Source organism: Ovis canadensis, chromosome 14 (genome assembly GCF_042477335.2).
Source record: "Ovis canadensis isolate MfBH-ARS-UI-01 breed Bighorn chromosome 14, ARS-UI_OviCan_v2, whole genome shotgun sequence".
Classification (NCBI taxonomy): Eukaryota; Metazoa; Chordata; class Mammalia; order Artiodactyla; family Bovidae; genus Ovis; species Ovis canadensis.
Genome location: NC_091258.1, coordinates 75,791,930 through 75,858,108, shown reverse-complemented (window position 1 = coordinate 75,858,108; position 66,179 = coordinate 75,791,930). Strand labels below are relative to the sequence as shown.

At 44.9% G+C, this 66,179-nt stretch overlaps 4 protein-coding genes and 1 long non-coding RNA gene across 11 annotated transcripts in view; all 5 read right to left on the bottom strand.

The window, feature by feature from the left end:
* LOC138419266 (cationic amino acid transporter 3-like) overlaps nt 1–5,430 on the bottom strand; it is an 11,636-nt gene extending 6,206 nt beyond the window's left edge. Inside the window, exons 1-4 of one of the 3 annotated variants that reach the window (XM_069551923.1) lie at nt 5,296–5,430; nt 1,772–2,173; nt 1,036–1,194; nt 18–195 (exon numbers count right to left, since the gene is read on the bottom strand). In XM_069551923.1, coding sequence (XP_069408024.1) covers nt 18–195; nt 1,036–1,194; nt 1,772–2,144 — 710 coding nt within the window. In that variant the 5' untranslated portion in view covers nt 2,145–2,173; nt 5,296–5,430. The remainder of the gene's footprint in view (nt 1–17; nt 196–1,035; nt 1,195–1,771; nt 2,174–5,295) is intronic. The other 2 variants (XM_069551924.1, XM_069551925.1) reach the window with 2 other exon arrangements.
* Nucleotides 5,431–11,799: 6,369 nt separating this feature from the next.
* LOC138418270 (cationic amino acid transporter 3-like) lies at nt 11,800–23,292 on the bottom strand. 3 transcript variants are annotated; one of them, XM_069549424.1, is made up of 12 exons: nt 23,188–23,292; nt 18,188–18,589; nt 17,478–17,636; nt 16,013–16,190; nt 15,710–15,822; nt 15,316–15,538; nt 15,027–15,166; nt 14,808–14,910; nt 14,440–14,624; nt 14,075–14,241; nt 13,687–13,795; nt 11,800–12,100 (listed from the first exon to the last, which is right to left on the bottom strand). In XM_069549424.1, exons 2-12 carry the CDS (start codon nt 18,558–18,560, stop codon nt 11,979–11,981), a joined length of 1,872 nt encoding a protein of 623 aa, XP_069405525.1. In that variant the 5' UTR covers nt 18,561–18,589; nt 23,188–23,292; the 3' UTR covers nt 11,800–11,978. The 3 variants fall into 3 exon arrangements, with proteins under 3 accessions (XP_069405525.1, XP_069405523.1, XP_069405524.1); XM_069549422.1 differs by having other exon boundaries at nt 18,188–18,586; nt 23,188–23,287; XM_069549423.1 differs by lacking the exons at nt 11,800–12,100; nt 13,687–13,795; nt 14,075–14,241 and having other exon boundaries at nt 14,250–14,624; nt 23,188–23,272.
* Nucleotides 23,293–33,450: 10,158 nt separating this feature from the next.
* Nucleotides 33,451–41,059, bottom strand: LOC138419270 (cationic amino acid transporter 3-like). 2 transcript variants are annotated; one of them, XM_069551935.1, is made up of 12 exons: nt 40,914–41,059; nt 38,610–39,008; nt 37,895–38,053; nt 36,425–36,602; nt 36,122–36,234; nt 35,728–35,950; nt 35,438–35,577; nt 35,234–35,336; nt 34,660–34,844; nt 34,294–34,460; nt 33,916–34,024; nt 33,451–33,749 (listed from the first exon to the last, which is right to left on the bottom strand). In XM_069551935.1, the coding sequence occupies exons 2-12, from the start codon at nt 38,980–38,982 to the stop codon at nt 33,688–33,690; spliced, it is 1,812 nt and encodes a 603-aa protein (XP_069408036.1). In that variant the 5' UTR covers nt 38,983–39,008; nt 40,914–41,059; the 3' UTR covers nt 33,451–33,687. The 2 variants fall into 2 exon arrangements, with proteins under 2 accessions (XP_069408036.1, XP_069408035.1); XM_069551934.1 differs by having other exon boundaries at nt 38,610–39,011; nt 40,914–41,048.
* A 4,179-nt stretch (nt 41,060–45,238) lies between these two features.
* Nucleotides 45,239–51,990, bottom strand: LOC138419274 (cationic amino acid transporter 3-like). Of its 2 annotated transcripts, XM_069551944.1 has the most exons (9): nt 51,445–51,990; nt 50,475–50,633; nt 48,376–48,553; nt 47,380–47,519; nt 47,183–47,285; nt 46,796–46,992; nt 46,433–46,596; nt 46,045–46,153; nt 45,239–45,872 (listed from the first exon to the last, which is right to left on the bottom strand). In XM_069551944.1, the coding sequence occupies exons 1-9, from the start codon at nt 51,911–51,913 to the stop codon at nt 45,751–45,753; spliced, it is 1,641 nt and encodes a 546-aa protein (XP_069408045.1). In that variant the 5' UTR covers nt 51,914–51,990; the 3' UTR covers nt 45,239–45,750. The 2 variants fall into 2 exon arrangements, with proteins under 2 accessions (XP_069408045.1, XP_069408046.1); XM_069551945.1 differs by lacking the exon at nt 46,045–46,153.
* Nucleotides 51,991–56,688: 4,698 nt separating this feature from the next.
* Nucleotides 56,689–59,021, bottom strand: LOC138419294 (uncharacterized). Its single transcript, XR_011248929.1, has 2 exons — nt 58,895–59,021; nt 56,689–57,105 (listed from the first exon to the last, which is right to left on the bottom strand). It is a non-coding gene; the product is annotated as an uncharacterized lncRNA (long non-coding RNA).
* Between the last annotated feature and the right edge of the window lie 7,158 nt (nt 59,022–66,179).

Below are 66,179 nucleotides of genomic sequence, written 5' to 3'. Positions count from 1 at the left end.
AAGGCTCCCCTCCTAACCTAGAGGAGTCATTGGATCCAGCTGCAGCCAGTGTGTAGTCCTGTTCTGTGAGCTGCCAGTTGTGCAGGTCTCCCTTAATGAAGCCAGAGAGGATGATGAAGCCAAGAACCAAAATGTTAATGCCCGTGAACCATTTGTTAACCAGTGCTGACTCACGGGCTCCCAGAACCAGTATTCCTGTGGGAGAGATGGAATATGAGACATTCAAGATAACCAAATCCATAGACACAGAAAGCACACTAGCGGTTGCTGGGGGTTGAGGGTTGTGGAGGGTGGGAGTGGACAGATGGTCAGAGAGTGATCAGTGGGTACAGGGTTTCCTTTAGGGGTGATGCACCTGTTTGGAACTAGATGGAGGTGATGGTTGTACAACATCATGAATGTACTAAGTGCCACTGAATTATACACTTTAAGATGGTTAATTTCTTATTGTGGACAGTGTCACATGACACACACAACGATCAAATCACCATAGTGTCCACCTTAAACTCATACCATGTTGTCTGTCAATTATGTCTCAGTAAAGCTGGGAGCAGTTGTGAAATGGTTAACTTGAGGCTAGATGAATGTCCTCTCAATTTAAAAAAAAAAGAAGTTTGATCTTGGTGCAGAGGAAGAAAGTTGTCATTTGAAATCAATGATTCTGAGCTGGGGAAATTTTATCTCCCAAGGGAATTTGGGGGATGTCTAGAGACATTCCAGTTGTCACGATTTTGGATATGGGCTTCACAACTGTCTCATAAATAAAGGACATTAAATCATCAGACAATGACTTAAAAAAAAACAACAAAACCTACAAGGCACAAGACAGTCCCTGAGACTAAAGAATGTTCCTACCGAGAATGTCAGCAGTGCCAAGGGTGGGAAACTATGGTCTATGTCTTCCTTTCCTCTCTGTCATATCACAAATCCTTTTCCAGTACTAATTACCTCACCATTCTGCCACACCAAACCTTTCCCACCCGAGATCCCCTCCCGCTCTCCTCTCTTCCCATCCTATCTTTGACCCCATCTCACCCATCATCACCAGCACCACAACCAGGGCAAGAAAGTCAGGATACTTGGCCAGGAAAGAGGGCACATGCAGTGGGAAAGTTCCTCTTAAAGCTCGAGACATGTGGTTCCCAATCAGGCTGTCGAAGGTGGAGCTCCAGGCTCTGGCGACACTTGCAATGGCTGCAGGTGCAGAAGAAGAAAGATTCATGAACAAACTTTAATTGAACCCCTACCATGTGCCATGGGATGTATGTCATGGAGGGGAGCAGACAAAGTAATTAATCTCAAAGGGTTTCATTTCACGGGAGAGGGAGAGAAGATACAGCTGATTCACAAAACAGCTCATCTGCCCAGAGTGTTAGGAGGAGATCGGTGTTTTGCAAGAAAAGATAACAGGAACTTGGAACCAGGAGGGCTGGAAGGTAAGAAGTGAAATTTTAAGCTGATGTGTAAAGAAAACTTCCATGAAGCCAACAGCTGAGCAAAGGCTTCAATATGATGAAAGGATGAGCCTGTGGGTCATGCGTCCCTCCCACCCACTCACTCCCTACAGTTCCTTTCACTCTGGGTTCCTAGTCCATCATCGAAGGAAAGAATAGACCCGGGTACAATGAAATTGTGCCTTTTTCCTGCCACCATTACCTACTTCCCCGGCAAAGTGGATAATGAAGTTCTCATGAATGAGTTGAAGACCCTAATCCCCCCTCCTTGTTTCCTCATCTCAACTCCCACGCCTTTCCCCTCCCCATCATCTCACTGATGGCATAGGACAGTAAGAGGTTCCAGCCAGTGATGAAGGCACACAGTTCTCCCACGGTGACGTAGCTATAGAGATACGCAGAACCAGACCCAGGGGCTCGGGCCCCAAACTCGGCATAGCAGAGCCCGGACAGCACAGAAGACAAGGCGGCCACCAAGAAGGAGACGACGATCGCTGGTCCAGCTTTGTTCCTGGTCACTTCTCCAGGCAGGATGTACACGCCAGCTCCCAGGGTGATGCCCACACCCAAGGCCACCAGGTCGAGGGTGTTCAGACAACGGGACATGCGGCCCTCAGACCCCTCCCTGGGCTTGAGCGGCCGCCTGCGGACCAGCTTCTGACCGCATTGACGGAGATCCTGACACCGCATCCTAGATGGAGTTGTGGATCTGTGATCTGCTAAGAAAACAAGACACCAAGCCATCAAGAGTGTCCATCCAGCACTGGGCCTGGCACACAGTAACTGCTTAATTGTTATGACTTGGGTGGGTAAGAATCATGAGAGTTTTTTCCTTTCTTTCTTTCTGTTTGCCAGGCTCGTGACTTGCAGGATCTTAGTTCCCTGACCAGGGATTGAACCTGGGTCACGGCAGTGAAAGCCTGGAATTCTAACCAAAAGGTCACCAGGGAACACCCCGGAAGGTTTCTTAAATTTTTATTTTAATTGAGGTATAGTTAACGTACAATATTTTTAAATTTCAGATGCAACACGTAGGGATTCATAATTTTAAAGGTCTTATGACATTTATATTTATTATAAAACATTGGGAAAGATTGAAGGCAAAAGGAGAAGGGGGTGGCAGAGGATGAGATGGTTAGATAACATCACCAACTCAATGGACGTGAATTTAAGCAAATTCTGGGAGATAGTGGAGGACAGGGGAGCCTGGTGTGCTGCAGTCCTTGGAGCTGCAAAGAGTCAGATATGAGTTGTTGACTGAGTAATAATATAAAACCTTGGCTGTATGGCACTGAATGCTCATAGTCACAGTATTTATAATATCCAAGGCATGGAAGCAACCTAAGTATCCATCAACAGATGAACGGATAAATAAAATGTGATAGGCATATATAAGTATGTATGTATGCACACACATCTATATACATATATGTGAGGTGCTTATGCTAAGCGAAGTCAGACAGAGAAAGACAAATATTATATGATATCACTTCTACGTGGAATTTGAAAAATAATATGAACGAACTTGTTTGCAGAACAGAAACATAGGGGAAAAGCTTGTGGTTGCCAAAGGGGAAAGGTAGGGGGGAGGGATAAATTAGGAGATTGGGGTTAACATACCCACACTTATGTATGTATAAAATATATAATCAACAAGGACCTGCTGTATAGCATAGGGAACTCTACTCAATATTCTATGATAACCTAGATGGGAAAAGAATCTGATAAGGAATGGATATATGTATCATTGAATCACTTTCTGTACACCCGAAACTAACACAACATTGTAAATCAACTAAATTCTGACATAAAAATAATAAAAAAGAGAAGTGTCCAGAAAACATGAAATATTTGAGAGCAATTGAATAAAAGCACATATTTATTCAGAGGGGAAAGAAGCAAAAATAAATGACAGGACTCTGTGTCCTCTCCTCTGGGGCATGGAATGTCTCCTCACTACCCAACCCTTCAGGGCGAGGCTGATCCAGTGACCATGAGTTACATCTGCAGGCTTCTGTCTGTGATATTCCAAAGTCCAAGTTTAGTGTTTTGGATTAAGCGTGTAACTGAGCAGGACTCTGTGAGGTTTTCCCAAAGTAGACCCCTATCCATGTCCTCCACCTGCCTTTTATCTGTAGACAAACCTCAAAGAATAAATTTAATCAGAGAAGTGAGAAAATGCAGAATGAAAACAGTCAGGCAAGACAAAATAATAATACTTTAACTGTTAAAGTTCTTCCTCAAGGATCACAATAATACTCTTGAGTCATGTCTTTTGGAGTGTTTTGCAGATACTAAAACCCTCACCAGGTGGAAGATGTTGGCTGTATGCTACCCACAAGCACAGAGACCCCAGACTGTTTGGAACCAGAAAGTTGATGGTGCTGACTTCCAATTTCCTCACCACCATCCAATCAGAAGAGTGTCCATGAGCTGATCACAGCCAGCTCCTTGAACACTGACTCTTCACTACCTGGTCCAGGGCAAGACACACAGCACTGAGGGCACTAGGCCACTGTGGCCCACTTTGCCCAGCAAAGCAATAAACTCTTTTCTACTTCACCCAGAACTTTCTCCAAGCATCTACTGGGCATCAGTGAAGAGAGGCTGAGTTTTGGCTACAAGAACAAGCATTCAAACAGCCAGAAAACTCTGATGAGAGTCTTGGCTTCACCATCATCTCTGTGTCTTTGGAGAAGTCATTTAATTCTATGGACCTCCACTTCCTCTTGTTCAAATATGATGACTATAAAACAATTTTAGTTTTATAAGATGAGAAGAGTCCTGATGGCTGACTGCATGATAATGTAAATATACTTAACATTACTGAGCTGTACACTTAGAAATGGTTAAGATGGCAAATTTTATAACATATATAATTTACCACCATATTTTAAAATTACTGCCAATAATGAATAATAGAGCCAGCTTCACGTTGGGTTAACAAACCCAATGGTGACTTAATTTAATATAAATCACCATACAGCCCTCCTCCCAGATACCAAAATCCGTGGATGGTCAAGTCCCTCGCAGCCACCTGGGCATCCATAGAGGAGAAACCTGCAGATACAGTGATCAGCACTACACAGGGGACTGACGTCAGTGGTCCACACACCATAAGCCCTATACAAGGGGAATCTTTGATATTGTTTGAGCACTAGTCAGAAGAGTCTTAGTTCATTTAAACTGAGGTGGATGAACCTAGAACCTGTTACACAGAGTGAAGTAAGTCGGGAAGAGAAGACAAATGCCATATATTAACACACATATATATGGAATCTAGAAAAAATGGTATTGATGAACGTATTTGCAGGGCAGGAATAGAGGCACAGACATAGAGAACAGACTTGTGGACACAGCAGAGGAAGGAGAGTGGAACAGGTTGAGAGAGTAGTGTAGACATATATACACCACCATATGTAAGATAGGAAGCCAGTGGGAACCTGCTGTACAACACAGGGGGCTCAACCTGGTGCTCTGTGATGACCTAGAGGGGTGGGATGGGGGTGGGTGGGAGGGAGGTTCAAGAGGGAGGGGATATATGTATACTCATGATTGTTTCATGCTGTTAGATGGCAGAAACTGACACAACATAGTAAAGAAATTATCCTCTAGTTAATAATAAATTAAAAAAAAAAGTCTTAGAATCTCCAGGAACTGGTTAAATCCCAACTGATTCTCACACAAACACAACAGCTCCCAGCTTTCATCTAGAAAATGGGTCTCTATCCTCAGTCAGCAGCTGGGCTGATCCCCCGCACTCTGGGGTTGCCGAGGTCTCTTTAGGAAGATGTGAACCCATCGCCCAGTCTCCTACAGGAGAGGGTGACCCGAGACTTACTGGATCCTTGGAGCAGAGCCTGGAGACCTGGGTCAGTCAGGGAGGCTGAGGTTAAGCCGTGTGGGGCTGGAGCTGAGCCATCTCCAAGAACCGAAGCGGGGAGTCCTGAGCACAGAAGACAGCCTTTACCCCTGGGATGTGGGGTGCGGATGGGGTTGAGTGGGTGGGGAACAGTGTTGCTATCAGCTCTTGACACTTATGTGGTTACCCTCAGGAGGTGGTTCTGAGAGTTTTTTTTTTTTTTTTAATTGTGGTAAAGTACCCATAACATATTATTTACCATTTTAAGAGTACAGTTCAGTTACGTTAAGTACATTCACATTTTGTGCAACCAAACTCCAGAGCTTTTTTCGTCTGGCAAAACTGAAACTCCGTTCCCATTAAACAATTCCCCTTTTCTCCTTTCCCAGTTCCTGGCAATCACTGTTCCTTTTTCTGCCTCTATGAATCTGACCACTATAGGTACTTCATTTAAGTGGAATCATTCAATATCTGTTCTTTCCTGTCAGGCTTATTTTATTCAGTACAATGTCTACTAGATTTATGCATATTTTTACCATTAAAAAAACAACTGATTTATTTTGGGGGTTGTTAGGTCTTTGCTCTGCACGTGGGCTTTCTCTAGTTGCAGTGAGTGGATCTACTCTCTAGTTGCAGTCATGGACCTTTCATTGCAGCGGCTTCTCGTGTTGTGGTGCATGGTCTTCAGTGGTTGCTGCTCGTGGCCTGAGATTGCCCCACAGCATGAGGAATTTTCCTGGACCAGGGATCAGACCCGTGTCCCCTGCACTGGCAGGAGGATTCTTATCCATTGTGCCACTAGGGAAGTTCTTGTGTGTTTGTGTGTGTGTTAGTCACTCAGTCATGTTCATCTCTTTGCAACCCCATAGTCTGTCCATGGGATTCTCTGGGCAAGAATACTGGAGTGGGTTGCCATTCCCTTCTCCAGGGAGATCTTCCATACCCAGGGATCAAACCCAGGTCTCCTGCATTGGCAGGTGGATTCTTTACCATCTGAGCTAAATGCTGAATAACACTCCACTATGGGTACCTACCACACTGGCTCATCCATTTAATGGTCAATGGACACTTGGGTTGCTCTCATGTTTTAGCTATTGTGAATAATGCTGTTATGAACATGAGTGTAAAAATCTCTCTTCCACAGTATGCTTTCAACTCTTCTGGGTATAGGTTCAGAGGTGGAATTGCTGGATCATATGGTTTTAAGATTTTTTTCTGCTTGTGATGGAGAAGATGTTCACATATTGAGGAATGGAGAAGTCATTTTGGCTTATCCATGGTTCAGCCTGAACTGCGTGTGAATTAAGACAGCCTGTCCAACCCTCACAGCTCATCTGCTTTAACCACTGAGGTAAAGAGCGTCTGTTTTGAAGATAAGGATGACTAACTCCCTTCTCTTGGCCTCCATGTTAACACTCCCTGTGCGATAAAGTTCCCTTACCAGACGCCAGGGAACTGCTGTCTCGCTGTCTCTGCACTAAGTCTGTCTCTTTTGAAACCTTGAAGGAACACCCTGTCATGTTGATGTGTGAGCTTTGTTTGGATGAGGTGTAAGACCGTGCTGGAAACCACGCTTCAGCAGAGCATGTGCCTGTTTTTATGTGCCTGTTTTTACGTGCCTGTTGGCCATCTGCATTTCCACCTTGAAAAAAGGTCTAATCATTTCTTTTGCCCAGAAAAAATGTTGATCAGTAAGAGCCTTTTATGTACGCGGGATATTTTGTTGTTGATGATCTGGAAAAGATCAGTTTTCATTCCAATCCCAAAGAAAGGCAATGCCAAAGAATGCTCAAACTACTGCACAATTGCACTCATCTCACATGCTAGTAAAGTAATGCTCAAAATTCTCCAAGCCAGGCTTCAGCAATACATGAACCGTGAACTTCCAGATGTTCAAGCTTGTTTTAGAAAAGGCAGAGGAACCAGAAATCAAATTGCCAACATCCGCTGGATCATGGAAAAAGCAAGAGAGTTCCAGAAAACATCTATTTCTGCTTTATTGATTATGCCAAAGCCTTTGATCACAATCAACTGTGGAAAATTCTGAAAGAGATGGGAATACCAGACCACCTGACCTACCTCTTGAGAAACCTATATGCAGGTCAAGAAGCAACAGTTAGAACTGGACATGGAATAATAGACTGGTTCTAAATAGGAAAAGGAGTACGTCAAGGCTGTATATTGTCACCCTGCTTATTTAACTTATATGTAGAGTACATCATGATAAATGCTGGACTGGAAGAAACACAAGCTGGAATCAAGATTGCTGGGAGAAATATCAATAACCTCAGATATGCAGATGACACCACCCTTATGGCAGAAAGTGAAGAGGAACTAAAAAGCCTCCTAATGAAAGTGAAAGAGGAGAGTGAAAAAGTTGGCTTAAAGGTCAACATTCAGAAAACTAAGATCATGGCATCTGGTCTCATCACTTCATGGGAAATAGATAGGGAAACAGTGGAAACAGTGTCAGACTTTATTATTTGGGGCTCCAAAATCACTGCAGATGGTGACTGCAGCCATGAAATTAAGAGATGCTTACTCTTTGGAAGGAAAGTTATGACCAACCTAGATAGCATATTTGAAAGCAGAGACATTACTTTGCCAACAAAGGTCCGTCTAGTCAAGGCTATGGTTTTTCCAGGAGTCATGTATGGATGTGAGAGTTGGACTGTGAAGAAGGCTGAGCACCGAAGAATTGATGCTTTTGGACTGTGGTGTTGGAGAAGACTCTTGAGAGTCCCTTGGACTGCAAGGAGATCCAACCAGTCCATTCTAAAGGAGATCAGTCCTGGATGTTCTTTGGAAGGAATCATGCTAAAGCTGAAACTCAAGTACTTTGGCCACTCATGTGAAGAGTTGACTCATTGGAAAAGACTCTGATGCTGGCAGGGATTGGGGGCAGGAGGAGAAGGGGACGACAGAGGATGAGATGGCTGGATGGCATCACCGACTTGATGGACGTGAGTTTGAGTGAACTCTGGAAGTTGGTTATGAACAGGGAGGCCGGGCATGCTGCAATTCATGGGGTCGCAGAGTCAGACACAACTTAGCGACTGAACTGAACTGAACTGAATTGAAGAGCTTTTTAATGTTGATCTTACAGATCAACATGTTTTTTGATCAGCTGCTCTGTAAGAGCTTTTTATGTACATGGGATTCTTTCATCGTGTTGTGTTGCATGCATGCTCAGTTGTGGCCGACTCTGTGACCCCTTGGACTGCAGCATGCCAGACTTCCCTGCCCATCACCATCTCCTGGAGCTTGCTAAAACTCATGTCCATCGAGTCAGTGATGCCATCTAACCATCTCATCCTCTGTCATCCCCTTCTCCTCTTGTCTTCAGTCTTTCTCAGCATCAGGGTCTTTTCTAAGGATTCAGTTCTTCGCATCAAGTGGCCAGAGTATTGGCGTTTCAGCTTCAGCATCAGTCCTTCCAGTGAATATTCAGGACTGATTTCCTTTAGGATGAACTGGTTTGATCTCTTTGCAGTTCAAAGGACTCTCAGGAGTCTTCTCCGGCACCACAATTTGAAAGCATTAATTCTTTGGTGCTCAACCTTCTTTATGGTCCAACTCTCACATTCGTACATGATTTACTGGAAAGACCATAGCTCATAGATTAGACCTAGCTTTAAACTCTCATTTTCTTTTCAATTAGTTTCACAAATATTTTTTTCCCAAACAAATACCATGCATTCCCCTTGATAACAACTTCTAAATAAAATTTTCTCTGTTTGGGAGCACATAAAGTATTATATGTACATGTGCCTTTTGTCACATATCTCATCAAATATAGTTGAACACTTTCTGTATTCCAGATACTATTTTGGCTGCTGGGAAGAAAACAGTGTCAAAAGTGTGATGGGCTGAATCCATATTCCTGCTCTCAAACTCATATGTTGAAGTCCTAATCCCCAGGAACCACAGAATGTGACTGTATTCGTCATTGGGCCTGAAAGACGTAATTAAACTTAAACGAGGTCACTAGAATGGACCCTAACTCAGTATGACTGATGTCTTCATAAGAAGAGGATTAGAATGCAGGGAGTATACACAGAAACGAAGAGGTGAGAGATTTAGCAAATATAAATACAAGATACCTACATGTAGTGAATTTCATAGAAACAGAAAACAACAAAAATATATATTTAATACATATATCCTAGATAGATACATATTTTATGCATGTTGATTTTACATATATACTTCCATATCTTACTATGTACAGATACAATCACAGTACAGCCATAACTTGTTTTTTTGTGTGCTTTCCAGATAATGGTTCTGTTTTTTTCCTTTCTTTCTTTCTTTCTTTTTTTTTTTTTTTTGCAAATTGAAGATTTGTGGCTACTGAAGTTAGTGTTTACCACATTTTAAAAAATATTTAAAAATCAAGGTATGTACATTATTTTTTTACAGAATGCTCTTGCACACTGAGTAGAGTGTAGTATGACATGCCTTTTATATGCACAGGGAAACTAAAAAATTTGTATATGACTCCGTTTATTGCCAGTTCTTTTTATTGGGTTGTCTGGACTCAACCAGAGATATTTCCAAAGTATGCTTGTGTGGGTGATAGTATTTGATTAACGAATGAATCTCCAGTTTGGGTCATATCACTTATTTTATTTTGTTGGTTGCACTGTGCAGCTTGTGGGATCTTAGTTCACCCATAAGGAACAGAACCCGAAATCCCTGCAGTGGAAGCATGGAGCACTAATGACCAGACCACCAGGGAATACCCCATACCATTCAATAGTTATGAAAATGCACCAGTCTCTTTCCTGGAGAATTACCCACATTCTGGTTTCAGTTAATGGCACTTTCATTTGAAATGTGAATCTATCCCTCCTGACCACTATGAGCTGGTGGTTGATCTGGAGGCTTGACTACATTGTGAAACAGCTTTTCATCGAGTCTTGCCTATCACAGCACAGGATATCCGGTTGTCCCGGAAGTAAGGGAAGGGTGATAATCAGGTGAGGTCAACCTCTTCCATCAAAGTTTTCCCAACAGTTTCAGTCTCCGTTACTTGGATCCTACGCCTTCAATTTCATCAGGGCTCTCAGTTTGGTGATTTTCCTACTTCTGTTCAACCTCCTCCATCTAGTTTAAAAAATATGCTTACTATTTTTCTTATTTGGCTGCTCCAGGTCTCAGCTGTGGCACCTGGGGTCCTTCATTGTGGTGTGAAGACTCTCCCTGCGGCAGGCAGGCTTCTCTCTAGCTGTAGTGGGCAGGCTCAGTCACCCCCCCCACCCCCCACCAGCATATGGGATCTTAGTTCCCTGACCAGGAATCAAAGTCATGTATTCTGCATTGGAGGCTGGATTCTTAACCACTGGACCAGTGGGGAAGCCCCCTGTTCCATCTAGTTTTAATTCACCTAATAACTTGCTACTCAGTTTCTTTTTTTAAATTATTATTTTGTTTATTGTTGGCTGTCTGGGTCTGTGTTGCTGCGCGGGCTTTTCTGTAGTTGTGATGAGCAGGGGCTCCTCTCCAGTTGTGGTGCACAGGCTCCTCATTGCAGTGGTTTCTTCTGCTGCAGAACATGGGCTCCAGGGCATTCAGGCTTCAGGAGTTATGGCTCCCAGGTCCTAGAGTGCAGGCTCAGCAGCTGTGGCACAGGCTTAGGTGCTCCGTGGCAAGTGGGATCTTGCTGGACCAGGGATCGAACCTGTGCCTTGATCTGCTTGCATTGGCAGGCAGATTCTTTACCACTGAGCTACCAGGGAAGCCCGCTACTCAGTTTCCTGACTTTCATCCCGCCTTCACTCTATTTCAGTTGCTCAACCCCACAACCAATCCTCTACTTCATTATAACCACTGTCTTCATCGTTCATAATCTCCATTTCAAGCATTCTGTCCTGCAACAGCTTAAACTTGTCTTTTCAGTTTCACTTCCTATTTTTCAGTTCCACCCAAAATTTATCAACAAACCCTTACTTCACACCCCCTTGACCCACCTCTGTCAGTCCAGATTTTTTCCTAGGTAAGAATTTTTCCCAATTAACTCTACTGTGCAGCTTTAAGAGTCTGAGACAGAAAAGTCAAGAAAAATGATTATTTTCACTATTGACACTATACTCAATAATGCTAGAGGAAAGGCATGAATGAGCATATTCCTTGTTATTATGAGAGGATCCACTTTTTCTGTTATCACTCTCTTTTCCTTAAGGTCAGCTTTGTCTGATGTTGATGCAGCTGTGCTAGCTTTCTCGTGTTACTGTTTGCACAATGTATCTGCTCTTTTCATTTTACTTCCAATATATTTGTGTCCTAATATTTCAAGTGCAATATTGGACACATATACCCTTACCTGAATTTCCTTCCCATGTGGGAGTCCCTGGTGTTTTTACTGGAAAGAGGCAGGAGGAGGAGCTTGTTATGTGCAGGTGAGTATTTTATTTCTTCTGGTTGCTGCTTAAACTGTAGTTTTTTTTTTTTTTGGTGAAAATTCATCTTGCTGCACTTGACAAAATTTTAAAAAATTTATTTAACATTTATGCAATATTACAGTCACTGTGTCCACGAACATTAAAATACAGGGCTTTAAGTGCATCTGCCTTCATAGTCCATAGAGGCTCACAGTGCCCCTTGAAACAGAAGATCCTCCAGTGCATGGCGGGATTCCACACAGCATCTACTTTCTGTGGTTAAGATGACTCAGCATCAGGGATGTTTTTGTCAAGAGTCTGGAAGGTGGAGGCTGGTGGCTGTTGATGATTTTTCCCTGCCAGGCTGTGTCGGATCCCATATCCAAAGTATATGACAAATCCTAGTAGAGAAATGAGACAATGAGAAGGAAAATTAGACCTTCTCCTCACTTACAAATGCAAGAGGAGCTCCTGTTATGGTGTCTGACACAATATAGGGAAGAAATGGTAGGAACATGGGTGGGTTCAGCCACTCAAGAGGTCTCTTAGGAGGCAAGAATATACAATGGAGTAAAGACAATCTCTTTAACAAGTGGTGCTGGGAAAACTGGTCAAAAACCTGTAAAAGAATGAAACTAGATCACTTTCTAACACCGCACACAAAAATAAACTCAAAATGGATTAAAGATCTAAATGTAAGACTAGAAACTATAAAACTCCTAGAGGAGAACATAGGCAAAACACTCTCTGACATAAATCACAGCAGGATCCTCTATGATCCACCTCCCAGAATACTGGAAATAAAAGCAAAAATAAACAAATGGGATATAATTAAAATTAAAAGCTTCTGCACAACAAAGGAAAATATAAGCAAGGTGAAAAGACAGCCTTCTGAATGGGAGAAAATTATAGCAAATGAAGCAACTGACAAACAACGAATCTCAAAAATATACAAGCAACTTATGCAGCTCAATTCCAGAAAAATAAATGACCCAATCAAAAAAATGGGCCAAAGAACTAAACAGACATTTCTCCAAAGAAGACATACGGATGGCTAACAAACACATGAAAAGATGCTCAACATCACTCATTATTAGAGAAATGCAAATCAAAACCACAATGAGGTACCACTTCACACCAGTCGGAATGGCTGTGATCCAAAAGTCTGCAAGCAATAAATGCTGGAGAGGGTGTGGAGAAAAGGGAACCCTCCTACACTGTTGGTGGGGATGCAAACTAGTACAGCTACTTTGGAGAACAGTGTGGAGATTCCTTAAAAAATTGCAAATAGAACTCCCTTATGACCCAGCAATCCCACTGCTGGGCATACACACCGAGGAAACCAGAATTGAAAGAGACACATGTACCCCAATGTTCATTGCAGCACTGTTTATAATAGCCAGGACATGGAAACAACCTAGATGTCCATCAGCAGATGAATGGATAAGAAAGCTGTGGTACATATACACAATGGAATATTACTCAGCCGTTAAAAAGAATACATTTGAATCAGTTCTGACGAGATGGATGAAACTGGAGCCGATTATACAGAGTGAAGTAAGCCAGAAAGAAAAACACCAATACAGTATACTAACACATATATATGGAATTTAGAAAGATGGCAATGATGACCCTGTATGCAAGGCAGCAAAAAAGACACAGATGTGTATAACGGCCTTTTGGACTCAGAGGGAGAAGGAGAGGGTGGGATGATTTGGGAGAATGGCATTGTAACATGAATACTATCATGTAAGAATCGAATCGCCAGTCTATGTCTGACGCAGGATACAGCATGCTTGGGGCTGGTGCACGGTGATAACCCAGAGAGATGTTATGGGGAGGGAGGTTGGGGGGGGGGTTCATGTTTGGGAACACATGTACACCCATGGTGGATTCATGTCAGTGTATGGCAAAACCAATACAGTATTGCAAAGTAAAATAAAGTTAAAAAAAAAAAAAGGTCTCTTTATCCCAGAAAGTCACTTACCAACTGCATTCCAGACACCAAACTGGGTCCAAGTCCTATGGGTCATCAGCATCATCAAGTAAATGTTCACAAAGATGCTCACCAGTGGGAGGACAGGCAGCGCAGGGACCTGTAGGCAAAGTCAGCTCATGCTGAACATACCCAACACACCCCAGACATTTGAAAGGGAGACCCTACTCCACATGGGTGAGATGACTCTAGTCCTTTTCAGGCTGTATGTTCAGTGCCTTCTGAGATTGTATGTAAAGCACTGAGTGTGGATCAGGGAAGGGTCTGTTTGTTTTAACAAGTTCTCTTCTTCTCTGGGCCAGCAGAGGATGTTTAAATCTCAAAGCATGCAGACTTCATTTATTCAATATGGATGCTTCTGTCATGTAAGGTCACCTACCTTGAAGTAAAGAGCAGTGGGGTCCTGGGGCTGCCTCCAGATGATGACCGTGACCCCAGTGATGAGCAGCAGCAGCAGCACAGCCACTGTTGTGAGCACAGGGTCTCCAGAGAACACCTGGCTGGGCCACTGGGCCAGGATCAGACTCAGGATTATCAGCAGGAGAACTGCAAGGGTCAAGGTGGAGGAGAACAGGCTGGACTCCAGAAGACAAAGATGTCAGGACCTTGGGTCATACCCCTTCCCAGGCTGCTCACATCAGGAAGGGCCATCATATCTCCAAGAGGTCTCAACAGTGAAAGACAGTATTCCCCTGCATCTTGCCAGTTTCAGGAGTATGACCAAAGAGAAATTCCACAGCTCACCGATCAGTAAGGTGCATCCATAGATAATCTGGTGAGACTCCTGGGTAGGGATGGTGTTGATAGAATACCACAGAGTCTTTAGGATGTTTGAGGTTCCTGTTTCAGGTACAGGTTCTAAAGGACTTGCTTCACATTCTGAAATATCAATTTCTTCCTTCTTGCTTAAATTCTCTTCTGGTTGGTACCTGAATTGGGGGTATTATGCTAAGAGTGGCCCATACTCATCCAACATCACACAGACTATTCCACATCTGTACTACCTTAAGCAGAGAAGGACATATAGAAAGCAGTATGAACGCACAATATGGTTACCGCCCCATCAATCCCCACAAGTCCAAGACCCCAGTCAAGGTGTAGTGGAGTCTCACCTGAGGACAAGCACAGAGAAAGACACCAGGGAGTAAACAAGCAGATTCTCAATTGACATGAGATTCAGAAGGTCATTGAACTTGAAGAGCAATGCCAAGAGCCCTAGAATGAAGGCAAAACAAGTTGGTGGAGGGGGGAGATGGTGGAGGGGGTGAGAAACTGGAGGAAGTACTCAAGCTAAAGGAATTGATCAAAGAAGGAGTGGGTTTGTTATCCACCTGCGATATTTCCAGAAGACATGATGGCCATGATGGGGGTTCCTGTGTGAGCAAAGACACTGGCAAGTCTCTGGAAAAGGAGCCCATCACGTGCCATATCCCTGATCACCTCGGGTATGGGGAAGAAGATGCTCTGGAGCCTGGAAGCAAAAAGAGGAACACGAAGACAGACTGGGGCCTCTGCTCCCTGGTCTACAGGTGTAAGGTGTCTTTATCTCTTGTCTCTCTATCCCAAATTGTTGGCAACCTGAGATCTGACCGTAGATGGGGAGAAGACCATGATACTGACCTGGATGTGAGAGCACAGAGGGTGGTAACAGCCACGACATATCTGGCAACGTCCCAGCCGATGTAGAGAAAAGCCTGCGGCAAGGGGCTCTCAGGGTGAATCAGGTAGTAGGGCACCATGAGGGTGAGCGCGGCTGAGACTCCAGAGTACGCCAGAAAGCAGATGAAGATGGTGATCAAGATGCTCCAGGGGATGGAACGACGAGGGTTCAGGGCTGCTTGCCCTGCAACAGTGATGGAAGTACTATGTCAGAAAAGCACACCGGGGTGAAAGCACAAAATCCCTCTCCTTCTTGTACCATGAAAATAAGCCTAAACTTCTACCCACCCCTGTGCCCAAGGGGCAGCCCAATCTGTTCCCAAACCCCTGATGGGACACACAATGATCATGTTACCTTTAGTGACAATGACATCAAAACCAACGAGTGCATAGAAACATGTAGCTGCTCCGCGGAGAATTCCATCAAGGCCAAATGGCACAAATCCTCCAAAACCCAGAGGACCCAAGCTATGGTGAGAGAAGGAAGGAGGAAGAACATGGGTGAATTGTGTTCAGCCGTCTCTACGGGAATCCTCAGTTAATACCACAAGTCCTGGGCTCCAGACTCCCAACATTTGGATCCATCAGCCCAGGCCTTTTAGTCCCAGCTCTGCACCCTCAGCCCATGCGTTACTAAGGTCAAGGATATCACCCTAACCGAGAAATGCCACCCGATCCAGGTGTGATGGATTTGTAGTCCTGTTCTGTGAGCTCCCAGTTGTGCAGGTCTCCCTTAATGAAGCCAGAGAGCATGAAGAAGAGGAGAACCAAGACGTTGATGCCTGTGAACACTTTGGTAATCAGGGCTGACTGGCGAGCTCCCAGAACAAGTGCCCCTGTAGGAAAGATGGAATATGAGACATCCAAAATAACTAAATCTATAGAGACAGAACACAGACTGGTGGTTAACAGGGGCTGGGGGTTGTGTGAGTGGGGCAGATGGATGGACAGTGACTGCTCAGTGGGTGCAGTGTTTCCTTTGTTGTGATGGACATGTTTGGAACTACATGGAGGTGATGGTTGTGCAATGTTGTGAACGTACTAAGCGTCACGGAATTGTATATTTTAAGGTGGTTAATTTCTTATTGTGGCCATCATCTCACAATATACACACTGAACACCTTAGTCTTATACAGTGTTGTATGTCAATTACATCTCAATAAAATTGAGGAAAAATAGTACAATTGTTAGTTTTATGCTATGTGAGCTATCTCCCAACTAAAATTACATCTTTAGTCTTAAAAGAGCAGAAAGAACTTGTCCAAGTAAATGACTCCACGCTGAGGTTGATTTTGTGCCCCAAGGGACATTTACCAATGTCTAGAGACAAATATTGGATTGTCACAGTTTGGAAGACAGGCATAACTGGTGTCTAGTGAGGAAAGCCTGGAATGCTACTTATCTGACAATGATAAAAATTAAGGAAATCCTACAGTTCAAAGAGCCAACTCTGTGGAAAAGACCCTGATGCTGGGAAAGATTGAAGGCAAAGGGAGTAGAGGGTGGCGGAGGATGAGATGGTTAGATAGCTTCACCGACTCAATGGACATGAGTTTGAGCAAAACTCCAGGAGATAGTGGAGGACAGAGGAGCCTGGCTTGTTGCAGTCCATGGGGTCGCCAAGACTCGAACATGACTTAGGGACTGAACAACAATAATAATGGACAACACAGCCCCCAACACCAAAGGATATTCCAGCCTAGGAGGTCAGTACTGCCAAGGATGGAAAACAATACTTTATCTCTTGCCTTCCTTTCTCTCATACCCAGACCTTTCTTGGAGGATGGGTTGTGCGTGTGTTCTCAGTTGCTGAGTTGTGTCCAACTCTTTGTGATCCCATGGACCATAGACCACCAGGCTTCTCTGTCCATGGGGTTTTCCAGGCAAGAATACTGGAGTGGGTTGCCATTTCCTCCTCCAGAGGATCTTCCCCACATAGGGATTGAACATGTGACTCCTGTATAGGCAGACAGTTTCTTTACCACTGAGTCACCAGGGAAGCCATACCCAAGACCCTTCTTTTCAGTCCTAATCCCCCACTATTCTGCCACCCCAAGCCTTTCCCACCCCAGTTCCCCCTCCACACCCCACTCTTCTCATCTTAACTCTGACCCCTGTCTCACCTGTGAACAGCAGCACCACAGCCAGGGCAACAAAGTCTGGGTACGTCGCTAGGTAGTCAGGCATGTACTGAAAAAAAATTTTCTGTAATGCCTGAGAGATGTGGTTCCCAATCAGGCTGTCAAAGGTGGAGCTCCAGGCCTTGGCCACACTTGCACAGGCTGCAGTAGCAGAAGAAGGAACAGTCATTGGTCACATGAATTGAATCCCTTCGTGTACCATGGTATGTATTTTGGGGAGGAAAAATACAAAACACCAAATCTCAAAGAGTTTCTTTTCATGAGGTGGGGAGAGTAAACCCAGGTGATTCCAAAATAGGTCAACAATTTTATATTATGGTGAGACATCAATGTTATGCAAGAAAACAAGGAAGAGGGAACAAGAGGTCTGGGAGATAAAGGACTAAAAATTTAAATCCAGTGTTAACGGAAACTCCATGAAGTCAACAGCTGAGCAGAGACTTCAATATGGTGAGGGGATGAGCCTATGGAACATGTCTCCTTCTCACCCACTCCCTACAGTTTCCTTTCCTCTGGAGGAGGAAAGGGAGAGAGAGAGAGCTGAGTAGAATGAAGCTGTGGAGTTTTCCTGACACTGTTACTCTCCTCACCTCTCTAAGTGGATGACAGAGTGCTCATGAATGACTGAAGACCAAATCCCGACTCTGAATTTCTGGTCTCAACCCCCGCATCCTGTCCAGCCATCATCTCACCAACAATATAGGATAGTATGAGGTTCCAGCCAGTGATGAAGGCCCACAGTTCTCCCACGCTGATGTAGCTGTAGCGATACACAGAACCGGTCCACAATATCCGTGTCCCAATCTCGGCATAGCAGAGTCCAGACAACACAGAAGACAGGGCAGCCACCAAGAAGGAGATGATGATCGCTGGTCCAGCAACAAACAGGGCCACTACACCAACCACAAGGTACACGCCAACACCCAGGGTGCTGCCCACACCCAAGACCACCAGGTGGAGGATGTTCAGATGATGGGTCATGGGAATCCCAGACCCCTCCCTGGGCTTCAGTGGCTGTCTGCGGACCAGCTTCTGACCACACTGGCGGGGGTCCTGACACCGCATCCTGGGTGGAATTGAGGAGCTGTGATCTGCTGAGAAAGGAAGATGCCAAGCCATGAATGTCCATTCACTCTTGGCCCCGGGAATCCAATTCCGTGGAGCAATGGAGTGATGGGGGGGCGGGGGGGAGGCAGATGGTGAAAGGATACTTGGGGCAAGTTCTCCATCTCTGAGCGTTGGTTTCTTCAAACAAAAAGAAGCCTTTTAACAAGTTTCAGAGTTACTAGAGGGGACTTTCTTGGTGGCACAGTGTTTAAGAATCTACTTGCCAGCGCAGAGGACACGGGTTCAATCCTTGGCCCAGGAAGATTCCACATGCCGAGGGGCAACTAAACCAGTGCACCACTACTACTGAGCCTGTGCTCAGAGCCTGTGCTCCACAACAAGAGGAGCCACGGCAATGAGAAGCCCCCGCACCAGAACTAAAGAGTAGCCCCTGCTCGCCACAAGTAGAGAAAGCCTGCTCATGAAAATAAAGACCCAGTGCAGCCACTAATTAATTAATTTGTTTTTTATAAGTTACTGGAAAGGTTGTCTAAAGAGAAGTGAGGTAGAATGGATTATGTCTCCCCTGCAATTTTGCACCTTTGGAAGATGGTTAGTTTTGAGCTGAAGGCAATGAAGACCCAGCAAACTCAGAAGCTTCTTGCCCCCACTCCCAACCCTTAACTGCTCAAAATAATGTAGTTTAGGAGGAGAGTTATTACCAGAGATAAATTTTTATCTCAGAAAGACTTGTCTGCATTGCACAGCAAACTTTTGTTCACCAAACATTTGCTCTTCCTATCTTTCCTGTAGGCTCTCTTCCCCTTGAAGCCCCAGATCCTTTCTCCCTACTCTTTAGCTCAGGGAAGTGTATAAGCCTCAACTGCCTGACTGTTATTGTGGCTTAGAGTTTTTACTGGACTCCAATACATAGCAAATTAAACTTGTTCATCTGACTTTTGCTGACTTACTTATTAGACTGGGCAAAGAACCTGGAAAGAAAAGCTTCCTGTCCCACAGAAGCAAAAGTTTCCAACACAGGACCTGACACAGCAACTGCTTAATTGGCATGAGTCGAGTGGATGAAGAGGCTCATCTTCAGATTGAAATCAACCAGCTATGTTGGTTCAAATCCAGCTATACTACATACTAGCTTGTCTTATTTTGCACAAACTATGTACAATCTTTGTCTTCTTTTCCTGTATAAAACAGTGAATAATATTGTCATTGTTTACTCCCTTCCTTGATCTGAGTGAGGTGACCCTTTCAGGAACTTGCTGATCAGAGTGCTCAGACTCCATACATTTCTTCACCAAGGATTCTGAAACCTGGTAAATTTCTGTTCCATTACTTGCAGAGGGAAAAGGAATAGGATCTCTGCTCCGAGGCAGAAGGAGATGGAATCTATAGGAGGCACAGACTCTAGCCCAGCTCAGTTAAAGCATCAAACTTGAGTGGTCTCCCAAGTGCCTTCAAGGAGTGGGGGACTAACCTGCATTCTGAATCATAAATGAAAGGACTCTGTTTCCTGCTCCTTTGGGGCATGAAATGTCTCCTCACTATATGGCTCTGCAAGACTTCCACCCCTGACACTCCAAAGTCCAAGTTTATCATTTTTGTTAAGAGCAAGCATTCAAAAAGCTAGGCAACTGATCGGAATTTGGCTCCATGATCACACTTATGCCTTTGAACAAATCATATATTTCTCCAGACCTATGTTTCTTTCTGTTCAAATGCTCTCTACTGAAACCTTGTGCACTGTGAGTAGGAATGTAAAATGCTGCAGTTGCTGTAGATAAAGTATGATGGTTCCTCAGAAAATTAAAAGTGGAATTGCCATATGATCCAGCTAATTTCACTTATGGGTATACACCCAAAGGAACTGAAAATAATGTCTCAAAGAGAAATTTGTACACCCACATTCACAGCAACATTATTTACAAAAGCTGAAAGATGGACGTAGCCCCAATGTCCATTAATGAAGAAATAGATATATACAATGTAGTCTGTACTACCAGTGGAATAGTATTCAGCCTTAAAAAAGCAAGATATTCTGACACAACCTGCAACATGGAGAACCTTGAGGACACTATGCTAAGTAACACAAGCCAGTAACAAGAAGACAAATATTATGTGATTTCACTTCCTTGAATTACATGGAGTTGTCAAATTATAGAGATAAAAAGTTCTGAATCATGGTTCTCCAGAGGCTGGGATGAAGGGGGAAATGGGGTGTTAAATGGGGGCACAGTTTCAGTTTTACAGGATGAAAAAAGCTATGGAGATTGGTTGCATAACAATGTAAATAAAAAATGGATGAGAATCCTAGAGTCCTTCTCCCCGCCACCTCCTATTCCTCTATCTGTCTTTTGTCTGTAGAACAATTTTAGCCACAGAATAACAGAGAAGTGAGAAAATACAGAAACCAAGGAAAGTAAACAAAGAGGACAAAATAATAATAGTTTAGTCACTAAGCAAAGTCAAGGACTTTTACTTTCTTCTCAAGGTCAATAGATAATATTCTGAGCCATATTCGGTGAGCTGTCTTATAGGTACTGAAACCCCAGGGTGGAGATGTTAACTACAGGATGACCAGACTGTAGCCACGACATAACCTGCCAAAATTCTGAGATCTGTTCTCAAAAAATAGGAACTAATCAACTCTGGAACTAAAGATTAACTGTACTCAAAACAATCAGGATGATGCTGGTCGGGCCACCCCATAACCAATTTCAGGATGTTGGTCAGAGTTGACTGTGTTGTTTCTGTATGTAACTCTCTTCCTCCATCTATATACCCTTCTGTTCAGTTCAGTTCAGTTCAGTTCAGTCGCTCAGTCGTGTCTGACTCTTTGCAACCCCATGAATCGCAGCACGCCAGGCCTCCCTGACCATCACCAACTCCAGGAGTTCACTCAGACTCACGTCCATCGAGTCAGTGATGCCATCCAGCCATCTCATTCTCTGTTGTCCCCTTCTCCTCCTGCCCTCAATCCTTCCCAGCATTAAGGTCTTTTCCAGTGAGTCAACTCTTCGCATCAGATGGCCAAAGTATTGGAGTTTCAGCTTCAACATCGGTCCTTCCAATAAACACCCAGGACTGATCTCCTTTAGAATGGACTGGTTGGATCTTCTTGCAGTCCAAGGGACTCTCAAGAGTCTTCTCCAACACTGCAGTTCAAAAGCATCAATTCTTCTGTGCTCAGCTTTCTTCACAGTCCAACGCTCACATCCATACATGACCACTGGAAAAACCATACCCTTGACTAGACGGACCTTTGTTGGCGAAGTAATGTCTCTGCTTTTTAATATGCTGTCTAGGCTGGTCATAACTTTCCCTCCAAGGAGTAAGTGTCTTTTAATTTCATGGCTGCAATCACCATCTGCAGTGATTTTGGAGCCCCCCCACCCACCCAAATAAAGTCTGACACTGTTTCCACTGTTTCTCCATCTATTTCCCATGAAGTGATGGGACCGGATACCATGATCTTACTTTTCTGAATTTTGAGCTTTAAGTCAACTTTTTCACTCTCCTCCTTCACTTTCATCAGAAGGTTTTTAGTTCCTCTTCACTTTCTGCCATATACCCTTGCTACTGCTGCTGCTGCTAAGTCGCTTCAGTCATGTCCGACTCTGTGTGACCCCATAGACAGCAGCCCATCAGGCTCCACTGTCCCTGTGATTCTCCAGGCAAGAACAGTGGAGCGGGTTGCCATTTCCTTCTCCAATGCATGAAAGTGAAAAGTGAAAGTGAAGTTGCTCAGTCATGTCCGACTCTTAGCGACCCCATGGACTGCAGCCTACCAGGCTCCTTCGTCCATGGGATTTTTCCAGGCAAGAGTACTGGAGTGGGGTCCCGTTGCCTTCTCCAGCCATATACCCTTACTTTTCTTTAAAGCCCTTGCCCATTGATGGTCAGTTGAGGAGTCAGCCTTTGGACTCTCTCCCCACCCTGTCCCCCTACTCCTGTTGTCAGCTGCCAGAATAAAGCAAACTCTCCTTTCTACCAACTTATTCTCTTGACTATTAACTATTAACTTTTGAGTGGCAAGCAGTTTTGACAGACAATAGACTGAATAGTGTGGAACTGTACACTTAAAGAAGGTTGGAATAGCAAATTTTATGTTATGTGCATTTTACCACGATTTTTAAAAAAATTGCTGCCCAATAATAAATAATAGAGCTGGCTTCACAGGCTTGCTGGGTGTAATAAACACCAAGTGATTTAATATAAATCACCATAGTCTTCCCAAGGAATCTGCAAATGTTCAAGTCCCAGATGGAGAATCAGAAAACAGAGATCCCACAGTATAGAGGAGACTCAATCCAGGGGTCCACATAACATAAACTCTATGTAAGTGTAATGTTTATTGTTTGAACACCACTCAACAAACACATCTAGAGACTCCAGACACTAATGCAGTCTCCCCCACACCACCTCTTCACACACACACACACACACACACACACACACACACACACAAGTTGAGTTCTCATTTCCTTCTGCTTTCATCTGTAAAATGGGTCTCTCCACCCTCAGGCTGGAGCCGGGCTGACCCTCCTCACTCTGGGGTTGCAGAGGTCTCTTTGGGAGGATGTGAACTTAGCACCCAGTCTCCCACAGAAGAGGGTGACCCCAGACTTACTGGATCCTTGGAGCAGAGCCTGGTGCACTGGGTCAGTCAGGGAGGCTGAGGTTAAGCTGTGCGGGGATGGAGCTGAAACATCTCCAAGAACCGCAGCAGGGAGTCCTGAGCACGAAGACAGTCCTCACCCCTGGGTTGTTGGGGTGGAGACGGGGCTGGGTGGGCGGGGAGCATCTGTGTGTTTTTATCAGCTCTTGACTCTTCTGTGGTTACCATCGGGGGGAGTTCTGAGAGGTTCTTAAAAATATTATTATTATGGTAAAATACCTATAACATACACATTACCATTTTAACTGTTTTTAAGTGTTCAGTTCAGTTGTGTTAAGTGCATTCACATTTTGTGCAACTGAACTCCAAGACTGTTTTCATCTTGCAAGACTTCAACTCTGTACCCATTCAACAATTCCCCTTTCTCCTCCACCAGTTCATGTCAATCACCATTCTACTTTCTGTTTCTATCTATTAATCTGACAACACTAGGTCCTTTATCTAAGTGGGATCATAGAATACGTGCCTTTTCCTGTCAGGCTTATTTCACGTAGTAAAATGTCCACAAGTTTCCTCCATGTTGTAGCATGTGTTGGAATTTTCTTCCTTTTCAATGCTGAAGAATACTCTACTCTATGTGTCTACTACATTGGCTTATCCATTTATTGGTCAGTGGGCACCTGGGTTGCTTTCATGTTCTAGATTTGTGAATAATGCTGCTATGAAAATGAGTGTACAAATATTTCTTCCAGAATATGCTTTCAATTCTTTTGGGTATAGCCTCAGAAGTAGAATAGCTGGATCATACAGTTCTAAGATTTTTATCTGCTCCTGATGGAGAAAACGTTCACATACTGAAGAATGGGGAAGTCATTTTGGTTTAACATGGTTCAGCCTAAACTTTGTGTGAACTAAACCCTCACAGCTTATCTGCTTTAATCATTGAGGTAAAGAGTGTCTGTTTTGAAGATAAGGATGGATAACTCCCTTCTCATGGCACCTATATTAACATTCCCTCCAAGATAAAATTCCCTTCCCTGGCACCAGAGAGCAGAGAGCTGCTGTCTAACTGTTTATGTACTAAGTCTGTCTCTCTTGAGACCCTGAAGGAGTACACCCTGTTGTGTCGATGTGTGTTCTTTGTTTGGATGAGGTGTAAGATGATGCTGGAAATGATGCTTCAGCAGAGCATTTTCTCAGAGCTCTCTGAGAGGCTGCCTTTCCAACTATAGTTCTCAGCTCAGTTCAGTTCAGTCGCTCAGTCATGTCCGACTCTTTGCAACCCCATGAACCGCAGCACGCCAGGCCTCCCTGTCCATCACCAACTCCTGGAGTTCACTCAGACCCATGCCCATCGAGTCAGTGATGCCATCCAGCCATCTCATCCTCGGTCGTCCCCTTCTCCTCCTGCCCCCAATCCCTCCCAGCATCAGAGTCTTTTCCAATGAGTCAACACTTCGCATGAGGTGGCCAAAGTACTAGAGTTTCAGCTTTAGCATCATTCCTTCCAAAGAAGTCCCAGGGCTGATCTCCTTCAGAATGGACTGGTTGGATCTCCTTGTAGTCCAAGGGACTCTCAAGAGTCTTCTCCAACACCACAGTTCAAAAGCATCAATTCTTCGGTGCTCAGCTTTCTTCACAGTCCAACTCTCACATCCTTACATGACCACTGGAAAAACCATAGCCTTGACTAGAAGGACCTTAGTCGGCACAGTAATGTCTCTGCTTTTGAATATGCTATCAAGGTTGGTCATAACTTTTCTTTCAAGGAGTAAGCACCTTTTATTTCATGGCTGCAATCACCATCTGCAGTGATTTTAGAGCCCCAAAAATAAAGTCTGACACTGTTTCCAATGTTTCTTCATCTATTTCCCATGAAGTGATGGGACCAGATGCCATGATCTTTGTTTTCTGAATGTTGATCTTTAAGCCAACTTTTTCACTCTCCTCTTTCACTTCCATCAAGAGGCTTTTTAGCTCCTCTTCACTTTCTGCCATAAGGGTGGTATCATCTGCATATCTGAGGTTATTGATATTTCCCCCACCAATCTTGATTCCAGCTTGTGTTTTTTCCAGTCCAGCATTTCTCATGATGTGCTCTGCATAGAAGTTAAATAAGCAGGGGGACAATATACAGCCTTGACATACTCCTTTTCCTATTTGGAACCAGTCTGTTGTTCCATGTCCAGTTCTAACTGTTGCTTCCTGGCCTGCATACAGGGTTCTCAAGAGGCAGGTCAGGTGGTCTGGTATTCCCATCTCTTTCAGAATTTTCCACAGTTGATTGTCATCCACACAGTCAAAGGCTTTGGCATAGTCAATAAAGCACAAATAGATGTTTTTCTGGAACTCTCTTGCTTTTTCCATGATCCAGCGAATGTTGGCAATTTGATCTCTGGTTCCTCTGCCTTTTCTAAAACCAGCTTGGACATCAGGGAGTTCACGGTTCACGTATTGCTGAAGCCTGGCTTGGAGAATTTTGAGCATTACTTTACTAGTGTGTGAGACGAGTGCAATTGTGTGGTAGTTTGAGCATTCTTTGACATTGCCTTTCTTTGGGATTGGAATGAAAACTGACCTTTTCCAGTCCTGTGGACACTGCTGAGTTTTCCAAATTTGCTGGCACATTGAGTGTAGCACTTTCACAGCATCATCTTTCAGGATTTGAAATAGCTCATCTGGAATTCCGTCACCTCCACTAGCTTTGTTTGTAGTGATGTTTTCTAAGGCCCACTAGACTTCACATTCCAGAATGTCTGGCTCTAGATGAGTGATAACACCATCATGATTATCCAGGTTATGAAGATCTTTTTTGTACAGTTCTTCTGTGTATTCTTGCCACGTCTTCTTAATATCTTCTGCTTCTATTAGGTCCATACCATTTGTGTCCTTTATCAAGCCCATCTTTGCATGAAATGTTCCCTTGGTATCTCTAATTTTCTTGAAGAGATCTCTAGTCTTTCCCATTCTGTTCTTTTCCTCTATTTCTTTGCACTGATCGCTGAAGAAGGCTTTCTTATCTCTTCTTGCTATTCTTTGGAACTCTGCATTCAGATGCTTATATCTTTCCTTTTCTCCTTTGCTTTTTGCCTCTCTTCTTTACACAGCTATTTGTAAGGCCTCCCCAGACAGCCATTTTGCTTTTTTGCATTTCTTTTCCATGGGGATGGTCTTGATCCATGTCTCCTGTACAATGTCACGAACCTCACTCCATAGTTCATCAGGCACTCTATCTATCAGATCTAGGCCCTTAAATCTATTTCTCACTTCCACTGTATAATCATAAGGGATTTGATTTAGGTCATACCTGAATGGTCTAGTGGTTTCCCCTACTTTCTTCAATTTAAGTCTGAATTTGGCAATAAGGAGTTCATGATCTGAGCCACAGTCAGCTCCTGGTCTTGTTTTGGTTGACTGTATAGAGCTTCTCCATCTTCGGCTGCAAAGAATATAATCAATCTGATTTCAGTGTTGACCATCTGGTGATGTCCATGTGTAGAGTCTTCCCTTGTGTTGTTGGAAGAGGGTGTTTGCTATGACCCGTGCAGTTTCTTGGCAAAACTCTATTGATCTTTGCCCTGCGTCATTCCGCATTCCAAGGCCAAATTTGCTTGTTACTCCAGGTGCTCCTTGACTTCCTAGTTTTGCATTCCAGTCCCCTATAATGAAAACGACATCTTTTTTGGGTTTTAGTTCTAAAAGGTCTTGTAGGTCTTCATAGAACTGTTCAACATCAGCTTCTTCAGCGTTACTGGTTGGGGCATAGACTTGGATTATTGTGATATTGACTGGTTTGCCTTGAAAATGAACAGAGATCATTCTGTCGTTTTTGAGATTGCATCCAAGTACTGCATTTTGGACTCCTTTGTTGACCATGATGGCTACTCCATTCCCTCTCAGGGATTCCTGCCCGCAGTAGTAGATATAATGGTCATCTGATTTAAATTCACCCATTCCAGTCCATTTTAGTTCTCTGATTCTTAGAATGTCAACGTTCACTCTTGCCATCTCTTGTTTGACCACTTCCAATTTGCCTTGATTCATGGACCTGACATTCCAGGTTGCTATGCAACATTGCTCTTTACAGCATCAGACCTTGCTTCTATCACCAGTCACATCCACAACTGGGTATTGTTTTTGCTTTGGCTCCATCCCTTCATTCTTTCTGGAGTTATTTCTCCACTGATCTCCAGTAGCATGCTGGGCACCTTCTGACCTGGGGAGTTCCTCTTTCAGTATCCTATCATTTTGCCTTTTCACACTGTTCATGGGGTTCTCAAGGCAAGAATACTGAAGTGGTTTGCCATTCCCTTCTTCAGTGGACCACATTCTGTCAGACTTCTCCACCATGACCCACCTGTCTTGGGTTGCCCCATGGCATGGCTTAGTTTCATTGAGCTAGGCAAGGCTGTGCTCCTAGTGTGATTAGATTGACTAGTTTTCTGTGAGTATGGTTTCAGTGTGTCTGCCCTCTGATGCCCTCTTGCAACACCTACCATCTTCCTTGGGTTTCTCTTACCTTGGGCGCGAGGCATCTCTTCAAGGCTGCTCTAGCAAAGCGCAGCTGCTGCTCCTTACCTTGGATGAGGGGTATCTCCACACCACTGCCCTTCCTGACCCTCAATGTGGGATAGCTCCTCTAGGCCCTCCTGCGCCCCCGCAGCCACAGCTCCTTGGACGTTGGGTTTCCTAGGCAGGTTGATAAGACGTCTAGGGGTCCCCAAGGACAGAGGGGTCTGGAATTCTCAAGGAGGAAGAAAGGACAAACTTTTTTTCCTTCTCTACATTCCTTAGGATTATATAACAATGATGTATTCTGCCTGAGGACAGTCTCTGGATTAAACCTTCTGCCTAATTCTGTAAATTATGGGAGTGGACCTGCTCTTTACAAGGATTATATAACAATAATATATTCTGCCTGAGGACAGTCTCTGGCTAATTCTGTTATCTTAAAATGTAAATTATGGGAGTAGGTCTGGTGAGGTCTTTACAACCTCCAGACATTCTTTGGATTCATTGGAAAGTATATAAACTCATTGCTAACACTAACAAGCGGGTACTCTTTCTGCCCCCTTCTGATGCCTATGTCAGAAGCTTTCTCTATCTCCTTTATGCTTTAATAGAACTTTATTACACAAAAGCTCTGAGCGATCAAGCCTCATCCCTGGCCCCGGATTGAATTCTCCTCTGGGGGCCAAGAATCCCGGTGTCGTGATTCAACAACAATATTTCAATGGTTTCAGTGTGTCTGCCCTCTGATGCCCTCTTGCAACACCTACCATCTTACTTGGGTTTCTCTTACCTTGGGGGTGGGACATCTCTTCACGGCTGCTCCAGCAAAGTGCAGCCGCTGCTTCTTACCTTGGATGAGGGGTATCTCCACACCACCGCCCTTCCTGACCTTCAACGTGGGATAGCTCCTCTAGGCCCTCCTGAGCTCCCGCAGCCACAGCTCCTTGGACGTTGGGTGGCTCCTCCCGGCTGCCGCCTCTGACCTCGGACGCAGGGTGGCTCCTCTCAGCCGCGCTTAGTGCCCCGGTCACGGCAGCTGCCTGCGCTTAGTGTGCTGGAGCTTAGTGCTCAGTTCAGTTCAGTTCAGTTCAGTCGCTCAGTCGTGTCCGACTCTTTGTGACCCCATGAGTCGCAGCATGCCAGGCCTCCCTGTCCATCACCAACTCCTGGAGTTCACTCAGACTCGCATCCATCGAGTCAGTGATGCCATCCAGCCATCTCATCCTCTGTCGTCCCCTTCTCCTCCTGCCCCCAATCCCTCCCAGCATCAGAGTCTTTTCCAATGAGTCAACTCTTTGCATGAGGTGGCCAAAGTACTGGAGTTTCAGCTTTAGCATCATACCTTCCAAAGCTCAGTTTGGTTCAAATTAAACTTTTTTCTGTCTTTATTGATTGTTTCTGTGGGCACAAATTTATTTGATTATCAAGAACCCTGAAAAGTAGGGGCTATAAAACCAGAGACTGAACTCTCAATTCTCCTCATTCCCAGTTTTATTTACACTACTTGGCTTTTCACAGTCTGCATGTGACCTGAGATACTCAATTGTGGGGAACTCTTAAGCCCAGCTTGGCACCAATCAGGAGTTTGTTGTTGTTGCATTCATTTGCTAAGTGTGTCAGACTCTTTGCAACCCAATAGACTGCAGGACACCAGGCTCCTCTATCCTCCATTATCTCCCTGAGTTTGCTTAAATTCATGTTCATTGGGTCGGTGATGTTACCTAACTATCTCATCCTCTGTCGCCCCCTTCTCCTTTTGCCTTCAATCTGTTCCAGCAGCAGGGTCTTTTTTTAGTGAGTCAGTTCTTCTCATCAGGTGGCCAAAATATTGGAGCTTCAGCTTCAGTATAAGTCCTTCCAATGAATATTCAGTTTCCTTGAGGATGGACTGGTTTGATCTCATTGCAGTCGAAGTGACTCTCAAGAGTCTTCTCCAGCACCACAACATGAAAGCATCTATTCTTCGGTGCTCAGCCTTCTTTATAGTCCAACTCTCACATTCGTACATGACTACTGGAAAAACCATAGCTCATAGATTAGACCTAGCTTTAAACTCTCATTTTCCTTTTCAATTAGTTTCACAATTTTTTTTTTCCAAAATGAATACTGTGCATTCCCCTCTATAACAACTGCTAAGTAAATTTTTCTCTGTTTGGGAGCACATAAAATATTTTATGTACGTGTGATTCTTTTGTCACATATCTCATCAAATATAGTTGAACACTTTCTGAATTCCAGACACTATTTTGGCTGCTGGGAAGAAAATAGTGTCTAAAGTGTAATGGGCTGAATCCATATCCCTACTCTCAAATTCATATGTTGAAGTCCTAATCCCCAGGAACCACAGAATGTGAATGTATTGGTCATTGGGCCTTAAAGAGGTAATTAAACTTAAATGAGATCACTAGAGTGGGTCCTAACTCAGTGTGACTGATGTCTTCATAAGAAGAGAATTAGAATGCAGGGAGTATACACAGAAACCAAGAGGTGAGAGATTTAGCAAATACAAATACAAGACACCTCAGTTCAGTTCAGTTCGGTCGCTCAGTCGTGTCTGACTCTTTGCGAACCCATGAATTGCAGCACGACAGGCCTCCCTGTCCATTACCAACTCCCAGAGTTCACTCACACTCACGTCCATTGAGCCAGTGATGCCATCCAGCCATCTCATCCTCTGTCGTCCCCTTCTCCTCCTGCCCCCAATCCCTCCCAGCATCAGAGTCTTTTTCAGTGAGTCAACTCTTCGCATGAGGTGGCCAAAGTACTGGAGGTTCAGCTTTAGCATCATTCCTTCCAAAGAAATCCCAGTGTTGATCTCATTCAGAATGGACTGGTTGGATCTCCTTGCAGTCCAAGGGACTCTCAAGAGTCTTCTCTCAAAAGCATCAATTCTTCGGTGCTCAGCCTTCTTCACAGTCCAACTCTCACATCCATACATGACCACAGGAAAAACCATAGCCTTGACTAGCCGGACCTTAGTCAGCAAAGTAATGTCTCTGCTTTTGAATATACGATCTAGGTTGGTCATAACTTTTCTTTAAAGGAGTAAGTGTCTTTTAATTTCATGGCTGCAGTCACCATCTGCAGTAAATGTAGTGAATTTCATAGAAACAGAGAACATTTTAAAATGTACATTTAATACAAATATCTTAGATAGATACATAGTTTATGCATGTTGATTATACATATCTTACTATGTACAGATACAATCACAAGTACAGCCATACTTGTTTTTTTGTGCTTTCCAGATAATAGTTCTTTTCTTTCTTTCTTTCTTTTTTTTTACTAATTGAAGATTTGTGGCCACTGAAGTTAATGTTTACCACATGTTAAAAAACATTTTAAAATCAAGATATGTACATTATTTTTTTACAGAATGCTCTTGCACACTGAGTAGAGTGTAGTATGACATGCCTTTTACATGCACAGGGAAACTAAAAAATTTGTATATGACTCCGTTTATTGCCAGTTCTTTTTATTGGGTTGTCTGGACTCAACCAGAGATATTTCCAAAGTATGCTTGTGTGGGTGATAGTATTTGATTAACGAATGAATCTCCAGTTTGGGTCATATCACTTATTCTATTTTGTTGGTTGCGCTGTGCAGCTTGTGGGATCTTAGTTCACCCATAAGGGACAGAACCCGCAACCCCTGCAGTGGAAGCATGGAGCACTAATGACCAGACCACCAGGGAATACCCCATACCATTCAATAGTTATGAAAATGCACCAGTCTCTTTCCTGGAGAATTACCCACATTCTGGTTTCAGTTAATGGCACTTTCATTTGAAATGTGAATCTATCCCTCCTGACCACTATGAGCTGGTGGTTGATCTGGAGGCTTGACTACATTGTGAAACAGCTTTTCATCGAGTCTTGCCTATCACAGCACAGGATATCCGGTTGTCCCGGAAGTAAGGGAAGGGTGATAATCAGGTGAGGTCAACCTCTTCCATCAAAGTTTTCCCAACAGTTTCAGTCTCCGTTACTTGGATCCTATGCCTTCAATTTCATCAGGGCTTTCAGTTTGGTGATTTTCCTACTTCTGTTCAACCTCCTCCATCTAGTTTAAAAAATATGCTTACTATTTTTCTTATTTGGCTGCTCCAGGTCTCAGCTGTGGCACCTGGGGTCCTTCATTGTGGTGTGAAGACTCTCCCTGCGGCAGGCAGGCTTCTCTCTAGCTGTAGTGGGCAGGCTCAGTCACCCCCCCCACCCCCCACCAGCATATGGGATCTTAGTTCCCTGACCAGGAATCAAACTCATGTATTCTGCATTGGAGGCTGGATTCTTAACCACTGGACCAGTGGGCAAGCCCCCTGTTCCATCTAGTTTTAATTCATCTAATAACTTGCTACTCAGTTTCTTTTTTAAAATTATTATTTTGTTTATTGTTGGCTGTCTGGGTCTGTGTTGCTGCGCGGGCTTTTCTGTAGTTGTGATGAGCAGGGGCTCCTCTCCAGTTGTGGTGCACAGGCTCCTCACTGCAGTGGTTTCTTCTGCTGCAGAACATGGGCTCCAGGGCATGCAGGCTTCAGGAGTTATGGCTCCCAGGTCCTAGAGCACAGGCTCAGTAGCTGTGGCACAGGCTTAGTTGCTCCATGACAAGTGGGTTCTTCCCGGACCAGGGATCGAATCTGTGTCTCCTGCATTGACAGGTAGATTCTTAACTGCTGGACCACTGGCGAGGTCCCATCTTCCACCTAGTTTTATATCATCTCATGAGTTTTCTACTCCATTTCTTTTTTTAAAAAAAAATTTCATTTATTTGTTTATTTATGACTCTTCTGGGTCTTTTTGACAAATGGGCTTTTGTGTAGTTGCCATGCACAGGCTTCTCATTGTGGTGGTTTTTCTTGTTTCAGAGCTCAGGTTCTAGGGCATGCAGGCTTCAATAGTTGAAACTCATGGGCAGTAGAGCACAGGCTCAGTAGTTGTGGCCCAGGGGCTTAGTTGCTCCATGGTGTGTGGGATCTTGCTGGACCAGGGATTGAACCTGTGTCTCCTGCATTGGCAGGCAGATTCTTTACCACTGAGCTACCAGGGAAGCCCGCTACTCAGTTTCCTGACTTTCATCCCGCCTTCACTCTATTTCAGTTGCTCAACCCCACAACCAATCCTCTGCTTCATTATAACCTCTGTCTTCATTGTTCATAATCTCCATTTCAAGCATTCTGTCCTGCAACAGCCAAACTTGTCTTTTCAGTTTCACTTCCTATTTTTCAGTTCCACCCAACATTTATCAACAAACCCTTGACCCACCTGTCAGTGCAGATTTTTTCCCAGTTAAGAATTTTTCCTAATTAATTCTACTGTGCAGCTTTAAGAGCCTGAGACAGAAAAGTCAAGAAAAATGATTATTTTCACTATTGACACTATATCTCAATAATGCCAGAGGAAAGGCACGAATGAGCATATCCCTTTGTCATTACGAAAGTATCCACTTTTTCTGTTATCACTCTCTTTTCCTTAAGGTCAGCTTTGTCTGATGTTGATGCAGCCGTGCTAGCTTTCTCGTGTTACTGTTTGCACAATATATCTGTTCTTTTCGTTTTACTTCCAATATATTTGTGTCCTAATATTTCAAGTGCAATACTGGACACATATACTGTTACCTGAATTTCCTTCCCATGTGGGAGTCCCTGGTGTTTTTACTGGAAAGAGGCAGGAGGAGGAGTTTCTTACGTGCAGGTGAGTATTTTATTTCTTCTGGTTGCTGCTTACGTTGTAGTTTTTTGTAAAAATTCATCTTGCTGCACTTGACAAAATTTTAAAAAGTTTATTTAACATTTATGCAATGTTACAGTCACTGTGTCCATGAACAATAAAATACAAGGGTCTAAGTGCATCCGCCTTCACAGTCCATAGAGGCTCACAGTGCCCCTTGAAACAGAAGATCCTTTAGGACACAGAGGGATTCCACACAGCATCTACTTCCTGTGGTTAAGATGGCTCAGCATCAGAGATGTTTTTGTCAAGTCTGGGAGGTGGAGGCTGGTGGCTATCGATGATTGTTCCCTGCCAGGCTGTGTCGGATCCCATATCCAAAGTATATGAGAAATCCTAGTAGAGAAATGAGACAATGAGAAGGGAAAGTAGGGCTTCTCCTCACTTACAAATGCAAAATGGGCTCCTATTATGGCATCTGACACAGTTTAGGGGAGCGGTGGTAGGAACAGGATTGGGTTCAGTCACCCAAGAGGCCTCTTTATCCCAGAAAGCTACTTACCAATGGCATTCCAGATGCCAAATTGGGTCCAAGTCCTCGGAGTCATCAACATCATCAAGTAAACGTTCACAAAGATGCTCACCAGTGGGAGGACAGGCAGAGCAGGGACCTGTGGGCAGAGTCAGTTAATTTCTGAACACACCCCAGACGTCTGAAAGGGAGAGCCTACCCCACATGGGTGGGAGACTCCAGTCCTTTTCAGGCTGTGCATTCAGTGCCTACTGAGATTGTGTATGTAAAGCACTGAGTGTGGATCAGGGAAGGGTCTGTTTATTTTAGCAACTTATATCCTTTAGGGCAGCAAAGGATATTTAGACTTCAAAGCCTGCAGACTTCATTCATTCAAGGTGAACAGTTTAGGCACATAAGGTCACCTACCTTGAAGTACTCAGGACCTGGGTCCTTGGGCTGCCTCCAGATGATGACTGTGACCCCAGTGATGAGCAGCAGCAGCAGCACAGCCACTGTTGTGAGCCCAGGGTCTCCAGAGAACACCTGGCTGGACCACTGGGCCAGGATCACACTCAGGATGGTCAGCAGGAGAACTGCAAGGGTCAAGGTGGAGAACAGGCTGACTCAAGAAGCCAAAGACGTCAGGACCTTGGCTCACCGTCCCCTCACCCCCAGGCTGCCCACCTCAGGAAGGGCCATCGTATTTCCAAGACTCCTCAACTGACAAAATACACACTCCCACCACCTCCCATCAGTCTCAGAATATGACCGAAGAGAAATTCCACTGCTCACCAAGTACGGAGGTACATCCATAGACAATCTGGCCAGATTTCAGAGTGGGGATGGTGCTGGTAGGGAACCACAGAGTCTTCAGAATCCTTGAGGTTCTTGCTTCAGGTACAGGTTCTGAAGGACTTGCTTCATGTCTTGAAATATCAATTTCCTCCTTCTTGCTTAAAGCCTGTTCTGGTTGGTACCTGAATTACAGATATTAAGGCAGTGTTAACAGCAGCCTTTACTCATCCAACATTAGGCAGCCTGTTCCACCTCTCTCTTGCCTTAAGCATAGAAGGGCATTTAGAAGGTGGCTTGAAGACAGATTTAGAAAAAGACATTTAAAAGGTGTTTGCAATGTTGAGGTCTGGGTTTGATTCCTGGTTTGGGAAGATCCCTGGAGAAGGGGAAGGCTACACATTCCAGTATTCTGATCTGGAGAATTCCATGGGCTGTAAAGTCCATGGGGTTGCAAAAAGTCAGACACGACTGAGCGACTTTCATTCACTTCAGTTTATGAAGGCAGAAGATGATTACCTCCCCATCAATCCCCACAAGTCTGAGACCCAGTCAAGGTGCAGTGGAGTCTCACCTGAGGACAAGCACAGAGAAAGACACCAGGGAGTAAACAAGCAAATTCCCAATTGACATGAGGTCCACAAGGTCACTGAACTTGAAGAGCAATGCCAAGAGCCCTAGAATGAAGGCAAAACAAGATGGTGGAGGGAGAGAAAAACTGGAGGAAATACCCAAGCTAAGGAAGTTGATCAAAGAAGGAGTGGGTTTCATTATCCACCTGCGATATTTCCAGAAGACATGATGGCCATGATGGGGGTTCCTGTGTGAACAAAGACACTGGCAAGTTTCCGGAAAAGGAGCCCATCACGTGCCATATCCCTGATCACCACGGGTATGGGGAAGAAGATGCTCTGGAGCCTGGAAGCAAAAAGAGGAACCTGAGGACAGACTGGGGCATCTGTTCCCTGGTCTACAGGTGTAAGGTGTCTTTATCTCTTGTCTCTCTATCCCAAATTGTTGGCAACCTGAGCATCTGACCATAGATGAGGAGAAAACCATGATACTGACCTGGATGTGAGAGCACAGAGGGTGGTAACAGCCACGACATATCTGGCAACGTCCCAGCCGATGTAGAGAAAAGCCTGCGGCAAGGGGCTCTCAGGGTGAATCAGGTAGTAGGGCACCATGAGGGTGAGCGCGGCTGAGACTCCAGAGTACGCCAGAAAGCAGATGAAGATGGTGATCAAGATGCTCCAGGGGATGGAACGACGAGGGCTTAGGGCTTCTTGCTCTGCAACATTGATGAAGGTGCTGGGTCAGGAAAGCACACTGGGGTGAAACCACAAAATCCCTCTCTTTTTTGTACCATGAAAATAAGCCTAACCTTCTACCCACCCCTGTGCCCAAGGGGCAGCCCAATGTGTTCCCAAACCCTTGATGGGACACACAATGATCATGTTACCTTTAGTGACAATGGCATCAAAACCAACAAGTGCATAGAAACATATCGCTGCTCCACGGAGAATTCCACCAAGGCCAAATGGCACAAATCCTCCAGAGCCCAGAGGACCCAAGCTATGGTGACAGAAGGAATGAGGAAGAACATGGGTGAGGTGTGTTCAGCCATCTCTACAGGAATCCTCAGTTAATACCACAAGTCCTGGGCTCCAGACTCCCAACATTTGGATCCATCAGCCCAGGTCTTTTAGTCCCAGCTCTGCACCCTCAGCCTATGCATTACTAAGGTCAAGGGTACCACCCTAACCTAGAAATGCCACCCGATCCAGGTGTGATGGATGTGTAGTCCTGTTCTGTGAGCTTCCAGTTGTGCAGGTCTCCCTTAAAGAAGCCAGAGAGGATGATGAAGATGAGAACCAAGACGTTGATGCCTGTGAACACTCTGGTAACCAGAAGTGACTCACGCGCTCCCAGAGCAAGTGCCCCTGTGGGGAAAACGGAATATGAGATGTCCAGAATAACAAAATCCATGGAGACAGAAAGCAGACCGGTGTTTACCAGGAGCTGGAGGTTGTGGGATTGGGACACATGGGTGGACAGTGACTGCTCAGTGGGTGCAGGGGTTCCTTTGTTGTATATGTTTGGAACTACATGGAGGTGATGGTTGTACAATGTTGTGAATGTGCTTAGTGCCACGGTATTGTATACTTTCAGAAGGTTAATTTCATTGTGAGATGGTAACCATCTCACAGTATATACACCTAACACCTTAAACTTACACAATGTTGCATGCCAATTATATCTCAATAAAACTGAAGATAGTAGAATGGTTAATTTTATGCTACGTGAATTATTTCCCAATTAAAAACACACCTTTGGTCTCAATACAGAGGAAGAAACTTGTCCAAGTAAACTGATTCTCAATGGGGGTTGATTTTGTGCCCTAGGGATGTTTGCCAACGTCTGGAGACATTTTCATTGTCATTGTCACTGCTTGGGAGACAGGCATAGTATCTAAATAGGCATGGTATCTAGTGAGGAAAGTTCAGGAATGCTATATATCTGGCCATGATAAATTGCCAGATATATAAATTAAGAAAGTCCTACAATGCGAAGAGCCAACTCATTGGAAAAGACCCTGGTGCTGGGAAAGATTGAAGGCAAAAGAAGAGGGCAACAGAGGATGAGATGGTTGGATGGCATCACTGGCTCAATGGACGTGAGTTTGAATGAACTTTGGAAGATGGTGAAGGACAGGGAAGCCTGTAGTCCATGGTGTCACAAAAAGCTGGACCTGACTTAGGAACTGATGACAGCAACAATGGACAGGACAGCCCCCAATACTGAAGGCTGTTCCGGTCTAGAAGGTCAGTAGTTCCAAGAGTGGGAAGCAACAGTCTGTGTCTTGCCTTCCTGTCTCTCATACCCCAGACCCTTCTTGGTGGATGGATTGTGCCTGTGTGTTCAGTTGCTCAGTTGCATCCAACCCTTTGCGACCCCATGGACTGCAGTCCACCAGGCTCCTCTGTCCATGGATTTTCCTAGCAAGAACACTGGAGTGGGTTGCCATCTCCTCCTCCAGGGGATCCTCCTGACCCAGGGGTTGAAACTACATCTTCTACATTGGCAAGTAGGTTCTTTACCACTGAGCCACCAGGGAAGCCACATCTCAGAGCTTTATTCCAAGTCCTAATCCCCCGTGATTCTGCCACCCCAAGCCTTTCAGCTCCTCCGCCACACCCCTCTCTTCCCATCCTAATTTGGACCCCTATCTCACCTGTGAGCAGCAGCACCACGGCCAGGGCGATGAAGTCTGGGTAGCGGGCCAGGTAGTCGGGCATGTACTGAGAGAAGGCTCTCTGTAATGCTTGAGAGATGTGGTTCCCGATCAGGCCATCAAAGGTGTAGCTCCAGGCCTTGGACACACTTGCAGTGGCTGCAGCAGGAGAGGAAACATTCATTGATAAATGTGAATTGAATCCCTCTATGCATCATGGGATGTATCTGGGGAGGAAATTTACAAAATGTCAAATGTCAATTTATTTTCATGAAGTGGGGAGGGTAGACCCAGATGATTCACAAACTGGGTCAATTATTAAGTGTTTTAGCGGGAGATCAAGGTTATGCAAGAAAACAGGGAAGAGGGAACAAGAGATCTGAGAGATAAGGATTAAAATTTTAAATCCAGTGCTAATGGAAACTCCATGAAGGCAAAAGCAGAGCAGAGACTTCAGTATGGTGAGGGAATGAGCCTGTGGGCCATGCCTCCTTCTCACCCACTCCCCACGGTTCCCTTTCCTCTGGGCTCTTGGTCTATCATTTAAGGAAAGCAGGGGAGAGCTGAGTAGAATGAAGCTGTGGAGTTTTCCTAACACTATTACTCTCCTCGCCTCACAAAGTGGATGATAAAGTGCTCATGAATGACTGAAGACCAAATCCCACTCCTAGTTTCCCGGTCTTCAACCCCACACCTTCTCCAGCCATCATCTCACCAAAGACATAGGACAGTATGAGGTTCCAGCCAGCGATGAAAGCCCACAGTTCTCCCATGCTGATGTAGCTATAATGATACGCAGAACTGGTCCACTTTATCCGTGTCCCAAACTCAGCATAGCAGAGCCCAGACAACACAGAAGACAGGGCGGCCACCAAGAAGGAGACGATGATCGCTGGTCCAGCGACAAACAGGGCCACCTCTCCAACCACGATGTACTCGCCAACCCCCAGGGTGCTGCCCACACCCAAGACCACCAGGTGGAGGATGTTCAGATGATGGCTCACGAGAATCTCAGACTCCTCCCTGGGCTCCAGGGGCTGCCTGCGGATCAGCTTCTGACCACACTGGCGGGGGTCCTGACACCGCATCCTAGGTGGAGTTGAGGAGCTGTGATCTGCTGAGGAAGGAAGACACCAAGCCATGAAGAATGTCCATTGGCCCTTGGCCCCGGGAGTCCAATTCCGTGGAGCAATGGAGTGATGGGGGGCAGGTGGTGAAAGGACACTTCGGGCAAGTTCTCCATCTCTGAGCGTTGGTTTCTTCAAACACAAAGAAGCCTTTTAACAAGTTTCAAAGTTACTGGAAGGGACTTCCTTGGTGGCACAGTGTTTAAGAATCTACCTGCCAACGCAGAGGACACGGCCCAGGAAGATTCCACATGCTGATGGGCAACTAAACCAGTGCACCACGACTACTGAGCCTGTGCTCTGGACCCTGCGAGCCTCAACTACTGAGCCTCTGTGCCTTGAGCCCATCCTCTGCAACAGGAGAAGTCACCACAATGAGAAGCCTGCGCACCAAAACTAGAGAGTAATTCTGATCACCGCAATTAGAGAAAGCCTACACACAGCAACAAGGATGCCGCACAGTCATTAATTTTAAATTACTTTTTAAGAGTTAGTGGAAAAGTGGAATGGATTGCATCTCCCCTCAGTTGTGCCCCTTTGGGATATGGATAGTTTTGAGCTGAAGGCGATGAAGACCCAGCAGACTGAAACTCCTTGCCACTCCCCTTAACTGCTCAACATAATGTAGTTTAGGGGCCTATACCTAGACGAGAGCTATTACCAAAGATACATTTTTATCTCAGAAAGACTTGCCTGCATGGAATAGCAAACGTTTGTTCATCAAGTGTTGGCTCTTCCCATCTTTCCTGTGGGTTCTCTTCCTCTTGTTTGAAGCCCCAGGTTCCTACCTACCCTTCTTCCTTCACTTAGTGGAGTGTATAAGCCTCACCTGCCTGACTGTCTGTGCCTTAGAGTTTTTATCGGGTTCCAATACATAGCAAATTAAACTTGTTCATCTGACTTACGTCAACTTGATTATTAGACTGGGCAAAGAGCCTGGAAAGAAAAGGTTTCTGCCCCACAGAAGCAAAAGCTGCCAACACAGAACTTGGCACAGTAGATGCTTACTTGGTATGAGCTGAGCGGATGAAGATAGTGATTTTTGTATTGAATTCAACCAGCTCTCCTGGTTCAAATCCACCTATAGTACTACTTACTAGCTTCTGGGCTCCCCTGGTAGCTCAGCTGATAAAGAATCTTTCTGCAATACAGGAGATCCCAGTTCAACTCCTGGGTCAGGAAGATCCCCTGGCAGAGGGATAGGCTACCCACTCCAGTATTCTTGGTCTTCTCTAGTGGCTCAGACAGTAAAGAATTTGCCTGCAATGCGGGAGACCTGTGTTTAATTCCTGGGTTGGGAAGATCCCCTGGAGGACGAAATGGCAACCCACTCCAATGTTCTGGCCTGAAGAATGCCCATGGACAGAGTAGCCTGGCAAGCTACAGTGCGTGGGGTTGCAAAGAGATGGACACGACTGAGCGACTAAGCACACACACACACACACACACACACACACACACATTAGCTCGTCTGATTTAACATAACTCACCACAGTCTTCCCAAGGAAACTGCGAATGTTCAAGTCCCAGATGAAGGACCAGAAAATACGGAGATCCCACAGTATAGAGGAGACTGAATCCAGGGGTCCATGTATCGTAATCTCTACGTAAGTGTAATGATTATTGTTTGAACACCACTCAACAAACACATCTAGAGACTCCAGACACTAATGCAATCTCCCCCACACCACCTCTTCACACACACACACACACACACACACACACACACAAGCTGAGTTCTCATTTCCTTCTGCTTTCATCTAGAAAACGGGTTTCTCCACCCTAAGGCTGGAGCCGGGCTGACCCCTGCACCCTGGAATTGCAGAGGTCTCTTTGGGAGGATGTGAACTCAGAGCCTCGTCTCCCACAGAAGAGGGTGACCCCAGACTTACCGGATCCTTGGAGCAGAGCCTGGAGCACTGGGTCAGTCAGGGAGGCTGAGGGTAACTCATGTGGAGCTGGAGCTGAGACCTCTCCAAGAACCGAAGCGGGGAGTCCTGAGCACAGAAGATGGTCCTCACCCCTGCGTTGTTGAGGTGGAGATGGGGCTGGGAGGGCGGGGAGCAGTGTTGCTATCAGCTCTTGACACTTACATGGTTACCCTCAGGAGGAGGTTCTGAGAGGTCTTTTTTCATTGTGGCAAAATACCTATAACATAAAATTGACCATTTTAACCATCTTTAAGTGTCTAGTCATGTTAAATATATTTGCATTTTGGGTCGTGTTAAGTACATTCACATTTGGTGCAACCAAACTCCAGGGCTGTTTTCATCTCGCAAAAGTTCAACTCTGTTCCCGTTCAACAATAATTCCCCTTTTCTCCTTTCCCAATTCCTGGCAATCACCCTCCTCCTCTCTGTGTCTATGAATCTGACTACTCCGGATACTTCATTTAAGTTGAATCAGAATATTTGTCATTTCCTGTCAGGTTAATTTAGCTTAGTAAATGTCCACCAAGTTCTTTCATGTTGTAGCATCTGTTGGAATGCCCTCCCTTTTTAAGGATAAATAGCACTCTATTATTTGGACCTACAACATTGTCTTATTCATATGTTGGTCAATGGGCACTTGGGTTGTTTCATGTTTTAGTTTTGTTAATAATGCTGCTATGAAAATGAGTGTACAAATACCTCTTCCAGAGTGTGCTTTCAATTCTGTTGTAGAGCCTTGGAAGTAGAGTGAGCTTCCCTGGTGGCTCAGACAGTAAAGAATCTGCCTGTAATGTGGGAATACCCAGATTTGATCCCTGGGTCAGGAAGATTCCCTGGAGAAGGGAATGGCTACCTGCTCTAGTATTCTTGCCTGGAGAATTCCAGGGACAGAGGAGCCAGGCGGGATATAGTCCATGAGGTTGCAAAGAGTCAGACACAAGTGAGTGACTAACACTTTCTCTTTCAGAAGTAGAATGGCTGGATCATATAGATTTTTGCCTGCTTGTGATGGAGAAATATTCACATACTGAGGTATGAAGTCATTTTTTCTTATGGTTTGTCTTGAACTGTGTGTGAGCTAAGACAGCCTGTCCAGCCCTCACAGCTCATCTGCTTTAACCATTGCGGTAAAGAGAGTCTGTTTGGAAGATAAGAATGAGTAACTCCCTTTCCATGGCATCCATGTTAACACTCCCTCCAAGATAAGGTTCCTGTCCCAGACACCAGGGTCCTGCTGTCTCGCTGTCTGTGTGCTAAGCCTGTCTCTCTTGAAATCTGGAAGGAATTCGCCCTGTCATGTTGATGTGTGAGCTTTGTTTGGATGAGGTGTAAGAGGATGCTGGAAACAATGCTTCAGCAGAGCAGTTCCTCAGAGCTCTCTGAGAGGCTGCCTTCCCAACTAGAGCCCTCAGTTTGGTTCAAATTAATTTTTTTTCTATCCCTATGGTAGGTTCTTTATTGATTGCTTCTGTGGACACAGATTCATTTGATCATCAAGAACCCTGAAAAGGAGGGGCTGTAAAACCGGGGACCCAACTCTCAATCCTCCTCCCTCCCAGTTTTACTTACATGACTTGCACAATCTGCTTGAGACCTGAGACACTCAATTGTGGGGAACCCTTAAGCCCAGCTCAGCACCAATTAGGAGTCTGTCGTTGTTACACTCATTCACAAAGTCATATCCAGCTCTTTGCAACTCCATGAACTGCAGCATGCCAGGCATCCCTGTCCTTCACTGTCTCCTGGAGTTTGCTCAAACTCCTGTCCATTGAGTCGGTGATGCTGTCTAACCATTTCACCCTCTGCCACCCCCTCCTACTCCTGCCCTCAATCTTTCCCAGCATCAGGGTCTTTTCCAATGAGTCTGTTCTTCGCATCAGGTGGTCAAAGTATTGCAGTTTGAGCTTCAGCACCAGCCCTTCCAATGAATATTCCAATGAATGATTTTCTTTAGGATTGACTGGCTTGAATTTCTTGCTGTCTAAGGGACTCACTTCCCTAAGTGGCTCAGATGGTAAAAGCATCTGGCTATAATGCGGGAGACCTGGGTTCGATCCCTGGGTCAGGAAGATACCCTGGAGGAGGAAATGGCAACCCACTCCAGTACTCTTGCCTGGAAAATCACATGGACAGAGGAGCCTGGTGGGCTGCAGTCCATGGGGTCGCAAAGAGTCGGACACAACTGAGCAACTTCACTTCACTTCAAGGGACTCTTACGTCTTCTCCAGCACCACAGTTCAAAATCACCAAAGTTCAATTCTTTGGTGCTCAGCCTTCTTTATGGTCCAGCTCTCATATTCACACAGGACTACCAAAAAAACCAAAGCTCATAGATTAGACATAGCTTTAAATTCTTATTTTCCATTTTAATTAGTTTCACAAAATATTGTATTTCAAGCAAATACTGTTCGTTCCCCTTGATATCATCTGAAAAATAAAATTTTCTCTGCTTTGGGGCACATAAAATATTACATGTACATGTGATCCTTTTATTATATATCTCATCAAATATAATTGAACATTTTCTGCATTTCAGACACTGTTTCAGCTGCTAGGGAGAAAATGGTGGTCAAAAGTGTTGTGAGTTGAATGTATTTCCCCGTTCTCAAATTCCTCTGTTGAAACCCTAACACCCAGGACCACAGAATGTGACTGTATTTGGTGAGAGGGCCTTAAAGAGGTAGCTAAATCTAAATGAGGTCATTAGAGTTGGCCCTAACCCAATATGACTGATATCCTCATAAGAAGAGGTGATTAGAACACAGAGAGCATACAAAGAGACCAAGAGGTGGAGAGATTTAGCGCATAAAAATACAAGACACTTAAATGCAGTGAATTTCATAGAAACCATGAACATTTAAAAATATATTTTAATACATATATCTTATATAGATACATATTTTATGCATTTAATTATACATATTTTACTATGCATAGACATATTCACATGTACACACATGCTTCACTTTTTACAAATATTGCATGTTTAAATTGATTTGTGACCACTGTGTTATCAATTGATGTTTACCATATTTTAGAAAAAATAGTTTTAAATCAAGGGGTGTACTTTTTTAAAAAGCAAAATGCTATTGCACACTGAGTAGAACATAGCATAATGTAACTTTTTAAAAACGTGACTTTTATATGCATGGGGAAACTAAAAAATTTGTGTATGACTCCTTTTATTGCTATTTTTTAAAATTGGGTCATCTGGACCCAACCAGCAATATTCCCAGTGTATACCTGTATGGGTAATCATATTTGATTAATGAATGAATCTCCAATTTGGGTCACATCACTTATTTTATTGGTTGCACTGTGTAGCTTGTGGGATCTTAGTTCCCCCATTTGGGACAGAACTCGCACAGCCTGCAGGGGAAAAATGGAGTCCTAATGACTGGACCACCAGGGAACTCCCCATACCATTTAATAGTTATAAAAATGCACCATTTTCTTTCCTGGAGAATTACCCACATTCTGGTTTTGGCTGATTGCATTTTCAGTTGAAATGTGAATCTATCCTTTATATCTGCTCTGAGCTGGGAGTTGCTCTAGAGGCTTGATTGTATTCTGATGCAGTTTGTCATCAAGGCTATGCTCCAGGAAGTGTTCTGTACTGCTTATCACAGCTCATGGGGTAGCACAGGACCTGGGTGTCCCACATCAGTAAGGGAAGAATGACAATCAGGTGATGTCAACCTCCTCCATCAAAGTTTCACCTGACAGCTTCAGTCCCCATTAATTTCTCAGCCAATAATTTCATTAGAACTCGCTAGATAGTGATATCTCTAATTCTGTTAATCTTCCTGCATTTATTCTTTAATCCACCTGAGAATTTTGCTGTTTAGTTTCTTGACTTCCATCCCCCTTTTACTCTACTTCAGTTGTTCATTCCCACAAACAACCCTCTATATCATTATCACCGACATCATGCAAGTCCATGACCTCAGTTTCGAGCATTCTGTTCTGCAGCAACCACTTTTCATCTTGTTTCACAGGTTCGTTTTCCATCTTTTAGCTTCACCCAACTGGAAGCATTTATCAACCAATTATTACTCCCCATCCCATTCCCCTTCCTCTAGCAATGCAGGTGTCCTTGTTGTTTTTGCAATTAAGAACTTTTTCTCATCAACTCTGTTGTGCAACTCTAATGTTCTACCACAGAAGAGTAAAGAGAAATGATCATTTGGATGATGTTACACTACATCTCAATAAGCTGGAGGAAGAGATTAAAATGAGCGTTTCCCTTTATCATTACTCAATGATCAACTTTATCTGTTATTCTCTTTTTCTTAAACTCTACTTTGTTCTATAATAAGATAGCTGCTCTAGCATTCTTGTGTTACTGTTTGTACAACGTGTTTGTTCCCTTCCTTTTAATTCCAACCTATTTATGTCCTAATGTTTAAAGTATAACCCTGGACAGGAAATATACTTACCTGCATTTCCTTCCCAGGTCACAATCTCTGTGTTTTCAGTGGAAATAGACACAAGAAGGTGCTTCTTATACCCCCATTAATATTTTAATACTTTCTCTGGTTGATGGTTATTTTGTTGTACTTTCTTTGTGAAAATTCACCTTGAGGCTCACTTATGAAGCATGTGCTTTTCTGAATATATATTTTGCTTTGAAAAGTTTACTTCAAAATTATTCAATAGTAAAGTCATATCTGCTGGCAATAAGCACATGGTTGTAAATGCATTTCACCTTCAGGCTCCATAGAGGCTCAAAGTGCCACTTGAACTGGAAGATACTTCTGAGTCTGGAGGGATTCCACACAGCGTCTATGTCCTGTGGTTAAGAAGATTCATCATCAGGGATGTTTCCGTCAAGCATGTGGGGACTGGAGGCCGGCGGCTGTTGATCATCATTCTCCCCCAGGCTGTGTCGGATCCCAAATCCAAAGTATATGACAGATCCTAGTAGGGAGAGGAGACAGTGAGAAGGGACAGTAGGAGCTCTCCTCACTTAATGAAAGCCCAGCAGGTGTCCTCTGCTTTCTGTCATGTCTGACAGTTTAGGGGAGAGGTAGCAGGAAGACACTTGGCTTCAGTCACTCAAGGGGCCTCAGTTTTCAAGAAAGGCACTCACCAATCCCCATCCAGAGGCCAAACTGGACCCAGGTCCTAGTGTTCATCTGCATCATCAAGTAAACGTTGACAAAGATGCTCACCAGTGGGAGGATGGGCCAACAAAGGACCTGGGGACAAAGTCAATTCATCCCTGAACACACCCCAGACGTCTGAAAGGGAGACCCTACTCCACGTGGGCAGGAAGAGTCCAGTTCAACGCAGGCTGTGTGTTCAGTGCCTACTGAGATTGTGTGTGTAAAGCGCTGAGCGTGGATCAGGAAAGGGTCAGTTGGTTTTAGCAGCTTCCCTCTGGGAGCAACTCCTGATCCAGCCTACAGCATTTAGATGTCAGAGCAGGCTGCCTTCATTCCTCAAGGTGGAGAGCTTGGATACATAAGGTCACTTACCTTGCAGTGAAGAGGAGAGGGGTTCTGGGGCTGCCTCAGGATGATGGCCGTGACCCCAATGATGAGCAGCAGCAGCACAGCCACTGTTGTGTACACTGAGAGTCCAGAGAATGCACGGCTGGTCAACAGGGCCAGGATCACTCTCAGGACCATCAGCAGGAGAACTGCAAGGTCAAGGAGGAGGAGAACAGGCTGGACCCAGAAGACAAAGACATCAGGACCTTGGGTCACACCCATCTCAAAACTGCCCACCTCAGGAAGGGCCATTATCTCTCCGAGATTCCTCCTCAACTGCCCAAAACACACTGCCCTCTCAATACTGTTAAATTTGGAATACAGCCAAAGAGAAACCCCACTGCTCACCAAGCAGGAAGGCATATCCATAGACAATCCGCCCAGATTTCCGAGTGGGGATGGTGCTGGGAGGGAACCACAGAGTCTTCAGAATCCTTGCATTTTCTGCTTCAGGCACAGATTGTAAAGGTCTTGCTTCCAGCTGAGAAATATCTATTTCCTCTTCTGCTGTTTCATTCTGGCTTAAATTCTGTTCTGGCTGATATCTGAATTAGAAATACCAAGGCAGTATTAATAGTATCCCCTATTCATCCAACATCACCCAGATGATTCCATCTCTTTCCCAAATCAATGATCGTTGGTCATTTTGAAGGCAGCGTGAAGGCAGAAGAGGATCATCTTCACATCAGTCCCCACCAGTCAAAGAGCCTCAGTCAGCGTGTTGTGGGGTCTCACCTGAGGACAAGCGCAGAAAAGGCCACCAGGGAGTAAGCGAGCAGGGTCCCAGTTGACATGAGGTCCGCAAGATCAGTGAGCTCTAAGAGTAGTGCCATGACCGCTAAAATCAGGGCACAAACAAGGTAGGGGGAGAGAGTGAGATAGTGGAAATATGCAAGTTAAGAAAACTGATCAAACAAGTTTTGTTTATTCACCTGCAAGACTTCCAGAAGCCAAGATGGTCCAGATGGCAGTTCGTGTGCGGGCATGGATTTGGGCAAGTCTCCTGAAAAGGAGCCCATCCTCTGCCATTGTGTAGATCACATGAAACATAGGGAACATGGTGCCCAGGAGGCTGGGAGAGAAAGTGGGCACGTGGGAGGAAGGGGAGAAGCATGAGAGGCTGGGGTTTCTGCTCCCTAGTCTACATGGGGTAAGCTGTTTCTCAATCCTAAGATACAATGTCTGATAATCTGACAGAGGGTGGAGAAAAAGCTTTGACACTGACTTGGATGAAAGAGCGCAGATGGTGAGGGCAGCCAGAACGCATCTTAGAGGGCCCCACCTAACACTGAGGAAAGCCTGCGGCAGGAGGCTCTCAGGATGAATCTGGTAGTAGGGCACCATGAGGGTGAGTGCTGCTGAGCCACCAACATACACCAAAAAGCAGATGAAGATCGTGACCACGATGCTAATGGGGATGGAAAGCTGAGGATTTCTGGCTTCTACTCCTGCGAGATGGGTGGAGTATTAGGTCAGTAAACACACTGGAATGAAACCACAAAATCCAATTACCTTTCACCTCCAAATGCAGTCTAGACTTCTTCCAACCCCTATGCCCAAGGGCAGCCCAACCTGCCCAGACCCTTGATAAGAAACACAGTGACCACGTTATCTGTAGTAGCAATGACATCAAAGCCATCAAAAGCATAGATGCATGTTGCTATTCCATGGAGAATCCCTTCAATGCCAAAAGGTGTAAACCCTCCAGCACCCAGAGGACCCAAGCTGTGATGAGAGAATGAATGAGGAAGAACATGGGTGAGGTGAGTTCAGCCATCTCTACTTCTTTCCTCAGTTACTATCACAACTCCTGGACTCCATGACTCCACCATGGGATTCATCAGCCCCAATACCTTTGGTCCCCACCACGTTCCCAGCTGTGCGTATCACACACATAGACATTATTCAGCCAAGAGGACTCCCCTAACCTCGAGGTGTCAGTGGATGCAGATGTGTTCAACGTGTAGTCCTGGTCTGTGAGGTTCCAGTTGTGCAGGTCTCCCTTAATGAAGCCAGAGACGATGATGAAGATGAGAATAGAAAGGTTCAAGAATGCAAACACTTTGTTAAGCATGACTGATTCTTGAAGTCCCAGAACCAGTAGTCCTGTGGAAAGATGGAATATGAGGCATCCACAATAACTAAATCCGCAGACATACAAAGAAAACTAGTGGTTGTCATAGACTGGGGTTTATGGATGGGTGAAAGGTAGACAGTGACTACTCAGCGGGCACAGGGGTTCCTTCTGTAGTGATGAAGATGTTTGGAGCTGCATGGAGGAGATGTTTGCACGACACTGTGAGTTTACTAAGTGCCACTGGATGGTACACATTAAGATGGCTAATTTCTTTTTTTTAAATTTTACTTTACAATACTGTATTGGTTTTGCCATACATCAACATGAATCCAGCACGGGTGTACATGAGTTCCAAATCCTGAACCCCCCTCCCACCTCCCTCCCCGTACCATCTCTCTGGGTCATCCCAGTGCACCAGCCCCAAGCATCCTGTATCCTGCATCCTACCTAGACTGGCAATTCGTTTCTTACATGATATTATACATGTTTCAATGCCATTCTCCCAAACCATCCCACCCTCTCCCTCTTCCACAGAATCCAAAAGTCTGTTTTATACATCTGTGTCTCTTTTGCCATCTCACATACAGGGTTATCGTTACCAAAAGATGGCTAATTTCTTATTGTGGCGATTGTCTCACAATAAACACATCGATCAACATCACTTTATACATCTTAAAATTATGTAATATTGTATCTCAATTAAGACAAGCTACGACAAGCCTAGACAGCACCTTAAAAAGCAGAGACATCACTTTGCCAACAAAGGTCTGTAAACAAAGTTGCAGTTTTTCCAGTAGTTATGTATAAAAGTGAGAGTTGAACCATAAAGAAGACTAAGCACCAAAGAGTTGATGCTTTCAAACTGTGCTGCTGGAGAAGACTCTTGAGAGCTCCCTGGACAGCAACGAGATCAAGCCAGTCAGTCCTAAAGGAAATCAGCCCTGAATATTCATCGGAAGGACTGATGTTGAAGCTGAAGCTCTAATAGTTTGGCCACCTGATATGAAGAACCAACTCATTGGAAAAGATGCTAATGCTGGGAAAGACTGAAGGCAGGAGGAGAAGGGGATGACAGAGATGGTAGGATGGCATCATCAACTCAATGGACATGAGTTTGAGCAAACTCGGGGAGATAGTGAAGGGCAGGGAAGCCTGCTGTACCTCAATTCATGGGGTCGCAAAGATGTGACTTAGCGACAGATTGTTATTGTTATAACAATCTCAATTATATCGCAAAAAAATCCGGGGGATATGGTAAATGATTAATTTTATTTTGTGGGAATTTCCGCTCAAATAAACAAATATCTTCAGTCTCAGTACAGGGACGAAACTTGTAGGCCTAAAGTAAATGATTATCAGGTGGGAATGATTTTGTCTCTGAAGAGACTTGGCAATATCTTGAGGCATTCCGATTGTCATAATTTGGCTGGTGGGCATTGCTGTTATCTAGTAAGTAAAGACTGAGGATGCTAATCAACAGTTGACAATGACTGAAAAGAAAATTCACAATGAATAAGACAGCTCCCTGACATTGAAGAATGATGTAGTGCCCAGAATGTCAGTAGTGCCAAGGGTGAAAACCAATGGTTTGTATCTTGGCTTCTTGTCTCTCCTATCTCAGTTCACTCCAGTCCTACCTGATGTGAAGAGCTGACTCATTGGAAAAGACCCTGATGCTGGGAAAGATGGAGGGCAGGATGAGAAGGGGATGACAGAGGATGAGATGGCTGGATGGCATCACCGACTCAATGGACATGAGTTTGGGCAAACTCTGGGAATTGGTGATGAATAGGGAGGCCTGGCGTGCTGCGTTTCATGGGGTCGCAAAGAGCTGGACACGACTGAGCGACTGAACTGAATTATCCCACCATTCTGGAACTCCAAGCTTTCTTCACCTCAACTCCCCCTCCACATCCCACTCTTTCCATTCTGTCCTGAGCCCTGTCTCACCTGTGAGCAGCAGCACCAGGAGCAGGGCAAAAAAGTCTGGATGCCTGGCCAGGAAGTAGGGCATATATGGAGAGAAAGTTCCCTGGAATGCCTGAGAGATGTGGTTCCCAATGAGACTGTCAAAGGCGATGCTCCAGGCCTTGGCCTCACTGGCGGTGCCTGCAGCAGCAAGAGAACACTCACTGACAAAGAGAAATTGAACCCTTATCACGTACCATGGGATGTTCTGGGGGGCGGGGGTGGAGGTGAAAAACAGACAAAATACCTAATCTTACAAAGTTCTCTTTTATAGAGTGGAGAGGGTACACCCTTCGCAAGCGGCACTAATGGTGAAGAAGCTGCTTGCCAATGCAGGACACGTAAGAGATGCAGGTTCAATCCCTGGGTTGGGGAGATCTCCAGTGGTAGGAAATGGCAACCCACTTCAGTGTTCTTGCCTGGAGAATCCCATGGACAGAGGAGCCTGGTGGGCTACAGTCCATGGGATCGCAAAGAGTTGGATGTTACTCAAGCAACCTGGCACTCAGAGTAGACTCAGATGATTCACAAAACGGGTCAACTATTTAATATGTTAGGAGGAGATTAATATGAGGCTAAAAACTATAACAGGGAAGTGGGACCTAGAGGACCGGGAAGTGAGGGTGACAATTTAAGTCGAATTGTAAACAAAAATCCCACAAAGGAAACAGCGGAGCAGAGACTTCAGTATGGTGAGGGGAAGGGCCTGGGGGACATGCCTCCTTATCACCCACTCCTTTCAGTTCCTTTTCCTGCTCAGTTCTTGGTTCAGTCATTTAAGGAGAGCAGAGCTGACCTAACTAGAATACAGTTATAAGGGTTTCCTGCCACGCTACCCAAGCCCCCCCTCAAGGTGGATTAACGAAGTTCTCATGAATCAGTGAGGACTCAACTACCCGCTCTGAATTTCCTGATCTTAAGCCCCACACCTTCCCCCACCCCACCGTCTCACCGATGACAAAGGACAGGATGAGGTTCCAGCCAATGATGAAGGCACACAGTTCTCCCATGGTGACGTAGCTATAGAGATACGCAGAACCGGAGCGTGGTACCCGGGCCACCAACTCTGCGTAGCAGAGCCCGGACAAAAGAGTTGACAGGCCAGCCAGCAAGAAGCAGATGACGATTGCTGGTCCCGCTTCGTACACAGCCACTTCTCCAACCACGATGTACACGCCAGCTCCTAGGGTACCGCTCACACCCAGAGCTGTCAGGTCTATGGTGTTCAGACAGTGGGCCCTGCCCCTCTCAGACTCCTCCCTGGGCTCCAGCCGCCGCCTACGGACCAGCTTCTGACCAAACTGGTGAACATCCTGACACAACATCCTAGAGAATCGAGGAGGCTCAGATCTGCTGAGAAAACAGCATAGCAAGCCATCAAGAAGGTCCACCTGCCCTTGGCCCCGGGAGTCCAGTTCCATGGAGTGACAGAGTGATGGGAACAGGTGGTAAGAGGGCAGATGGAGGGAGTTCTCTATCTCTGAGATATGGTTCCTTAAACCTAAGTGAATCTTTTAAGATGTTTCAAAGTTACGGAAAGAGTTGCTTGAAGAGAAGCGAGGGGGAGCACTTCTCTTAATGAAGTGTGATTTTATTCCTCGTCTCTTCTTTACTGAAAATACACATCCTACTTTCCTGTTGCATATTAAAATGCTTCCGTTATTGTTTCTAGCAGATTTACCTATATATTTCAGATAGAATCCTCAACTCTTAAAACCTAGAAAAGCTAAAACATAATTATTTCAAAAGTGTTCATTCAAAAACTTTTATCCTATACCAAGCCAATTTTCTTGCTAACAAATGTTGTAACATAAATTTAGTGACTTTCAGGCAACCCAGCTATAGTAAAATTATTATGCTTAATATTGATGACTCTGAAGATATGTCTATATTAACAAATTTAAACAGACTTTAAGGTCAGATATCAGTTTAACGCTGAATATTTCCCAGAGTGTGTGAACCTGTATTTAGCTTCATTCTTGTATTTAGAATTATTTGCTTTCTTTTCTTTAAGCCAACTTAATAGCGCTCCTTTACAAATCAGCAACACTATCCAAAAGCAAAGACTGAGACGTACGTCAATCCAGGCAGAGACCTCACAGTTTCATTTCCTAAACTTAGCCATGAATCAGCTATTGCAATATGAAACTCACTAGTTTGTAAATCACTGGTTTGTAAATAACTGTAACAGTAAAATACAGTTACTCTTTAAAATAAATATATTTATGTAAAATTTTTATAAAGTTTTAAAATAAGTAATAAGTAAAAATTTTAAATGATTCTTCCATGTTTTATCCTCAGTCTCAGAACTTAGACATGGCTTAGATAAGTGTTCCTAAAAGCCCTGGTCTCAAGGCATAGGCAGAAAAAATCATGTTCTCCTAGCAGGAGTTGTTCTTTAAGGGTCATTTCTCCAGAGTCCAGAGAATATTGTGGCCACACACTGTTAGAATAAAATATCTTCTTTCTTTTCTGTAGCCATAGTTTCGTAGGTAAATTTTAGACCAGAGAGTTCTCAAATTGGCCCTGATAACAGGGGCAAAGTGGCTGATAAAATGTTGTACCAGCAAAGACTGTTTCTCTGGAAAGAAGGGGGTCTAATTTAAATCCAAAGAGTCTGAAGCAGTAGGGGAACTTGCAGGTTTGGGGAAGCTTGGTTCCCCTCCGAGAGCTGGGAAAAACTAGAAGGGGATCATTTAGAATGAATAGGACATTTAATATCAGTTTATTTTCCCATCCATGGCAACAAAGATTTAATTGTAAGATACTATATTATTATAAGATAGTAGAATATTATAATCCAGAGACCTAATTTTTTAGGTCATTTTCCATCCCTCAACTTAAATAAAGACCAGTGATCATGAAAACAAATCTAAGTTTCCCCTTTGTTGGCCCATCTGGCTTAAAAAGGACAATGTCCCAGGTTGAACAACTGGCAACCAAGAACAGCACTCCTAGAAATGAGGCCCAGCCTCCCAGAAACACGACTCGGGGGCCCCTGAGGGAGACCCAGACTGCCCTCTGAATTTCCTTCGAATCCTGTGCGTGCTGGAATTCTGAGAGTCCTCTACTCGCCCACTGCTCACTGACCAGAAGTCTGTAGTTGGCCCAGTCCCTCCCATGAGGGGTTCCCAGGTGCGGGGGTGGAGTGGGGGTGTCGAGGGAACATTTGAACCGGTGCCAGTGTCACCGGGGTGCCCCTTGAGGAGCGTCTGCCGCAGCGGTGAGGTCAGCTCAGTAGGCTGTGCCCCTTGCTGTGCATGCGCTGTCGCAGCCTGGAGTGGCGGAGAGCTGCTGGCGGAACTGGAGGTGGCTACGAGGGAGAAGGCCACAGGGCTCAGGACCTGAGGGCCAAGTGCTGAGAGCAGTCTCACAGCGGATTTGTGCACACGGAGCACAGTGGGAGAGAAAACAGCAGAAATAGCCCCAGGTCTATCACCCCATTTGTTTGGGTGTCTAAGGTAAAACTGAAGGGGACATAAGGCTTAGGTGAAAAAGAAACCTTGCTTCTCAAGTAAATGAGTAAATTCTAATTAGTAAATTAGTAAAATCAAGTAAATTCTTTACTTCTCAAGTAAAGAAGATCACAGGACAAGAAGAATTTGCCTGCTGGTGGGTTGCTTGGGGAGAACGACAGGGAAGACTGACTGTGGGGGCTGGGGGTTGTAATTTTTCTACTCCTGGGAGATAAAAGTGCAGTGTGTAGCAGGGAGCAATTTGTTGGAGGCAGTGGCAGGTGCCAAGCTATGATCCCCCTTGCGTTGCTCTCAGTGTTGAAGAGGATGGGCACAGGGCATGCTGGGAGTTGTAGGTCCTGCAGAGCCAGTGAGAGACGGAGAGAGGAGAGAAGAACATGACTTGGGCCCCTTCACTGAGCGCACCTGTAGCCCTGCGGATCTTGGAAGGAGAACAAAGCAGAGAGTGGGAGCAAGCAAGTGCTCATGGGAGAGAGAGAAACTCAGAGGTCTCCAGCCAGCAGTCTGCGGAGACCTGCAGTTTACCTTGAAATCCTGGGTCTCAGCATCAGACATTCTTGGATAGAGTCAGGCGTGTGTGGTGGCTTAGTTCTCTGCTCAGGAATCCGGGGTCCAATTTCTGGGGGAAAACCAGGAATCCTAGCTGCTGGTCCACCAGGGGCCACGGGTTAGAGACAAGGTTCCTCTGGCTCTCGTCCCCGTTGATACATTCGTTTCTCAAGGAGTCAAAAGCTGTAAAAACACACACACACACACACACAAAGAAAGAAAAAGTGTACAAAGTATATTAGAGACACAGCCCAACAAGCCAGAGGCACAGAGAAATTGCTTGTTCAGTTCAGACCAAAGGGAGGCAGAATTACACACCCAGAGAGAAGAGATGTGGGCCTTCCGTTGAGGAGGAGGAGCCCCATAAAAGGGCAGTTAAGTCATTCACACAGGGCACTTCTTCCAGATTTGTTCACCTTTGGCCAATTGTCTGGTTTCTTTTTCCACACCTGCCCTGCCCTAGGATCCTCCCCAAAACACATGTACAACTTCTTTCCAAGATGGATTTTAGTCCAGAGCCCTGTGAGGGTGTCCTTGGCATCACCTATTACAGGATGGTGCCCCCTTCTTTTTCACCTCCAAGGAGGCTTTCTGGGCATGTGCAGCGTCTCCCCAGTCCCAAGGGTGGGAAATATGTGACCTCTTGATCTTTGAATCAAATAGAGTTTAGCCCTGCTGTAATTGTTATCTTGAGTCCACAGGAAACGAAGTCCAGCTACTTACAATCTTGTCATTTCTATCTCGAGGTGCCAACAGGAGGCTGGTTGTAAATGTCTACCCTAGAGCCCACCTGCCTCCTTCCTCAGGATATGTAAACAGGAGTCAAATTCTAAATGCCCAGCCTGGATTCTGCCTTACCTAGATCCTGCCTCAGGGCCATATGGGGCTCCTAGGCATTATTTCTGTCCCTTGTTTCTTGTAGGCAGACTCCAGCCTCCAGGACCTTCCCTGAATTCCAAAGGGCAGCTTCAAGCAGTTTGCTAATCTCAGAGCTTCCGAGAAACCACCTGAGACAAAATTAAAGGGGCCAAAGCAATTTCATTGTCTAAAAATGTTCTACCTACAAAAAGAGACCTTTAAAAAGTAAGGTTGCAGTTACTAGCTGCCAGCAGATATTGTTCTGTGAATGGATGTGGCATCCTAGTCTGATGCAACTCAGAAAACTCGTTTTTGGCACACCCTGCGTCACCTAGCTATTTCCTCGGATGTCTGCACCGCAGCTACTTCATTTTGACTTTTACCTGTAGTTTTCTCCTCAACAGCCAAAGCAGGTGCCACCATTAGTGATGTCAGTGTTTGTCTACGTATGCAAAGATGAAAGAATCGGGGCTCATAAGATCTTCTCCTGACTTGTGGACACAGTGGAGGAAGGAGCGGGTGGGACAAATTGGTAGAATAGCATTGAAACATAAACGCTGTGTGTGCTAAGTCACTTCAGTCATGTCCAACTCTTTGTGACCCTGTGGACTGTAGCCCTCCAGGCTCGTTCGTTCATGGGATTCTCCAGGCAAGAAGACTGGAGTGGATTGCCATTCTCTTCTCCAGGGGATCTTCCAGACCCAGGGATCAAACCTGGGTCTCTTGCATTCTTTACCATCTGAGCCCCCAGGTAAGCCCCCAAACGTATACATTACCACGTGCAAAATGGACAGCTAACGGGAAGTTGCTGTGTAACACAGGGAGCTCAACCCAGTGCTCTGTGACAACCAACCTAGAGGGGTGGGACGGGGGGGTGGGCGAGAGGGAGGTTCAAGAGGGAGGGGACACATGTATACCTATGGCTGATGCACGTTGTTGTACGGCAGAAACCAACAGAACATTGTAAAGAAGCAATCTTGCGATTGAAAATAAATTTTAAAAAGTCTTCTGAAAGTTCTAACTCTCTGACGGCCTGTTCTGCCAGTTTCCCCAGTGCACAGACTGCTTCATTCCTGATCTCCACCCTAAACTCCTCTCAGCGGGTGTTGAAGGTCAGCAGCTGCAGCAGCTCCTGACTTAATCCTTGGAGAGGTAGATGGCAGGTGCCAGTTTCCAGTCTGCAGGGCTCTGGTACGGTCATAAATTCAACCACGGGTTGGGTGGCAATTCATGAGCACTATGGTCCAGGAAAATACTCTCTCTTGTTGCTTCTCCCAACATTTAGAGTTACACGGTTACCGACACTGATCTCATATGAAACTACACGTCATCATTTTATCAGAGGCCAGTTGTGGAAGAAACAACAATTTTGCGAACCAGGAGAAACACAAATAACAAATAACAAAGCCGGCAGTGTTCGTAAGATCATAAGTGAGAATTAAGCTGAGAACTTAATTCCAGTAGATTTCAGGTGGTCTGACTCAATCCATTCTGTATCAGTCCTTATCTCTCAGAGAAATTATTTACTGGCAAAATCCATAAGGCACCAGCCCTCTCATTGTTCTCCAAGCTGTGTGGGATCCTGTATTGAAAATGTGGAGTGTTCAGATGAGCCATGGGACTGTCAGACTTCTCTATGTGCTCCAGCGGCCGCCCGTGACCAGCTTCTGAACAAACTGGTGAACGCATGGATGCAGCATCCTAGACACAGCTGAGGAGGGTACGATCTGCTGAGAAAGCGAGACACAAAGTCCTCAGGAAAGTCATCCTAAACAACACAGTCCTACTGTGGAGACCAGGAAACTCTACTCAATATCCTGCGATAAACCATAGGAAAAGAATATGAAAAAGAGGGACTTCCCTGGTGGGCCAGGAGCTAAGACTCCACGCTCCAAATCAAGGGGCCCAGGTCCCATCCCGGGTCAGAGAACTAGATTCCATATATCACAGCTAAGCGTTGGCTCAGACAAATAAACATTTTTGAAAATATGAAAACTATATACATAACTGAATCACTTTGCTGTACAGCTGAAATTAATACAACATTAGACATCAACTTTACTTCAATAAAAGAAAAAAAATATATCCATCTGCCCTTGGCCTTGGGAGTCCAATTCCATGAAGCAACAGAATGAGGGGGAGCAAGTGATATAAGGACACACTGGGCAAGTCGTCCGTCTCTGAACTTTGGTTTCTTCACACATTAAACATATTTCAAACATATTTCAAACATATTTCAAAGTTACTGGGAGAGTTACTTGAAGAGACGGATATGGGTTGGATATCCCATATCCAACCCACTTTGGATATGGGTTGTTTTGAGCTGAAGGCGATCCAGACCCAGCGGACTCAGGAGTTCTTTGTCTCTCCTTTAACTGCTCAAAATAATTATATTAGGGGACCTACTCCAGGAAGAGAGCTATTACCAGAGAACAGCTTTTAATCTCAAAAGGACTTGCCTGCCTAGAGGAGCAAGCAGCTGTTCACTGACCTCTTGTAAGTTGTCTTCCTCCCCCTTGAGGCCTCAGATCCCTACCTCCTTCTCCTTAGCTCAGGGGAACATCTGAGCCTCAATTGCCAGACTGTCTCTGAGCCTAGGGGCTTCCCCGGTGGCACAGTCAGTAAAGAACCCGCCTGCAATGCGGGAGACCCAGGTTTGATACCTGGGTGGGGAAGATCCCCTCAGTATTCTTGCCTGGAGAATCCCATGAACAGAGGAGCCTGGAGAGTTGGAGTTCACAGGGTCACAGAGTCCGACATTACTGCTGCGAGTTAGCACGCAAGCCCTGATCCTAATTGCAGCGTGCGGACTGTTTGTGGCAGGCTCCCTGCGGGCTTCCCTTCAGTGGTGGCCTGCAGGCCCCAGGCCCTGTGGGCTCAGGAGCCGTGGGCATGTAGGACCTTAGTTCCCAGACCAAGGATCTTGAACCTGCCTCCCCTGCATTGGCAGGCAGATTCTTTAGCACTGAGCCACCTGGGAAGCCCTCTGTGTATTTTACCACTATTAAAAAAAAATTACTGCCCATGATAAATAATAAAACTTGGGCACAGCAAACCGAAAAGTAACTGAATGTAAGTCATCATGCATTTATTCTTTACATATACCCAAATCTGTGGGTGTTGAAGTCCCTTACAGTTACCCCAATATCTGCAGAAGAGGAAGAACCCATAGATTCGAAGGGCCCACAGTAAAAAGAGATTAAAATCATAAAATCTATACTAGGGCATGATCACCAACCCTACATCATAAACCTTATATAAGGGTGATCTCTAATATTATATGAACAACAGGAAAATTGTCTTAGAGCCTCAAGGCACTGATCCAATCTCCCTCCACCCTTCCTTACACACACACACACAGCACAGACACCAGCTCCTGCTTTCATCTGTAAAACAGGTCTCTCCACCTTCAGGCTGGAGCTGGGCTGACTCCCTGCACTCTGGGGTTGCAGAGGTCTCTTTGGGAGGATGTGAACTCAGCGCCCAGTCTCCCACAGAAGAGGCTGACTGGAGACTTACTGGATCCTTGGAGCAGAGCCTGGAGACCTGGGTCAGTCAGGGAGGCTGAGGATAAGCCGTGCAGGGCTGGAGCCCGGACTTCTCCAAGAACCAAAGCCGGGAGTCCTGAGCACAGCAGACAGTCCTCACCCCTGGGCTGCTGGGGTGGGGGTGGGCTGGGAAACACCTGCAGTGTTGTTATCAGCCCTTGACTCTTCTGCGGTTACCCCCAGGGGGTGGTTCCGAGATGGTGTTTATTATAGTAAATTACACATAATGTATCATTTAGCATTGTAACCATTTTAAGTGTCCAGTTCAGAAGCGTTAAGAACATTCACATTTTGGGCAACCAAACTCCAGAACTTTTTTTCATCTCACAAAACCGAAACGGTACACATTGGACAAAAGCTCCCCCTTTCTCCTGCACAGTTGCTGGCAATCACCACTCTACTTCCTGTCTCTATGGCTCTGACCACTGTAGGTAGTTTAGGGGAGCCGTTCAGCATTTGTCATTTTCTATCAGGCTTGTTTCACCTAGTAACATGTCCGCAGGTTCATCCATGTTGTAGCTTATTGGAAACAGGTTATATTCTTTTTGTGATGGCGTGTTTCTTGAATGTTTCATGCTTTTTTGGTAGTTTTCCATTGGCGCTCTCCCATTTGAAGTAGCAGACATCTTCAATCTTTGCTAGTTACCTTCAGCTGGGGTATTCTTTTTTTTTTCTTTTTTTAAAAAATGTATTTTTACTTTATTTTACTTTACAATAGTGTATTGGTTTTGCCATACATTGACATGAATCCACCACGGGTGTATACGAGCTCCCAATCCTGAATCCCCCTCCCACCTCCCACCCCATATCATCTCTCTGGATCATCCCCATGCACCAGCCCCAAGCATCCTGTATCCTGTTTTAACGATGGCGGTGTATTATCTGGATCTTTCTCTTTCTATGCCTACACCTACTCCACTTTTCTTGCTCCCTCTTGTGGGAGAATTCTTAGCTTTTCTGTCTCTCTGCTCTGACAACCCACCAGGCTGCCTCCTGGAAAGCTGTCTCTGGATTTCCGGAAAGTGGCGCTAGGGCTCCAGTTTGCGGGCGCCTTCGCCCAGAGCGGGGGCCGGTTTTCTGAGCCCGGGCTCCCCTGGGCACTGCAGGGGGAGGGTCCCACAAGGAGCCCCTGGAGAGCGGGGGAAGTGTGGGTCAAGGACTTGGGGCACAGAGGGTGCCCGTGGACGCAGGAGGTAAATTCCAGGCTGTGGTGCTCAAGGAGGCATGTGGTTGGCTTCCCTGTTGAGAGCAATCCCTTTCACACCGTTTGAAATGTTGATCGGCCTCTTTGCCCGTACCTTTCCTCTCCCTCCTCATGGAGGTCCCGTCTCAGCACTGCGGAGGCTGCTGTAGAGACGCAGCGGCGTCCTGTGTTCTGCAGCGGTGTTCTGCAGCGGTGTCCTGCAGAACTAGGCTAACTGGACACTCCCTGAGCTCTTTCCTTTTCTGTGATGGGAGATCAGCCCTGTGAGATGTTTCCGTGTGTGTGTGTGTGTGTGTGTGTGTGTGTGTTTGGGGGGTTGGGGGGTAGTTTCTGCTACTTTCGCTTTGATCCTTTTTTGGAGTGCCAGACTCTTCCCTAGTGAAGGCTGACCTGCGAATTTTCTCCTGTGCATGTGAATCTCCCAGGTTACTGTTCTCCAGGTGACACCTGCGCCCCCAGAGGGGTCCGGGTAGGTTCCCTGGCCCTGCAGGTTCTGCAGCCCTTAGTGAGGTCTGCCAGCCTGTGACCCAGATGCACAGACAGACAAGACTCCCCCAGGGCTCCTTGGGCACATGGAGCTAAGTCCTGCCACACTCACAGGGGTGCTTTTCCAACCCAACCCAGAAAATGGGCAGAAGACCTAAACAGACATTTCTCCAAAGAAGACACAAAGATGGCCAACAAACGCGTGAAGAAAAAGATGCTCAACATCGCTCATTATCAGAGAAATGGGAATCAACACGACAGCGAGGTATCACCTCCCACCGATCAGAATGGCCATCATCAGAAGTCTGCAAACAGTAAATGCTGGAGAGGGTGTGGAGAAAAGGCAACCCTCTTGCGCTGTTGGTGGGAATGTAAACTGATTCAGCCACAACGGAGAACAGCACGGAGATTCCGTAAAAAACAGAACTTCCGCATGATCCAGAATCCCACTACTGAGCGTGTAACACGAGGAAAACAATTCAGAAAGACACGAGTACCCCAGTGTTTATTCCAGTGCTGTTTGCGGTCGCCAGCACATGGAAGCAACCTAACCGTGATGGGCAGAGAAGACGTGGTACACAGGCACGGTGGACTATCACTCACCACGAAAAGAAACGAGACTGGGTTATTTGTAGAGATATGGATGGACCTAGAGTCTGTCATACAGCGTGAAGTAAGTGAGAAAGAGAAAGACAAATAGCATACATTAATGTATATGGATGGAATCAAGAAAAACGGTACAGATGAGCCTGTATGCAGGGCAGGAACAGAGACGCCGGGAGAGAGAACAGACATGTGAACCAGGTAGGGAAAGGGAGGGTGAGACGAACTGAGAGAGTAGCATTGACGTATATACACTAGTGTGTGTAAGGCTGGTAGCTAGTGGGAAGCTGCTGTCCAGCTCAGGGAGCTTGGCTCAGGGCTCTGTGATGACCTAGAGGGTGGGATGGGGGCGGGGAGGGAGGGGAGTTCAAGGCGGAGGGGACACATGCATACACATAGCTGCTTCACTTCTTTGTATGGCAGAAAAATTACCCCAACTTTTTCAAAAGGTGCTTTCCCTCCTGAATGGATGTCTATTTGTTCTTTGTATATTGAAATATAGTTGGTTTATAATATTAGTTTCAGGTGTATAGCATAGTGATTCAATATTCTTCCAGTTACTGTATGATATCATTTGCATGTGGAATATTAAAAAAAAATACAAGTAAATGTATCAAAGGAGAAACAGACTCACAGATCCAGAAAACAAACTAGTGGTTACCGGCGGTGCAAGGGAAGGTTGTTTTTGCTCAGTCACTAAGTCACGTCTGACTCTTTGCAACCCCATGGACTACAAACCAGGCTCCTTTGTCCTCCACTATTTCCTGGAGTTTGCTCAAATTCATGTCCTTTGAGTTGGTGATGCTATCTAACCATCTTATCCTCTGTCACCCCCTTCTCCTTTTGCCCTCAATCTTTCCCAGCATCAGGGTCTTTTCCAATGAGTCAGCTCTTCACATCAGGTGGCCAAAGAGAGGGAAGGAGGCAGGATCAAATTAGGGATATGGTATTCAGAGTTTATACCACGTATACAATAGATAGGCAGCAAGGATAGATTGTAGAGTACATGGAATTGTCACCCTTATCATGTAATAACTTTTGATGGAGTGTAATTGGTGAAACTACTCAGTAGCTATGCTGTACACCTGAAACTATTAATATAGTACTGTAAAACAAGTCTACTTCAATTAAAAAGAAATACAATTCTAATTCTAGTAATTAGAATTGCTATAGGGTTTTACCAATGGCTCACTGTGTAAGGAATCTGCCTGCAGTGCAGGAGATGCAGGAGATGGGGGTTTGATCCCTGAGCTGAGAATGATCCCCTGGGTAAGGAAATGGCAACCCACTCCAGTACTCTTGCCTGGGAAATCCCATGGACAGAGGAGCCTGGCAGGCTACCGTCCATGGGGTTGCAAACAATCAAACACGACTGAGCAACTAAGCACAAATGTTAAGAAGTCTGATTAACATGTGTCATTAAAACTACTGAAATTAATAAGGAAAATATATTTGCGTTCAAGGAAAATTTTTTAAAGTTATAAGGATGAACGTGTATTTTGTTAAAAGGAAAGGAAGCAATTTTGTCCTAAAGTGACATTAAAGTGGGGGAGGGGAGAAGCAGAACACTGAAAATCTGAGTGTAATAAAGGAAGTTATAGAAAACTTGTGGGGGATTTCCCTGGTGGTCCAGGGGTTCATGGCAGGGGGGCCTGGGTTATACATCCCTGGTCTGGGAACTAAGATTCTGCAAGCTGCAGACAAGGTTCAAAAAAAAAAAAAAAAGAAGTTGTGCTATCTTTGAAAATCTTCCCAAATCAAATTCCTTTACCACACACACACACACACACACACACACACACACACAAATTATTTGGCCATGGTAAATCTTATCTACGTTATGATGTGGGATCTAATTTCCTAACCAGGGATCAAACTTGAACCCCGTGCTTTGGGAGCATGGACTCTTAGGCATTGGACCACCAGGGAAGTCACTCCCAAATAATACTATAAGTGAAATATTTTCTTGACCTCTAGCTAATTTGGGGATTTTTCAGTGAGCCCCTACAACATCTCAGAGAAAGATATTGAACCCATTATAATTAGGAAAATTGGCAAATATTATTAATAGCTATCAGAGTCAAGTAAGTGATGATGAACCTTCTAAGGTGATATTGGAAGGATAAATGTTATCAATATTTTTTTCTAAAAAACTATATGAAATTGTAAAAAGCCTACTATGTCCCAGCATATTGTTATCAGTCATAATTCTAATTATTATCTTGAAATATTAAATGTTATGGAAATAGTAAAAACTCTCTTTTTACTTACCTCAATTGCCATTTAATTTTCCATCTACAGAGCCAAACACCTCACCTCTGGATTTCCCATCTTACATAGGTTATGTAAGGACTCATCCTGTGCTTTATCTCTCTACTTCTTTGCCGAGCATAGCTTTGACTAGACAGACCTTTGTCGGCAAAGTAATATCTCTGTTTTTTAATGCACTCTCTAGGTTTGTCATAGCCCTTCTTCCAAGGAGCAAGCATCTTTTAATTTCATGGGTGCGGTCACAGTCCACAGTGATTTAATATATCCTAGTAAATTGTTATCAGTCATAAGTTATCTTAAAATTAAATATATTATCTTAAAATTCTGTGTTATGGAAATAACCAAAATTCTCTTTTCTTTTTTCTTACCATGGTTGTTATTTAATTTTCCATCAACAGAGACAAACACCTCAGCTCTGAAATTCCAACCTTACATAGGTTATGTAAGGAGCCATCCTGTGTCTTATTTCTCCACTTCTTTGCTAAGCCTTTAGAGGGTTAAAGGGAAGGTTAGGTGACTTTTCCAGGCTCACATGGGCAGTAAAGTGGGGAGGCATGTGGTGTGGGAGAGGCATATGTGAAGCCTGGAGGGTGTCCACATTGTACCCCTGTCCCTGGAAAGACAGCAGACCCTCAGTCATCTCCCAAACCCCTTCCTCATCTTGTTGCCCTGCTCACAGCCACTCACTGACTCCCTGCCCTGTGGGAACCACCCATTTCATGAATCAGTTCAGTTCACTTCAGTTCAGTCACTCAGTCGTGTCCGAGTCTTTGCGACCCCATGAATCGCAGCATGCCAGGCCTCCCTGTTCATCACTAACCCCCGGAGTTTACTCAAACTTGTGTCCATCAAGTTGGTGATGCCATCCAGCCATCTCATCCTCTGTCGTCCCCTTCTCCTCCTGCTCTCAATCCCTCCCAGCATCAGAGTCTTTTCCAATGAGTCGACTCTTCGCATGAGGTGGCCAAAGTACTGGAGTTTCAGCTTTAGCATCATTCCTTCCAAAGAAATCCCAGGGCTGATCTTCAGAATGGAGTGGTTGGATCTCCTTGCAGTCCAAGGGACTCTCAAGAGTCTTCTCCAACACCACAGTTCAAAAGCATCAATTCTTCGGTGCTCAGCTTTCTTCACAGTCTAACTCTCACATCCATACATGACCACAGGAAAAACCATAGCCTTGACTAGACGGACCTTAGTCGGCAAAGTAATGTCTCTGCTTTTCAATATGCTATCCATGTCGGTCATAACTTTCCTTCCAAGGAGTAAGTGTCTCTTAATTTCATGGCTGCAATCAGCATCTGCAGTGATTTTGGAGCCCCCAAAATAAAGTCTGACACTGTTTCTACTGTTTCCCCATCTATCCGCCATGAAGTAATGGGACCAGATGCCATGAACTGAGTTTTCTGAATGTTGAGCTTTAAGCAAACCTTTTCATTCTCCTCTTTCACTTTCATCAAGAGGCTTTTTAGTTCCTCTTCACTCTCTGCCATAAGGGTGGTGTCATATGCATATCTGAGGTTATTGATATTTTTCCCGGCAATCTTGATTCCAGCTTGTGCTTCTTCCAGCCCAGCATTTCTCATGATGTACTCTGCATAGAAGTTAAATAAGCAGGATGACCATATACCGCCTTGACGTCCTCCTTTTCCTGTTTGGAACCAGTCTGTTGTTCCATGTCCAGTTCTAACTGCTGCTTCCTGACCTGCATACAGGTTTCTCAATTGGCAGGTCAGGTGGTCTGGTATTCCCATCTCTTTCAGAATTTTCTACAGTTGATTGTGATCCACACAGTCAAAGGCTTTGGCATAGTCAATAAAGCAGAAATAGATGTTTTTCTGGAACTCTCTTGCTTTTTTGACGATCCAGCAGACGTTGGCAATTTGATCTCTGGTTCCTCTGCCTTTTCTAAAACCAGCTTGTATATCTGGAAGTTCACGGTTCACGTATTGCTGAAGGCTGCCTTGGAGAATTTTGAGCATTATTTTATTAGCTTGTGAGATGAGTGCAATTGTGCGGTAGTTTGAGCATTCTTTGGCATTGCCTTTCTTTGGAATTGAAATGAAAACTGACCTTTTCAGTCCTGTGGCCACTGCTGAGTTTTCCAAATTTGCTGACATATTGAGTGCAGCAGTTTCAGAGCATCATCTTTCAGGATTTGAAATAGCTTAACTGGAATTCCATCACCTCCCCTTGCTTTGTTCATAGTGATGCTTTCTAAGTTCCATTTGACTTCACATTCAAGGATGTCTGACTCTAGGTAAGTGATCACACCATCATGATTATCTGGGTCATAAAGATCTTTTTTGTACAGTTCTTCTGTGTATTCTTGCCACCTCTTCTTAATATTTTCTGCTTCTGTTCAGTCCATACCATTTCTGTCCTTTTTTGAGCCCATCTTTGCATGAAATGTTCCCTTGGTATCTCTAATTTTCTTGAATATTAGCAGAATAACCTGTTAATGATTTGCTTTGTCTCCTGCCCTGCTTCAAGCAACTGTTTTATCCTCCTAGCCGATCTACACCAAGAATAATCATTTAAAAAATCCTTCACAGCTTTCCATGGGATGCCCACCTACATCCATCACTTCATGATTTTCATTTGAAAGTGAGATCCAATGCAGGGAGCCCCTTCACCACCTCCCCGCCTTCTCTCTTCTCTCCCCAATTTCTCTCTGTATTTACTTTCTCCTGCA

What these genes read in the sequence shown, in the direction of transcription:
- LOC138419274 (XM_069551944.1), bottom strand. Translation starts at nt 51,913, where the DNA reads ATGGAACTGGACTCCCGGGGCCAAGGGCAGGTGGACCTTCTTGATGGC. An exon ending in GCATCCACTGACACCTCGAG is followed by an intron (nt 47,520 to 48,375) that starts GTTAGGGGAGTC and finishes TTTCTCTCCCAG; the next exon opens with CCTCCTGGGCACCATGTTCC. An exon ending in TGGATATGCCTTCCTGCTTG is followed by an intron (nt 46,597 to 46,795) that starts GTGAGCAGTGGG and finishes TTGACCTTGCAG; the next exon opens with TTCTCCTGCTGATGGTCCTG.
- LOC138418270 (XM_069549424.1), bottom strand. Translation starts at nt 18,560, where the DNA reads ATGCGGTGTCAGGACCCCCGCCAGTGTGGTCAGAAGCTGGTCCGCAGA. An exon ending in TTCTCTGTGCTTGTCCTCAG is followed by an intron (nt 14,625 to 14,807) that starts GTGAGACTCCAC and finishes CCCCCAATTCAG; the next exon opens with GTACCAACCAGAAGAGAATT. An exon ending in TGGATGCACCTTACTGATCG is followed by an intron (nt 14,242 to 14,439) that starts GTGAGCTGTGGA and finishes TGACCCTTGCAG; the next exon opens with TTCTCCTGCTGATAATCCTG.
- LOC138419270 (XM_069551935.1), bottom strand. Translation starts at nt 38,982, where the DNA reads ATGCGGTGTCAGGACCCCCGCCAGTGTGGTCAGAAGCTGATCCGCAGG. An exon ending in TTCTCTGTGCTTGTCCTCAG is followed by an intron (nt 34,845 to 35,233) that starts GTGAGACTCCAC and finishes TCTGTAATTCAG; the next exon opens with GTACCAACCAGAACAGGCTT. An exon ending in TGGCATCTGGAATGCCATTG is followed by an intron (nt 33,750 to 33,915) that starts GTAAGTAGCTTT and finishes TTTCTCTACTAG; the next exon opens with GATTTCTCATATACTTTGGA.